Here is a 72,089-nt window from a genome sequence, read left to right as displayed (position 1 = left end):
TGCGAGTAAGACTTTGTACTCTATGGAGGAAAAATTCAATTGTGAAAAGGCACTCCTGGCAATGGTGTGGGAATTGAAGAATTACCGCCTGTTCATCCAGGCGGAGCACATCATTGTCGAGACTCCTCACCAGCCCTGGCAATATCTCCAACGTGACCGAGCAGGGAATGTGAGTAATTCTAGAATTACTTCCTGGATTCTGTCCATGCAAGGCTTTCCTGTTGAGGTCAGATATGGCCAAAACAAAAATAGTCCCCTCGTGCAAGGTTGGGCTGACTTGCATGATTGTGCTCAAGAAAACTGTCTCGAGGACAAAAGTCTAAAAACCAAAGACAAAATGGAGGCATACCTGTTTTACCCCCAACAAAGTCTATGAGGAAGACATGTGCCAGGGGATAACCACAGTTTATGTGGATGGGTACTCCTACCATGTTGACAACAATGGGGAAAAGGAACTGGTGGCTGGCATTGGGAATGCCTGGGTGAATGACGCCCCAGAGCCTTCTGATGGGTATAAGATCAGTCCCTGAAGTAAGCAGGTGGCCGAGTTGATGGTGGTACATAAACCCATCCTCACTGCCGTGCAACACCAGCTCCATGGACAGGTCATAATCACTGATTCAGATTATGTCCGGTTTGGGTTCGTGGGGCACCTGATTAATTGGAAAAACCGAGGCATGCTGTGTGCAGACAACAAACCACTGAAGCATGGGAAATTAGTACAAGCCATTGATGATCTTGTCACCTCTAATAATATGACCATCTACTGAAAAAAGATCAAGGGTCATTCCACAATAGAGGGACCAGACAAAACCGAAAATGACTTGGCTGACCAGCAGTTGGCCAAAACCAGAGCCATCCACAGGAATCTCATTGAGATTGAGTCCCTGTTTGGGGAAATCCAGGTCGCCGCTGTCACCAGGTCCCAAACACTTGCCCAAAATGAACTCTCAACTACCCAGTTGAGTAAGGAAACCCCAGATGCTGATTTGATTATGGCACAAAAAGGGGATCTCATTATTGGGAAATGATATCAACACATTGAAGACCTCGTGAATTTTCCTCTGACCGAATCCGATTACATTAGGAAAGAGGATCTCTGGGTGTTTATGAAGTTTTCCAAAATGTTCCGAATCCAAGACAGTTTGTTGGTCTGGAGATCCATCTCTGGATGTGACCAGTGGGTGGTACCTACCTCATTCCATAGCCTGATGTTAAGTCACACCCATGGCACGGCCACAGCCGGTCATAGGGGGTTTCATACAACTTTGGAAAGCTTGCGAGAGGTCGCATACTGGCCACACATGGGTCAGGATCTCGACCAATACTTGAAGGGGTGTCTTCTGTTTGCGCAATTTCAGCCAAGTTCCCTCACACACAGAGCTCCCCTATAGAAAAAGGGAATGACATTGCCTTGTTCAGATTTGCAAGTAGATTTCATCAGGGCCTGTGATTCGCTCCTCTAGAGGAAAGAAGAATGTGGCGTACTCTGGGACTAGTTGGGACATCCAATTACTGCTTGTCCTGATGGCCATCTGGTCTACACCATCTTTTGCAAGAAAAATGTCTCCATACGGTGTAGACGAGATAAAGGCAGCTCTGTTCTCCAGTTTTTATGAGTCAGTTCACTTTGGCCGCAATAAAACTTGCCTTAGCTGGCAATTAGCTCTTGGAATGTGCAAGCTATTCTCAACACAGAAGCACTCTTGACGTCACAGCCAGGAACAGGGACTGCAAGGGTGGATCCAGAAGTCAAGGAGGGAGTTCATTGCCCATTGTATATAATGGGAGACATGGTTTTTATCATATACAATCAAGAATATTTATCACACAATAATGATTTTGGGATTTCTGAAAAGTTGTCAAACAGTCCTTTCTTGTCAACCAATATTTTTTTTTTGTGGGACCTGTACAACTCAAGTTATTTATGAAAATATCATGGGGCCCTCCTTGTGTAGTTGAGAGTAATGAACATTTGAGAAAACCTGCAAAATATGATTCATATACTGCCGACTGAGCGCTATATTTTTCACGGATATGGTTCTGGGGTAAATGAGGAAAAACTGTACCTCTGCGTAGGATTGACAAGTAGTGTCATTTTATTGGCAGTAAAATATAGTGTTAAAAAATGCCTTCACATGTGTCAAAGTATGAAAATTAAGGGCACTTGTCAGGCAGTGAGATTTCTATGTCCCTGAACCAGACCAAGCCCCCCCCCCCCCTGTAGAAAGACGATGATGAATAGGTGTCCTCCCCTGGAATCCCAAAACACTTTCTGGACTTCTCAGCACACAGATGTGAGTGGACTAGTGACACAAGATCAATCCTTTCTGCGGGAACCATGACACATTAGTGATGTCAGTTGCCCTAGAGCTAGATAACCCCACATCAAATCAGGAACTTTCCCACTAAATCCTGAGGTGAGCGGCTGGGGAAATCTGGAAGACCCATCCCAGTACAGTGAGGCCTAATCTGCAGTGGAGCCAGAAGGTTTAGTAGCTGCCTTAGGGATCCTTGGAGGAAAGAGGGAATACTTGACTTACCCCATTGGCTGTCCCAGAAGTGTCCTGACATCACCTGATGTCCAGTCCAGACCTATCCAGTAAGTATAGATACCCCAAGCCATAGATTGCATAAGCCCTATTCTCTTTAAGCATTACCATAGAGATTCCCCCATGGAAAAATCCCCTCTCTTATTTGCCTGTGTATTTCAGTCATTTTCTTATTGAAGAATTCCTGTTTGCCCATGTATTTCTGTCATTTTCACATTGAAGAACACCTTATTTGCTTGTGTATGGTAGCAATTCCCCATTGAAGAATACCCATTTGCCTGTGTAAATCCTTAGTATATTTTTCTAATTAAATCAATTAATTTCCCCATTGATTTCACAGGATTTGTATGGTTGGATCATGAAACCAATCAACTTCTCCCAGTGCCTTGTGAATTGGCATAGTCATAAAGTGTGGCCCAAAGAATTAATCCCATTGTGATCTGAGAAATACATGTGTCCCTGTGTTTAAATGGTGCCCTTCTAAACTAATTTCCATCTATAACTGTATTTTCCCAGTGCATCTGTCATCTTATTCTAAAACTAATTTTCCTTTTGTGAGCTACCCCTTTCCCAGAGCCTACATGTCATTTTCAGCCTCAGTAAAAACGAATTCCATTTGCATTTTCTTTCCCATTGATTGAAATTGAGCTTAACATCCCAAAAAATGATTTTCTCACTCTGTTCCTCTTTCACCTTTTGTGATACGAAGGGTTATTTATAATGCACTTAATACACAGAGGTTTCTAAGCGCGGACCCAGGGATTGAAACCATGTTGCTACGTGTCATCTTGCTTCCAAGGCGAGCACGTTGCCGCTGAGCTGTCCTCCTAAGACTAGTATTCTCTAAAACCCTGCCTGTCTGTTAAGTGTAAGCAGTACGAATTTCCTTCTGTTCTTTTCCATAACAGTTGTGCAAAATAATTAAAACCTCACCCTTTCATTGCGCTCTAAAACAAATTGTCCTATTCTTTGCTTGCTCCCCATAGTGTTTCTATGAAGTTGATCCCAAATATGATTTTTACCTGGTGTTCCCACTCCTCGCCACTGCCTTCCATCTCAAACTGACAATCCTAGTAGATGTCTGGGGGGTTGAGGGTTGCTGTGAATCAAGCATCAGTGATGCGCTTGCACTTTCCTGCTTGTGTGCACGCATTTTCTTTTTGTGTTTTAAAAGTAAAAGTAAAATTGTATACTGTACAGTTTAAGTTATCTCAGTGTACTGCTTCATCAAAAAGGACATTGCATTTTGCGTTTCCACAACATTGGTGGCTGTTGTAAATTGTTGATTCTCATTTGACATTAAATAATACATTAATTAATATCTTATTGATACACACAGGCTTGGTTCCTAGTCCATTGTGACACAGGGTATGTCTGGAGGTTGGGTGAGAGAGGGATTGTAGGCCTACTCAAATAAATAATCCGAAGTGTAAAAATCAAAGCATTTTTATTGTGTGCCACATTTCTAGTAGGGGAAGGAGATCCCTGACTTGCTTGCGCCATATAATAAAACCATGACACTGCCCTGCAAGAGTCCTCCAGAAAGGCAGCCTGTACCTGCGCCAACCTCTCAGCATCCTCTGCCCTGGAAATTGCCACCTCATTTGCCCGCTGCCTCTCATCATCCTGCTGCCTCAATAATTGCACTTGTGAAGGTATCAGGGCATGCACCCACAGTTTTTACTCCCGGCTTACCTGAACGATGCATGTTCTTTATTGCCTCTTCCTGGCATCTATCCTATCAAGGATTTGCCTCATCACCACCATCATATCCTGCTGCCTGGCAATGCATCTTTGGCACAGGCACTTCCTCCAATTCGATGACAGTCTGCTTCGGAGGAGTACTGCACCTGCACTGTGATCACTTGCCTGGCATTCCTCCACAGCCTGTTCCTCTGCTGTTTCCTAGACAGGCTCTGTGACTACCTCATCTGCCTGTGTACCAACTTCCAACTCAACCAGGGTCACAGGCACCTCCAGACTCTCCAATGGCGGGACAGGGGCACAAGAGACCATGGTGTTGGCTGACATGGAGGCCGCAGTTGAGGTTGAATGGGGCTCAGATAAGGAGGAGGAGGAAGAGGTGTCCATTCCAGTGGCCTGTCCATACCAAGCAGTGCTGGTGCCAATTGTAACAAGAGGATGCACGCCTCACCATGATGCTGTCCAAGCCGTTTCCATGAATATCATAGACAACATCATGGGAGATGTCTGCCTCCTCAAGCCACCTACCAGCAGTGGCTGCATTCCGGTTGGCCTTATAGACCGCAAGTGCAAAATATGTCTGGGTGGAGGCATCAGAGAAGGTGGGTAGTGCTGCCGCAGATGGTCCTGGTACAGGAGGATGTGCTGACCCCTCCATGGTGGACTGTCTCGGAGCCAGGTGTGCAGCCTGCACATTCACCTCAGTTGCCACACATGACACCGTGGGCAGGCCTGCAATCGCCTCCTCCTGCATCAACCCTGACACTTCCAATGAGGGCTCCAGGCTGTGGGGCCCATGTGTGGTTACTTCATCACTACCCTGCCTCTTTTCTACTGAGGTGTCCACCATGACAATGGTATCCAGTGGCAATAGCGCCATCAGATGTTGATGCTCCCCCAGGCACATGGCCCTCCAAGGAGGTAGATGTAATTGGGCATCCCTGGGGTCTGCATTTCTGTCTGGAGCACGTGACCCTGGCATGCAGCTCCACAGCATAGATAGTCCTCCTTTTTCAGCCTGTGAAACTGTGGAAGTGGGTAGATATAACAAAGGAACCAATCATAAATGCCAATGAGTGTGTACTCAGCTGAATTGCATTAGTAGCATGCAGTCATCATAAGTCAATATGCAACTGCCACACACACACAGGCCGTGCTGGGTAATCTGAATGAATCCTGTTTCAAAAGTAAAAGCGAAATGACAAGTTACAATGATGAGACACGCACATTGATGTGTGGCCACATGCACATGACAACGACTCATTTGACATCCTAATAGCAAAGAAGCAGTGACAAAAGTATATCCTGCAGGCAGGGCCATGGAAAAGGCACCTGGCCACATGTGTCCGTGGCATCACAGTCACATCCCCTTCCAACCACATATTGCAACATGCATCCCTGACAGTCCAACATGAATGGATGCAAAACATGCATGCAACATTCCTGAGGATCAAGCAGCAATGCTGTCGGTCCTAACACGAAAAACTGCTATGATGACATACCATGTATGACCCTTCCTTCTGTGGCCTGATTGGTCCAGATGTTGAACTGATTGTCAAATGCACTAAATTGCCATTTATAACATTTTATTGAACATTTTTTAGGCTCCTTATACAACAGAATTGTTTTTCAAAGCGCCACAAGGCTAAATGGGAAGGGAACAGGGGAAATAATAATAATGTCAAGAACAATAAAATACAGCCATGGTCCTACTAGGCCTTGTGGCATTCGGACGTACAAGCGCAGTGAGGAGAAATGCAGGAGATAGGAAGGGAGGAGGAAGGGGGCAGAGAAGTGGACAAGTGCTGGTGGAGGGCCGGGGGCAAGTGCTAAGGGGAGCCAAGGAGGAGAACCTCAGGCTAAGTGCTAGTGCAAGCGACTCCCAAGGGTGGAATACAAAGCTGCCAAGTGGGGGCTCACACGAGCAGTGTTGTGGGGGGGGTGGGTGCTCGTATTGACTGGGAAGAAGGACCTGGAATCCTGCTCATGAAGCTCATGAGGATCAGGCCACCAGTCACGGTGGCAGTGGGGTGATTAACAGGGAAGGGAAAGAGGCAAAGAGGTAGAGAATATCAGAGATTTTACCTGTTTCCAGATCTTAAGGCGTTCCAGCTCAAGTCTGAGAGGGGCCTGGAGGTTGTTCCAAAGGGAGGAGGAAAACCTTAGAGTTAGAGGAGCGTAGGGCTCTAGCAGGGGAGAATTTATGGAGGCAAAGTTGGAGATAGCATGGTCCCAGGTCTGGAAAGGCCTTGTGGATGGTGCAGAGGGACTTGAATTTGATTCTTACAGCTACTGGGAGCCAGTGGAGAGATTTAAGGGCTGGAGATACGGTCCCTGGGCTTGAGGCCAAGGATAAGTCTTGCAGAGATATTATGGATTAGCTGGAGGGAGCGTGTGGAGGAAAGAGGGAAATTGACAAAGGTTGTTGCAGTAGTCCAGCCTGGAGAAGACCATAGCTCTGGAGACATTGAACTTCTGAGGGAAGGTAAGGAAAGGAAGAATGCCTCTGAGGAGGTGGAGCTGGAAATGGGACTTCTTAGTAAGGTCCATAATATGAGGGGGAAGGAGAGAGCAGAATCGAAGATAACCCTGAGATTTTTGACCTCACAGGATGGTGAGAGAAGAGGGCCCAAGGAGGGTGGCCAGAGGGTAGGAGGGAAGGAGGGTGCAGGTGACCCAATGATAAGGATCACCGTTTTACTGGCATTAAGACAGATATTTTTTACTTTTTAGCTGCACACCATGCCTCAATAGTGGACAAACAGTGAGGGATCAGAGAGGATGAAGATGAGGTAGTAGATGGAAGTTTGAAGGAAAGCTGAGTGTCATCGGCATAACACTGGAAATGAGGAGAGAAGGAGGAACTCTGGTGAGCAAGTGGGGCGAGATAAATGTTGAAGAGCCATGGTGTTAGGATAGAGCCCTGAGGGACGCCACATGTAGAGATTGAGGTGGTGGAGGAAAAAGGGCTCAGCCGATCCAGTGCCCGGTCAGTGATACCGAGGGTGTCATAGAGTCATTTTCTGACAATAGAATGGTTGACCATGTCAAAGGCAGAGAAGAGATGAAGAGATCAAGGAGAATAAGAACTGCGGGAGAGTTGGAGTCATGATTTGCGAGCATGGTTTCACAGGCGTTCAGGCGAGCAGTTTCTGTGCCTATGGATGCCCGCAATCCAGATTGATGGTCCTCAATGCAACCAACAAGTTCAGTGTGGAGGGTCAGTTGGGGGGGCATCTTCCTCAAGAGTTTACCCAGGAAGAGGGTAGTTGAGACAGGACGATAGCTAGCCAGGTAGGTGGGGACTGCAGAAAAAGCAAGTGGCGAAGGAGTGGTTACAGAAGACAGCAGGAGCAGGGTTGAGAGAGGAGATATAGTCCTTAATGGTTCTGGAAGGGTAGGGGATCATCTGTTTGGAGGAGACATTCAGAAAGCAGACCACTTTAGAGACCTCATGCACTGTGATGGGAGGGAGGAGAGTGCAGAGGGGTGGAAGGAGGGGAGCCAAGGGAGGCAGGGGAGCAGGTGAGGGAGTAGAGATGGGGGTATAGAAGAGTGAAGACAAGATATTCTGAGTTTTTGATGTGAAATGGGAGGCCAAAGGGGTGCAGAGAGCCTGGTAAGGAAGGAGAGAGGTGGAGACAGCAGCTGAATTGGCGAGTTCCTTGCAGAATTTGAAAGGTTTGGCGATGCTGTTAGTGGCTCCAGAGATGCAGGCTTGGATGTGGGCCCACTTCTTGGAGGGATTGAGAAGCAATATTGCCTTTGGAGCAAGCGACAGGCCAGTTTTTTCAGAGGGTGAGCCCAAGGTTTGCAACTTCCGTTCAACAACTCTGCACTTGTGTTTCAGATATGATAGATCAGAGTCATACAAGCTGTTGTTCTTGGAAGCAGGTATTTGGCAGATCATCATGACAGGGGCAACGATGTCAAGGGTGTTTAGAGATGGAGAGGTGAAGGTTAGCAAGAACAGAGTCAGTGGCAGAATTGAGCGTGGGAGGGGGATTAAAGGTGGAAGTGAAACCAGCTATTGACACTCGCTTCATAGGTCGGATGATGGCGAAGGAGGCTGGCAGTGCTGGGGGTGGCTTGGGCAGAGGGACAAGGAGCCCCAGGTGGGACGACAGGAGAGAGTGGTTGGATCAAGAGAGGGGGTGGTGACTGGATTAGATATAGGATGTCACCAGAAATGAGGGTGTCAAGATTGTGACCAGCAAAGGGAAAGTAGGGCGAATAGAGAAAGAGAGGGAGTCATAGAGGACATGGGAGTGAGAGGTTGAAGATTCAAGGGAGTCGAGGTGGATGTTGAATTTACCAAGGAGGAGAAGTTTGGAAGAAGAGGTTGAGAGGGAACAGGCAAGTTGACCCATTCATAGAGGAAGAGAGAAATAGGCCAAGGGGGCATGTAGATAGTGGTGAGGGTGAGGGAAAATGTAGGCAAGATCCCAAGCCTACTGATAAGACTTTCAAAAGACGATTTGGATTGGGTAGGGACCTATTCAGGGAAGATAAGGGCCACTCCACCTCAGGCTAGTTGGGTCTGCGTTTGGAGAGGATGTTGTAGCCATCAAGGAGGAAAGTGTCAAGAGCGGTGATAGTGCTGGCATTGAACCGCGTCCCGGTAAGAGCGACGACGTCTAGGTCAAAGTCTTCCGAGAAGGAGATGTCAGAGGAGTGTTTGACAGCAGAGCAAGCATTCAGAGTAGCTAAATGAAACTGGTTACTACCTTTGAAGGTTTTCTTGAGCGGGTGTGGGGCCTGGTATTCCCATCGGTGGTGGTGGAGAGGTGAGAGGAGAGGAAGAAGGAAGAGTGGCAGGAGAAGCGAGGATGTTTATGAGAGAGGGCAGGCACTGGTCGAGAAGAGTAGGTTGAGAACCATGGCCCATGATAGTGCCATTGTGATAAATATTAATGATACACCTAAAGGATGAGAAGTATGCCAGAAGTACTTCCCAGCTAGTGCCACCATTAATGGGTGAGGAGGAGAAAGGGGAGAGATTGGAGACAAGACGGGTGGTCCATAGGTCAGGAGAGGGGACAGGAAAGATGATATCCGTAAAAGTCTGCCTGGAAGTGGCATTGACGTAGGTGTCCGCAATAGGTAGGCCTGGGTTAGAGTCAAGGAGACCGTTTTTCAGACTTTTTCTTCCCGACATCGTGCGAGAGGAAGGATAGGTGATAGAATAGTAGGTGGAATTGATAGGGGGGATAGAGAGTGCTATGGGAGTAGTGGAGGACCGACAGGGGAGTTGAACCATGCACAGAAACTCACCAAGTGGCCTAACAGCCAGGTGGGCATAGGAGAAGGAGGAGTGTAATGGAAGATAATCAATGCACAAATTTAAAAGTAAGCCTAGATTTGAATTTCCAATAAAGTACTAAAATACAGCACAAAATGGAGAATTCAAAGATTGAAAACACACCTAAATTCGAATTTCCAGTAAAGTACTAAAACAAATCAGGTGTTGGTCATTTGCAGGAAACTCACTGGACTCTGTTAAAGAATGTTTGGGGTCAACACATTGAGCTAAAACTTTAGGAATGCACGTGGGATAGGCCTACTGTTCTCTAAGAATTTGAAGCACAATGTGCCACAAATAGTGGTACTGAAAGTACATATTGAGGGAAAGGATTATGCACCAAACAGAAATGACAAAGCCTTCTTTACCACCATATCCCAGGTTATATTGGATATAGACTGCAACAAGTGTTTAATAGCTGGAAACTTAAATGTGCCTTAAGACACAGTGCTAGACATATCAACTCGAGCAAGGTCCCAATTGTCACTGAACATGATCTCTATCAAACTAATGTTGCTGGACCTCTGTGATAGATGAAAAGCACCCTACCTTGGAGGAGTACAGACTTCTTTACAGCAAAATATCTAGTGCCCTCAGTGCATTCGAATTAAATGGACGATATTGTAATATCTGATTATGCCCTTTGTACATTGGCTGAACGAAAACACAAAATGTATTTTAACAACTGCATCGTTGCAGAACGAAATTGAATACTGGATAAACATCAACAAACGGCCTGCACGTAGGTTGTCGGTTCAATATGACTCTCTAAATACCTTTATGAGAGGAAGGACAATTCCTTATATTTCTAAGTAAAAATTGCAATGAGAGATTATCAAAGTAGGTAATAGAAACTAAAGAGGCTAACCAGTGCTTGCCAGCATAAACAAAATGAAGCTCACTTGACAGAGCCCCTGGGATTGAAGTATACAATGAACAAAGAGTGCAATAGGAAATACGTGTACTGCAGAAATATAATATGAATTATAACTATTGGGAAAGAAGAACAGGAGTCCTGGCTACTTGCTTATTGGCTCGGTCAGTCGTCGGTGACGAACACGGTGACAAGAATTGAAAGAGCATATAGGACGATGGTGGAAAATGAAATTGTATTTGTTCAAAATTTAGAAAATACTATTGCACTCTTTACTCTGGGAACTCTGGGGCTTCAGGATAATAAATGCTTTGCTTTCTAGATGGTGTGCCCCTGGAAACATTGGAGGAGACACCCTCCATGGACTGCAGGGCTCCATTTCAAATGGAGGAACTGGAATTGGTACTAAAGGGAATGCCTGAAGGGAAATGCCAAGGTTCTGATGGTTCCAATGTGGACTTTTAATAGAAGTTCCCAAGCATCAGGTGTTCAAATGGATTATTGAAGAAGGTGAAGCGACGTGCAGCCATACTCAAGTGCTAATATTTATGCAAAGATGATTGTGTAAAAGCTAATATAGATCCTGAACAATAGAGACATAGTGGCTTTGTGACAGGGCGAGAGAGGGTGTTGAAAGTAGACTACTGTTTTATCCCCAGTTCCTGTTTAGAGATGTGGATACCCTAGCTTTGGTGCTGTCCTTGAACTAATAGAACGCGTTTGATCGAGTGAACTGAGGCTTTCTCTGATGTGCGATATCAAATCATGGTTTAAGGCATACATTTATCTAGAAGGTTAGAGCCCGGTACTATTCATGAAAAGCATGTTTGCAAGCAATAGGAACAAGATCAGACCCATTCCATCTTGGTAGAGCAACCATACATGTGTACCCACTGGCCTGCTTCTCTTTGATCTCATCTCACACAGGAACCATCAGACAGAAAATGAAGCAATGCGGTTCCTTTGTAACAAGGCATGCATATTGTTTGCTGATAGTGTGTACTTTGACCATCTGATATCCATATTAGGCTATTTGCCCTATTCTCAACACCACGGTGCTTCAGATGGTTGCCAGACTACAAGATTAACCAGTCCCAATGTGAGGTACTCCCCCTTTCAAGAAATTGGTTCAGCGATCATCTAGAGGACTGATTGCTGATCTACTTGTGCACTGTCATTCTGCTTGAGATGTAGAGGTTGGTACAGGAAAATGCACTGCATGAGCTGAAGGAAATGGAGATTTTTCCAACGAGTTGAGCAAGTCTGAACCAGGCATTTTGGGACATAGACAACTCTTTTAAAATGGCCTTGCTTCCCGAAATATTATGCAAATTGAGAGTTGTGCTAGTTGAAATCCCTGGGATGTTTTGGAGAAAACTACTAGCTGTAAGGAGGGAAGTCCAAATGCCTGGAAGATGGAAATGTGTCAATTGAAAATGTATTTTCCAATGGACAAAGGTGGTTTCACTTAACTAATTCATCAATCCTACAAAGGTCAAGTTGCTTGTAGAGGAGACTGCACTCAGAGATTTCACACTGATCTATATTGAAGAGGATGATGGCAGGTGGGTATGGGCATAAGGAGACACTATGCCCAAGAATGACCAGGAGAAAGAAAGGATGCTGCCTCCCACATGCTTTGTGAGGTCTGCGTGGAGACAGATGTGTTAACCCTTCGGATAAGACCACAATATTAATGTTAATGCATCCATACTTAAAAATCACGAGTTAAGACTTAGTAGTGGAGTGATTGAACTGCCACTGTCACTGCAAGAGTGCCTGCAACACGGATGAAAGAGCTCTTTAACAGGGAGGGTATGATGATGGTCTGGAATGAGCCAGGATAAGGAGAAGGACCCAGCCAATTGGCATACATAAGTGTTGCAGGACAAATTATGGAAAAGAGATCAAAAGAGAATCTGAAGTCGTTATGTGTATACAAAGCTTGTCAAATGGGTGGAAAATGATCCTTCCCCATTGGAAAGGAAATGGAAAGCAGCACGTTGCAGGAATTTCTTAGAAAAGGAGTGGTGCAGTGTCCTGTGGAATGTCAGACAGAACTCAACAGGCCCTAAACCCTGTTTAATGCAGCAAAAAAAGATATCTTATGGGCATATTGGAAGCTAGCAAACATGTTTAAAGTTCGACTTAAAAATAATGAACAGTGTCCGTTCAGTGGAGTACAGTGATCCCACTTGTGTCACGCATTCTGGCTCTGCAGAAAGGTGGGGGATTTTTGTCTGATATTAGAGACAGGGTAGAACTTCGAAGTGGGGAGTTCCTGCAGCTTTCCACTGCTGGTCATCCTTGTCTTGATAAAGAAGCAGAACAGTGTTTGGAACAAAAATGATCTTGTGGCCGCTATGGGCATTCCATGCGCCAAAAAAACTACTACTAAGGGTGTGAGACGAAAGACACAGGTCATAAGAGGGCACATGGCTGGCTAGTCTGGAAAAATAAACAGCAATCTAGGAGAGAACCCAGGAAAGACACATACCTGGTCAGAAATCACAGATGGCTATGCGAACTGGATGAACAGATTATAATATAGTATAATACGACATGTGCTTATCAGAAGCCTATCCTCCGAGTTCTTCACCACACTCGTCTCCCTCTCTTTTATTCCCATGACCATTTTTTATTTTCTGTCATAAATAACCTCTGATTTCTCTCTTTTTCCCTAGTATTTTTTTTTATTTATGAAGCTTACATAGAACGAGCTGAACAAACAGAAAAAGATACAGCAGTACAAACTTTAAGAGTTTTGACAAGGTATACCAAAGAAAAGAGTATACAATGAAAGAATAGCACTCTTACCACATCAACCAGTACATGACCAGGATTTCAGAAAAAGTTAATGTAAAGTCCTGAGTTGGAACTCTCGTGGGCACAATAGCTTCCTTAGTCCAAATGTTAGGTACAATCTGGTGCAGTAACACTGTGTGAGACTTGTCTACTTGGCATTAGGAGACATACCCCTCGTCTGTATTACACAAGTTGGTAGTGCGACTGACCTATACCAAAAGGTGAGTTACCTAATACTAAGCAGATAAGTGTTGTGTAGTCTCACACAGTGTTACTGAACCAATTCTTACATAACGCTAAATATGAAGGCTGCTTTTGTAGGGTACAATCATATTGCTCTAAGAGACGCGGTGAAATGTTGCCCATGTCAAGGACGGGCTTATAATAGATAACAAGATTGCAAAGAAAGACAAGTTGGGAACAACATTTGGGGGGATTTGGATAGCTATAAAAAATACACAAGGCTGTGTCATCAAGAGAATTAAACTAGAATTGGAAGCAGTCTTGGCAACAATAGTAGTTGACAGGAGGAGTTTGTTTGTTATAAATATCTACCATAACCTTTTGGGAGCCAACCTGAAAGAGGTTATTAATGAAATTGAGAGGGTGCTGTTTGATTGGTGAAGTGGGACATATTCCGGTCCAATAATTCTGGGTGGTGATTTTAATTGCACGTGTGCCAAGATGGATATGGCTTTTGATAACTTGAACGCTGAAACGTGCCAAGTGTTGGGAACGGAAAGTAAAATTTGGGGGGAAGAGAGAGGCTTGGATCGATATGGGTGAGATTCCTTGCCAGGTGAGGGGTTTCCCAGTTGAACTTGGTGTTTAACACAGGGTTCAGTCTGGCCCCACATGCTTCAGAATCTCGTCAACCTCAGTCATCTACTTTATTTTCTAGCAAACATAGACTGTTTTGATATCAAAAGGTTTGAGGTAGTAAAAACAAGTGTAAGTGACCATGCCATGTTAATAGCCTCTGTTTGATTTCTGCTATGGGTGAGGAAAGAATGCAATCTGGATGTAATAACATAGTGTCAAATGCATTGAGCAATAGAGTTTCTCAATTCAGTAAAAACATGTAGAGAGGAGTAAATTGTTATTTGATCAAATTGTGCGAGAAACTACTCGAGGGAGACAAGCATTGTTGTTCTCCTTCAGAATTCTCAAAACACTATCTAGGTTTAAGACTCCTGCCTCGCTGCAAACAACGTTGGGATCAACAGTCTCCTAAGAATGTTACAGCCACTATATTCTAATAACGCAGCCAGGGTCATGTTAAATACTGATAGGGATCTATCAAGTCCTATACTAATGGAAAAAGCAGTATGTCAAGGCTGTGTACTTGCCCCAACATGTTACATTTATATATTGCACATCTCTGGGATGTGATCAGGGGTTGGGGTGGATTTCCACCAAAATCTGCAGAATTAAGAGTGAACTGCATTGCTTATGCCAATGATTTGATCTTGTTTGACGTCACGCTATCAGGGCTACAACGAACCCTGAATGACATAGCATCTTACCTAAGCGACAATAAATTGGCAATCAATCCTGCTAAATATTACATAATGACCATGACTGGAAGCAGAAAGAGGAAAAGGTATGTGCGGCAAATAAACACAGCAAAGTGACTGAGGTTGAATCATTGTGTTACTTGGGTTTCGTTATTTCTATGAAAAAAGTGTTGGAAAGACCCACAATTAAAATGGAGGAGAAAGTTTGATTGTGCATAACGCTAATTACGTTGATTAAATATAGGTTATGCACTTTCTCTCTTGTTCTCCTCATAGACTTTTTTCGCTTGAAAGTGACAGGCATGGTGTTATATGGAATTGAGTTGACACACCTCAATAGTAGGAAATATTTAGATTCCCTTGAGGGCACGATCCTGAATCAGCTGTTGGATTTGTCATCAGTACCCATAAGTGTAATCAACGGGAATTTGGGTAACAATCTTGGTTGGCACAATATATGAAGAAAAGTATTTTATTGTACACAAAGGTTGAATATGGTTAAACCGAGCTTGGGCTCATAGCTAATTAGAGGATCCAATCCTTTTCCTTGAAAACAGTGTGTCAACTTTACGAGAATGGCATATATAGAATGTACTGATTCTCAGTGGGTTATGAAAAACAAAATTAACTGCTAGCATAGAATATCCAACATTGATGATCTGACAGGCTAAAATTAGAAAGAAACAGTAAAATGTTTCACATACCAATGGAAGAGACTAGATTGTATCTTCATACGTTTCCCTCTCAGCAGTATTGTGAATGGCACTTAAGGTTCCGACTAAATTGACTCCCAACATTGAAGGTGACAGGTCCAAAACTGGGAATTCATAAAGAACTTCAAAAATGCAGACTTTGTAAAACTGATTGCAAGAGACACTGTACCATGTAGTCATTGAAATGTCCAGAAACTGTTTTTTTTAAGGAGAACCCTATTGGGACCATTTGTACATTCAACATCAGCAGGCATACCGATGAGTTTGTAAAAAAGATTAAAGACGGGCACTCACGTTACCCATACATTGGCGGTGCTAAGGTATTTGATAAAAATCTTTGAAGAATTACAACTAGTAGTTGATCATGACAAACAACTTCTTCTGAAGATACACAATGTAGCAAAGTGAGACAGTCAGATCTGTTATCAGGTTGTTTGCCCTAGATCAGTGTCTAACACACAATTTAGCAAATTGAGATAGTTGGATATGTTCTTAGGTCGTATGTCTTAAATCATTTTGATAATTAATTAATTTGTTTTAATCAGTTTTAGTATGATTTTTAGGAAAATGGTCTTACAGATGCATTAAAGTGTGTCATTGCAAAAATTAATGAAATGTTTCATAATTATGGGAAGTACTAAAATGTGTATTTGTTTGATTTAAATTTGGTTCTGTATTTTCTATTTGTGTAACATATTGAGTATACTTAAAAATACAATACAAAGAAGGAAAGAATAACCAGTTTGAGAAGACAGAGATTGAAGAAAGTGGGATTTAAGATGTTTTTTTTATGAAGGTAGCGAGTGGGACAGGAATGAAGATTCAGGGAGAGAGAGTTCCAATGTCTGGGAGTCAGAAGTTGAAAAAAGTGATACCACATGGATGCACTATGAGGGCGGGGGAAAGAAAGAAGAAATTGAGAGGCAGAATGGACGTCAAGAGAGAATAATACAAGGAAACCAAGGAACTGAGATAGGGGGGAGCCAGAACATGAATGATCTTGAAAACTAGACTTAGAAATTGAAATTCACAACTCAGTTTCATAAAACGCCAGCAAAATTACAGAAGATAAGGGGAAATAGAAGAGTTAGGCGGGAGGAAAAAAAGTGTGCGGACGGCAGAGAGAAGAATTGAGCAAAGAGTGAAAATGGAGAAGATAGGAAGGCAGACATGTAAGCAGCACCAGTGATTGAGATGGGAAAGAACAATGATTTTAGCAATGTCCTAATGTAGGAAAAGGCCAGGAAAATGATGATGTTTTTCTAATATTGAAAAGATGGCATTGACAAGAACAAACTATGGTGGCAACTTGCGGCTGAAAAGACAGGGAGAAATCAATAATAAATCCGAATTTACATGTTGATGACTTACCGGAAGATGAAGGGGAGGAAAATAAATGGAAGGAGGGGGAGATTGAAGCAGACACAGGAAAGGAAATATCAGTCTTGTTGGGATTTAAGCAGAGGAACCGTGAGGCCATCCAAGATTTAACTGCAGAAAGACAAGAAGAGAGTTGCTGGTGAATAGAATCAGTGAAAGATTCACAAGGAATTAGATTTGGGTATCATCAGCGTATCAACGTACCTGGAACCCATGATCAAGAATTAGTGAAAACAGAGAAGTATTGAGAAGAAAAAAGAGGGTGCTGAGAACAAAAAACTGGGGGACAATAAAAAGAAAGGGGGGACTGAGGAAAACCCTTTACAGGAGACGACAAAGGAGTGATTAGCAAAGTAGGAGGAGAACCACTTAATAGCACAGTCAGACATTTTAAGGGCAGAGAAAGTAGAAAGAAGCGTGGGCTGATCTACATTATCGAAGGTGGTGCTAAAATCAAGTAAGATAGTTCACATGACAGGCATGTAAAATAGAGTTAAGAACGAGAGAAGAGTGGTTTCAGTGGAGAACCCAGGATGGAAACTGGACTGATGTGAGGGAAGAAAATGTGACAGATTTAAGAGAAATTAGTTGAGAGTTTTTAAAACGCTCAATTAAATTAGATAAATACGGAAGAAGTGAGATGGGGTGAAAAATAGAAGGCATATCAGAGTTTAAAGAAGGCATTTCGAGAAGTGGATGACCATTGGAAATTTAAATGTAGATAGGAATTGGCCTAAGGATAAGGACAGATTCATAAGTGTGCACAGAGTTGGAGCAAAGACAGGGAAAATAGGTTTAGTAAGAGAATCAGGTAAGAGATCAGAGGGAGCAGAAGTAGGATGGGACTGAGAAATAGTATTAATAATCTCTGTCTCAGAAATAGGGCTAAAGTTGAAACACAGAAGATCAGAAGTAGAAGCGGAGAACCCAGGAGAACAAACAGGGAGGGAGGAAGAAGGGTGAGTGAGGGACTGTCAAATATTCCAAATTCTTTAGAAGAAGAAGTTAGCAAAGTCGTTAGATGAGAGTGGAGAGCAGGCAGAGGGATTGGAAGGGGCGGGGCTAGAGATTTATTCAAGGTAGTCTGAAGTAGATTAGGAGTAGAGCTTTGAGCTTACTTTAGTTGAAGGGAAAAAGAACTGAAAAAGATTAGTGGGAGCAGTATACATTTTGTGCCTTTTCCATTACCATTGTGCACAGGAGTTTAAGAGAATCAGAAATCCAAGGGGGAGGCAGTTTGTCCCTAGGAATAAATACTGAGCAAGGACATACAGATTCCAGAAAATTAGAAAGAGCAGAATGGAAGTTGTTAAAAGCATCGGCATTATTAAGAGAGAGAGGAGAAGTGGAAAATAGGCAACTTGGAAAAATTAGAGCCAGATGGTCGAGGTTCCCAATGTCACAGCAAAGTAAATATTCTGAGGGGCAGGGACCAGAGACAGAACGAGGGGATAGTGGTTAAAATAAATGAGGAGGAAATCATAACATTATTGGCTGCAGTTGAAAATTCGTGTTCTACATGTAATTGCCCAGTATTGGTGTGATCATTGTGAAACAAAATTGTCACCATTTTTTAAGAAAATGTTCAAATGTGTCAGGATGCTCTGGCACCAAATTGGTCTATTAATCACCTTAGCATACAGGTTCACAAAGTTCACAGGCAATTCTAAATGAGTGCATCCATCGTTTTCTAGTGTGAAAGGATTATTGTTGTCATCCATATTTGATTTTCCCAAAAATAAATACCTGCATGATTAAGGATGAGGAAAGAAGGAAAAGAGCAATGACCTAGACAAAAAATGAAAATAAAAATTCCCCGAGGACCTAAGTATTTGCGACAAAACCAGACTTCGATGATGCGAAGCAACCAAGCAATACTGCCTTCAAACCTATATAAGATCATAGACCACACTCACTGCACTCTAGGCAACCCACTTCAGCTCTGTTCCATATCCAAGGAGACTCAAACATCCATGCACTCTGTCAGTTGCCCAGATTGAAAACATCAAGGGCAAAGTCTGCCTCTTCCAATTCTAGTGCTTACGTCTGTATATGCAGTCTCTCATGCTTTGCCGCTTTTTAAAGATGGTGATTTTGTTGTTCATCACACTAAAGATGAATGGGTGAGCAGTCCAAATTGGACATTGAGTTGTTTCAAAGACTGACACAGTGAGTGGACATCAACACATCTTGAGTAAGGAACACCCTGTTCTCATTCCATGCCAGTTGACCCTTTTCTATGCTACTTGCAAGGCCATCTCTCAACTCTGTGTGCCCCTGGAATACCCTAACTTGCCATCTGTGTTTGGGTCTATCCTGGATACTCTGCTGGGCAACGTGAGGTGCCTCAGCCAGACGGCCATTCTGTTAAATAATGCCTTCTAGATGCAGCCGCCTTGGGATGAAGGTGAAGTGAAAAGCTGCTGTGTTATAAACATCTGCCCCTCGGGAGCCTATGTATTTTCAAATTGTTTATTCTATTTTTGTTTTCAACATACGTGTTGTTTGTTTATTGTGAGTCAAGTTGGGTTATTTTGGGACCTAGACCTTCTACTGCTGTTGATGTTTTGTCTGACGTCAGCAATGAGTGAGTCGAAGCCACTTCATATGTTTGCTATCTCCCACTGCTTGCCATTCAAGGCTTCCGTAAAGGAACAAACTACGTCAAATTTTCCAGGAGGTACTCTAAAACTAGGCAGGCAGGTGATTTTGCTGGCATTAGAGTTTCATACGTTTTAATGATGCTACTGCCTCCATCATCTGCATTACCCTTTTCTTGGGAATATAGGGGAGCCCAGCTGGGGCCTTTCTAGCAGAGTAAGACCCAGCCACTGCTGCCATTTTATTTATTTAGTGCTAAGATTCCCGATATGTAATGGCTGTCAGATTGCCTTATGAAATCCATGCCACTCATACTTCACCATGTAGCTCTGAAAGAGACAGTGGATCATTCACAGCATTGCACCACTTTGCCTTCATCTTCTCCAGCACTCCCCTATCCCTGAAGGTCAGGCTAACTATAATAAGGATATTTGGCATTTTAGATGACACTGCAGACTGGATATTACTATTTCAGAGCCTTTGGTAAGAGGTGTTCCTAATTAATTTAATTATTGTTTGCTATGTGTGGTACTCAATGTTGCACCTCTGAAGGAAGAAGGCATGAAGGTCATAGATGGAGATGCACACGTAAAGTACACAAAAGTACTGTTGGCTGTGAGAGAATGTTACTGAATTTGACTGCACTACGGACATTTGTGCTTTTCCTTGAATCTGCTCGCTCGTGTTTCTGCTGTCTGCAAAGCGGACGTCTTTCAAGGATACACGGAAGCTGTCTGACCCACTTAAAGAGAATACTTGCTGATTGGGATAGTGATTCCTTCTTCCTCCTATGATCCCGCCCATTTAATTTCAAAAACAGTGTGCCCTGCGCACCCGCGCGCGCACACGTAAAGTACACGAAAGTACTGTTGGCTGTGAGAGAACGTTACTGAATTTGACTGCACTACGGACATTTGTGCTTTTCCTTGAATCTGCTCGCTCGTGTTTCTGCTGTCTGCAAAGCGGACGTCTTTCAAGGATACACGGAAGCTGCCTGACCCACTTAAAGAGAAGTAAATAGCGAGAGTGACTCAAGTCCTTGTATTAGAACGTGTATTAGAACGTGAACGTTTAATACTATTTCCCTCTATCTGTGGCTGATTTAAACTCCTCCCTCTCTTGCTTCTTTGCAGCACTTGCTGATTGGGCTAGTGATTCCTTCTTCCTCCTATGATCCCGCCCATTTAATTTCAAAAACAGCATGCCCGGCGCACTCGCGCGCGCACACGTAAAGTACACGAAAGTACTGTTGGCTGTTTGCTGATCTGTTGTTCATGTTCTGGTATTCAGATTAAAATTTGTGTATTGTAATAAAGGGGAAGACCTTGAATACGTCTTTAGTGGACTTCTGCATGGTGAGTCAACCCTCTTTTTTTCTTTGAGTTCTGTTGACTTAGCTGGTGCTACTGGTTTGAAGATTTAACAAAATGGTGCTAACGCTAAAAAACAGGTATGCCGCCCCAGGACAAAACAAAAGCCTCTGTGGCTGCGGCTTTCCAAACTCTGAAATCATCCATGCGTTCCATTCAGCTAGTACGCGCTTGCAAATCTGCTTCCAATATAAGATCTTGCACTCCCTTAGCTGATATACGCAAATTTTGTGAATGGGGTGCTAAAATGGAGGGAGGATGAAAAATCTCAAGCTTCCCATCAAATCAAGGGGACTTGTTCTAATCATGCTGATCAAAAAGAAATAAACGGGGAGGTGGTTGATTTGAGAAATACACCCCCCGATTCTTTAATAGCCGCTGGTGCGATGGCTATCATTGAAAACAAACTGGAAATAAAAGGGGGGGTGAATGAAGGTGTACACATGGTAAATCCCTCAAAACCATTAATGGGCCTTACAACTAATGAGAAGGCCGAGTCTATAATAGAAATTGACTCCACTGTTGTAGCATTGGAAATGGTAACACCAAACAAGGAAAACTCTATCAAGAATACTGATGAGTGTGTTGAGGTCCCTTCTAACCACAATGATGTGGTTGATTTGGAGACTGGAACTGGAGAGAGCTTTCATAATTTATCTAAATCCCCAATGATGTTCACCCCTTCGCTTAATGAGTCTTCTGTATTGTCTTGCTCCTTTACGGACCCCACTCCACGGCGCAATCAAAATGCCCCGGTTCCAAATAATCATCCCTCTCAAGGGACGTTCATCGCAGGTGTTGAGACTTCTCTTCAAACGATGAACGCAGCATTATTTTCATTGACACGTTTGTATGATTCTTTAGACTCAAAAATGAATGAGCAACAGGTGTTATTAGTCAAACTATTACAGAATCAAAAAGAAATACTGAATCTTTATGTGATTGTCTTAAGAACCAATCTAACAGTGATTCAAATGTGAGTAAAATTTGTGAAGTGAAAGAGGGGAAAAAGTATGTTGATAACTTGAAAAACCATGATGTTCTTTTAATTGACTGCTCACAGAACCAACAAATTGTGTTACAGCACCAGGCAGGAGAAGAGAAACTACCGGTGCAAATTAATGAAACTGTGGAAAAGACAGGAGAAAAAGTGCTAGAAAAAAAAATGATGTGACCACTTCCAGTTCTATATTTGAAATTAATGTGAAGGATAAATGTGTTGCTGGACAGAGATGCTAAAAAAAAGTAAGGCAAAAATGAAGAATGTTGAAACCTTGACCCCTTCTTCCAGTGAGAGTGGCCAACAAACTAAGGATGTTGAAATTGCAAAAGACCCAGTTTCAGAAATTAAAGGGACTACTTATCTCATATTTGAGAAACAAGCTAAAAAAGAACAAATTTTGATACCTAATGCCACAAAAAAATCAAAAAATATTAAATCCATTCCTAACTCTAAGATCACTGGAACTAGACAGTTCATACAGACACTATCAAAACCTATTTAGGCAACTACAATGGCTCGGAAAACTATCGCCAATAAATATCGCGATATGCTATTATTTAAAGCTAATCAAACTAAAGTGGCCAAAATAGCGTCTTTAGTGTATGAACCTCTAGATAGTCTGGTTTTATTAAATAATCAGAACAATGAAAATGCCTCCACGCAGAAACCTGTGGTACCAGCTCTATTAGAGAATGAAATAGTCTCTGGGGAGCCTGCCTATACAAGTATAGTGAAGCCATTAGATTTGAAATCTGCTGAGGAACCCTTGCCAGTAGAGCCTGCTGACATGATGCCTACCCCTGGAGCACCAGGCCAGGCCCAGCACCCCCGGAAGCAGGCATCATGCCCTCGGGTAAAAGCCCAGCAACCCTTTATAGGGGCTCTTTGGACTCAGTCCTGACGCCTTTGGCGCCAGGCTCATGTTGGACATCAGTCCTGGCGCCATAGGCGGCAGGCTCATAAATGGAGGTGTTTTGTGCACTTACTTGATGCAGACCATGTTGCACGCTTCAGGCCTCCCTGAGACCTGAAAGGGACTATTTTTTCATAGGGACTATTTTTTCACTCGGGCGTGGCCAGGGAAGGATACATACCTAGTTGGGGAAGGATACATACCTGGGACTTCTTTGGAGGCTATTTAAGCCACGCCCAGACAGCAGCTCATGCTTTGCGTTGTTCTGCTTCCTGCAGCTTAACGCTCACCGTGTCTGCTCCTGCTCCTGGACTCCAGCCACGCCCGCCTCGAACCTGGAAGACCTGCAAGGAAGGAAGAGAAGAGAAAGGTGAAAACCAAGGACTATTTCAAACTTCTTACCTGCATCCGGAATCTTCTTGCCAGCATCCCATTTAAAAGCATCGGACGCCACATCTCTGCACCTAGGGGAGAGAGGAAGAAACAAAAGGTGAGCAGAAGGAACACAGAAGGAAAGCCTGATTAACAGCCATAATACTTACCGGCTTTTCTTCCACATTTCGGGTCGGCGCCGCCCCGTTGGCAGGTACCGTACCCCGGCCCCTATGGGGAAAGGACAAGAGACATTTCTGGGGAATGATAAGGACATTTAGAGGGATCGCCCTCATCACTACTCACCTCGGCAGTTTAAACCCTCGACGCATCGCCTCCATCCTTCCAAAACATAAGGTGAGCTTAAACCGGGGTTTGGAGGAAGTTAGAGAGGAACGAAGGGGGAAGGTGGAAAGGGGGGAGCTAGCACACTATTCTGCAGACTGTTAATCCCCTTTCTCATCTGTAGAAGGATATTCCTACGGGCCAGGCAAGCACGATTTGGAGGTCCTGTCCAATCGGTGTTCCGGGTCCTGCGCATCACGCTAGAAGAGGCCACAGCAATCCAGACTAGACCAGCGCTCCCGTGGGAACCAGGTGAGCATTTCAGAACGCAAAGCCATCCTATAAATTCCCACCCAGGCGCTATGGAAACGTCCGAAACTGACCAGTTGGCCCAATTACTGGGGGAATTACGGGCCGAAGTACACGCCGCTCATCAAGAGACTAGTGCCCTCAGGAGGGAAGTGATTGTAATAAAGGATAGAGCTGATGACCTGGCTAGACAGCTCTTGCAAGGTCAAGCTGGACAAACTCCTTTACCCGGTTCCGGGGGAACCCCGCTCCTGTGGTTTCCAGTAACCCGGTGCAGATTAATCTACCTGGAAACATGCCGCTGGCCCCACCTGAACGCTTTGCTGGGGACCCCAAACGATTCGCCGTATTCATGAATCAGTGTCGTTTGCACTTCCTATGCAGACCTGGGGCCTTCCCTAATGATCAAACCAAGGTAGCCTTTGTGTTGTCATATCTCAGCGGCTGTGCTGCCGATTGGTCAGTCCCACTGGTAACTCAAGATGACCTGATTCTTCGTGATTTTCAAGGATTTCAAACAAGCATGGAAAGGTTATTTGCTCAACACTCCCAGGGACAGGCTCTGGATGACGAACTTCTATCTCTGCGACAGGGCAATCAAGACCTTCTATCCTACATTGCAACCTTCAATAGACTAATTGTGGAAACTGGTTGGCCAGAGGATAAAAGAATCACGTTATTCTATCGAGGTCTACGCGGAGAACTTAAAGATGTCCTGGCACAAGTTGTAAATCCACCCCAAGAATTCAATGAATATATAGACTTAGTGGTCCAATTGGATCACAGGCTGCAAAACAGAAAAGCAGATCGGTCCAAGTTTGAAACCCGGATGTTGGCCAAGACCCACGCTAACCCCAAGAGGGCTGATGCCTCGGAGCCTATGCAAATCAGAGGTGTTAAAGGACCCCTAACTCAAAAAGAACGGGAAAGAAGACGACAGATGCAATTATGCCTTTATTGTGGGTCCTCTGGACACTTTCTACGAGATTGCCCGGTTAAGCCGCCCAAGAAGGTGGTAGGAGCCGCTGATAAAATCCATGGAAACTCTGTATCGGGAAACGACCACGCCCAGCAAGCGTAGGGGTCCGCTTTCCGAGCTTGAAAACTAACTCTCAGACCTCGCATTTCATTGTGCCAATGGTCCTCGTAGATCCGGAACAGCCTAAACGGTTGCATGCTATAAAGGCATACATCGATAGCGGGGCTATAGGAAACTATGTGGATCGAGAATTGGTCTCTAGGATAAACCTCCCTCTGCGTCCTAAAACCAACAAAGATGTCATCACCACAGTAGATGGAACCGAAATTGCCTCTGGACCGGTAACACATTCCACAGCTGAGGTGACACTTGTAGGTCCGGATGGCCATCGGGAGGCAGTTGTGTTTGATGTAATCAAGGCTCCAGAGTTTCAGCTTATTCTCGGAATCCCTTGGTTAGAGACACATAATCCTCGAATTGATTGGCGAGCGAAGAGAATAAACTTCCCGGATTGTGCACAAACCTGCTACCCAGAAAATCCAAAGATTAATCTAGCATCAGTAACCTCTGTCCCCGTACAACTGCCTCCAGAGTACCAAGACTTTCAGGACGTCTTCCAAAAGGAACAGGCCAACAAGTTACCTCCCCACAGATCGTACGATTGCCAAATCGATCTGTTGCCCGGTGCACAACCCCCTTGTAGCAGGATTTACGCCCTTACTGAACCAGAGAATCTGCATTTGAGACAATATTTAGATCAATACCTCGCCAATGGTTTCATTCGCCCGTCAAAGTCCCCGGCATCCTCAGCTTTGTTCTTCGTGCCTAAAAAAGAAGGCGACCTTAGAACTTGTATCGATTACCGCGCATTGAACCAGATAACTGTTAAAAATCGTTACCCTCTGCCTCTGATCCCTGAACTCCTTGACCAGGTGAAGGATGCTTGCGTATACACCAAGTTAGATCTCTGGGGGGCTTATCATCCGGTACGAGTAAAAGAAGGCGACGAATGGAAAACGGCCTTCCATACAAAATATGGACAATTCGAATACCAGGTGATGCCTTTTGGGTTGTGCAACGCGCCTGCAGCCTTCCAATTCTTCATGAACGATGTCCTTCGGGAACTCATCGATGTCTGTGTTGTCGTGTATATCGATGACATTCTTGTGTACTCCTCTTCGGAATCTGATCACAGAAAGCATGTCAGGGCCGTCCTAGAGAAACTGCGCCAGCACAAACTGTTTGCCAAGCTGGAAAAATGTGTTTTCCATACCACCAAGGTTGAGTTTCTCGGATTCAACCTGACACCTAAAGGGGTCCGAATGGATTCACGGAAAGTGGATGCCATCCTCAAATGGCCATCACCTAGTGCGGTGAAAGGTGTCCAAAGCATGCTTGGTTTCGCCAACTTTTATCGCAGGTTTATCCCGGAGTTTTCACGTGTGGTGCAACCCATCACTGCACTCTTGAGAAAAAATAAACGTTTTGAATGGACCGAGGAAGCCGAACAGGCCTTTCAGGAGTTGAAAGCTAAGTTCACGTCCGCACCTATTTTGAAGCACCCGCGTCCCGATCTCCCATATATAGTCGAAACCGACGCGTCCAGCTTAGCCATGGGAGCTGTCCTGTCTCAGAGAGACCCTGAAACCAACCAACTGCACCCCGTAGCATTTTGGTCCAGAAAGTTCTCGCCGCCGGAGATAAATTATGCGATCACCGATAAGGAACTATTAGCCATTAAGTCCGCCTTCAAGGCTTGGCGGCATTATCTCCTCGGCGCCCGGCATACCATCACCGTGATCACTGATCACCGAAATTTACAATATTTAAAAACTGCCAAGGCTCAATCGTCTCGACAGCTCGGATGGGCTTTGTTCTTTGCTGAGTTCGATTTTGTAATCACCTACCGCCCCGGCTATAAGAATGGTAAGGCGGACGCTCTATCCCGAATTGGAATGGAAGAAATAGACACAAACTCAGAACCTGTGCCGATAATTCCCGAACAAAGAATTTTGGGGATAACCACTTTACAAACCCTTGAAGACATTCAAGCACGAGTGAAACAATTCCTGGACTCTTCAGCCTTGCAGGATTGGATCAAAAGGGGGTCTAACGTTTCAGTCAAGGATGGCTTACCTTACTTCCAAGGACGCTTATTTTTGCCAGAAAAGGAATTGCAAGAACTGGTTATTTCCCGTCATCATGATACCCTGATGGAAGGACATCCTGGCATTGAGAAAATATAGGAAAAGGATTAAACGACAATTCTGGTGGCCTTCCTGGCGAAAGGATATTAAATCTTTTGTGATGTCCTGTGGAGTTTGTGCCCAAAACAAAGGTCAAAAGACAAGACCTGCCGGTCTTCTTCAGCCCTTAGACATTCCACCAGCACCTTGGCACACCGTGTCACTAGATTTTATCACGGACCTGCCCTCTTGTAATGGTTACAATACTATTCTGGTCGTGGTGGATTTATTTTCCAAAATGGCCCACTTTATTCCGTTGAAAGGATTACCTTCAGCCTTTGTTCTTGCCAAAGAATTCCTTGAAAATATCATCCGTTTGCATGGATTCCCATCCATACTAGTCTCCGATCGGGGAAGCCAGTTTATTTCTCATTTTTGGAAAAAGTGTTGTCAACTGGCACAAATCGACGTAAGACTCTCGACCAGCCACCACCCACAGACCGATGGTCAGACGGAGAGAACGAACCAGACCCTTGAACAATATCTACGATGTATGTTGCATCAATCGGAGGATAATTGGAAGGACATTTTATGGGTGGCAGAATATGCATACAATAACTCGATACACTCTGGAACTGGTCAGAGCCCCTTTTATACCCTATATGGACATCACCCTCGTACTTCAGACTTGGACTCACCTCTGAGCCTTGAAATGCCCGCAGTGGACCATTTGCATTCTACGATTACTCAAGCCTTCAAGGATGCAACTGCACATTTGCAACATGCGAAAGGGAAATACAAAATGAATGCGGATCTGCATCGAAGAGAGGCGCCTCCATACCAAATAGGGGATCAAGTATGGTTGGCTACCAAATATCTATCACTCAAGGGGCCTCGAACTTTTAATCCAAGGTATTTAGGCCCTTACTCGATCAAAGCTATAATCAACCCAGTGGCAGTCAAGCTCGATCTACCAGCTAACATGCGGATTCACCCCGTTTTTCATGTGTCACTTTTGAAACCAGTGCACCCAGGAACCAGATTAAAAAGCCACCAGAACCGATTCAGATAGATGGGGAGCCTGAATTCGAGGTGAAGAACATTTTGGATTCTAAGATCTCAAAATCAAAACTTTTCTATCTAATTGATTGGAAAGGGTACGGGCCTCAGGAACGGTCTTGGGAACCCAGTGATCACGTACATGCACCTCGGCTGGTAAAAAGGTTCCATCGGAATTTCCCGTACAAACCGAAACCTCCAGAAGGAACGACCTTAGGAGGGGCCTTGGGGGGGAGTGCTGTCATGATGGCTACCCCTGGAGCACCAGGCCAGGCCCAGCATCCCCGGAAGCAGGCATCATGCCCTCGGGTAAAAGCTCAGCGGCCCCTCATAGGGGCTCTTTGGACTCAGTCCTGATGCCTTTGGCGCCAGGCTCATGTTGGACATCAGTCCTGGTGCCATAGGCGCCAGGCTCATAAAGGAAGGTGTTTTGTGCACTTACCTGATGCAGACCATGCTGCACGCTTCAGGCCTCCCTGAGACCTGAAAGGGACTATTTTTTCATAGGGACTATTTTTTCACTCGGGCGTGGCCAGGGAAGGATACATACCTAGTTGGGGAAGGATACATACCTGGGACTTCTTTGGAGGCTATTTAAGCCACGCCCAGACAGCAGCTCATGCTTCTCATTGTTCTGCTTCCTGCAGCTTAACGCTCACCGTGTGTGCTCCTGCTCCTGGACTCCAGCCACGCCCGCCTCGAACCTGGAAGACCTGCAAGGAAGGAAGAGAAGAGAAAGGTGAAAACCAAGGACTATTTCAAACTTCTTACCTGCATCCGGAATCTTCTCGCCAGCATCCCTGAAGAAAGACTTCCATTTAAAAGCATCGGACGCCACATCTCTGCACCTAGGGGAGAGAGGAAGAAACAAAAGTTGAGCAGAAGGAACACAGAAGGAAAGCCTGATTAACAGCCATAATACTTACCGGCTTTTCTTCCACATTTCGGGTCGGTGCCGCCCCGTTGGCAGGTACCGTACCCTGGCCCCTATGGGGAAAGGACAAGAGACATTTCTGGGGAATGATAAGGACATTTAGAGGGATCGCCCTCATCACTACTCACCTCGGCAGTTTAACCCATTGACGCATCGCCTCCATCCTTCCAAACCATAAGGTGAGCTTAAACCGGGATTTGGAGGAAGTTAGAGAGGAACGAAGGGGGAAGGGGGAAAGGGGGGAGCTAGCACACTATTCTGCAGACTGTTAATCCCCTTTCTCATCTGCAGAAGGATATTCATACGGGCCAGGCAAGCACGATTTGGAGGTCCTGTCCAATCGGTGTTCCGGGTCCTGCGCATCACGCTAGAAGAGGCCACAGCAATCCAGACTAGACCAGCGCCCCCGTGGGAACCAGGTGAGCGTTACACCTGCAGAATTGCTGAGTGTGGACGCATTAGTAATGAAAGAATGGAAAGAAGAAATGGAGAAATCGATTCAAAGAGTTGACTTCATGATAAATAACACGAATACAATGGACTCTTTGGAAAGAAATATCTCAAACAAAACGGGTCCTCTAGCTTATCCTAACAAATTGTTACATCAAAGAGACCTCAAATCAAATTTTGTTTCAAAAGGGGATTTGCGAACCCCAATGAAATCTGTGTCAACACACCACTTAATTCTGCAGTGCCGCTCGCATCCGTTCCATGCATTTGATCTTAACAGACAGTCAGTTTTTAACATCCTTGCAGATGTACCAGCTCTGGAGGGAATATGCTCAGCTGACATCGAGCAGATAGAGTTTTTGCATCAAACTGAACTATCTGTCGTAAAGCTGTGGATGAAATCGGGCTTTGTTAAAAATGCACTTTGGCAAGCTAGAATGGACATATACGAATTGGGGTTTATTCTGTTAAATAATACCATGGCAGATCCTCCACAAATATCTATATTGAGGAATCAATATCACTCTAAATCCCACGCAGATGTGCAATATCAGTCTACAAATCAACAATCAGAGGCATCAATTGAAAGTGAAAGAGGACAATACGATAGAGAAAAGAGACCATGTAGAAATTAACTATCGCAGCAGCTAATCTCTCTTTCTCTATCCTCTTGGAATACGAGAGGTTTTAAACATCTAACAAAAAGCAAGGACAGTGTGTTGGGAAAATTTGACATCTTGGCTTTCCAAGAGATATGGCTAGCATCTGCTCCAGTCTGGGATAATCACACTGTAGCTTTAGTTCCAGCAATTATGCCTGTCAAGGGTAGACCTATGGCTGGTTTTATGGTAGCCATAAAAATATCTCCTTACGTTCACTTAGAACCGTGGGTCTCACCAAATAGTTTTCTGCAGTTGGTAAGGATAAAAATTGATTTAAAGGTTATAGGATTAATAAATATATACTGGAACCATGCAGCTATCACAGATCATGACTTTTTTACCTCTTTAGAGGATCTTTTGAACTTGATCCATCTAGATCCAACCTGTGATCATGTAATCATCACGGGGGATCTGAATATAACGTGCCATGCTCGAGGGGGGTAAATGTCTATCCACAGCTGCTCGGAAATAGAATGTAATAATGGAAGAACGTCATATACTTAAACTAAACGGTGCCATAATGGGGGATATTCCCCAACATGATACCTGGCACAGAGGAACTCAATCGGCTATGATTGATTATACTTTTGTAGATGAGCAACTGTTTAAATGTATAACAAAATTCTCTATTCTCCCCCAGCTTGTAAGTGATCATGATATTCAATCCATGAGCTGGTCATGGTCTGTTCATGAGAAACAGTATGAAAAATCGCTGGCAACAAATATGTCCTTAAATAATGCGTTAAACAGATTTAAATGGTGTCCAAAATCTCTACACATGCTAAATTGCAATTTGATTATGAGTGAGTCGAAGAGATTGAAGGGTTGTCAAACTGTTACACACTCCTATGTGGAAGAAATGCAAATCTTTGCTGTTAAAAGGAATAATACAAAAACAAATGGTATTAAGTTTCTCCACACATATGATCAAGAAGTTGCAGTACGGAAATCACAATATAGAAAAGATAGAAGACATGTGATGTATTTGAATCATTGCGATAGGGAATCTAAACTCAGAGCTTTAAAATGTAAATATAAGAATTGGCTGAGATCAAAATATGCTATTTTGTATCAGAAGGATGCAGAAAATATGTTAGACAAATTAAAGTCAAAGAACTCAGCTAACATCTGGTCCCTTTTGAACTATAAACAGTCTAAATACCAAATAATTCATCAGTTGAACCCCATACCTGATGAAGTATGGGCCTCCTTCTACAAGTCCCTGTATGCTGATATAAATTTAAAAGGGGAAACTTCTCTACGTGATAAGTCACAAGTCAAGGACCTCTCCTTTGACATCGACGACATATTGTTTCAAATTTCAAAACTCTCCACCTCTCGTGCTCCAGGGCCGGATGGCTTCTCGAATTATATGATAAAATTACATCCTATGGCTTGGGCGAAAATCTTCCTAAGCATTTTTTCGAAAATAGTAAGATCTCGTCATCTACCTAGCTCTTGGAAGAAAGCGATAACTATACCCATCTACAAAAAAGGGGACCATGAGAATACTGCCAATTATAGGCCAATTTCATTATTAGACATACCTAGCAAAATTTTCGCTAGATTGTTGTTAAGAGACCTGAATGTATGGCTGAATGGTGCGAAATTGAGAGACCCAAATCAGACTGGGTTCATGCCGGGAATGGGGATGGCAATTAATCTGCACATACTGGAAGTCATCAAAAAACAAGAACAGCTAAAACGCCAAATTACCTATTTGGCCTTTATTGATTTCCAGGCGGCGTTCGATTCTGTGTGCAGGAAATTGTTGATAAACAAACTCTGCGAGGCCAATTGTCCAGAATATTTAGTATTCTCGATTAAGGAACTGCACACGAATACAACCATGCAAATTAGATTGGCCTCAGATGGAACACTATCTAACCCAATTCCGACATTCAGAGGCCTTAAGCCGGGGTGTATTTTGGCCAGTACCCTTTTCAACTTCTTTATGGCAGCTGTCGATTATGATCTTTTGAATTGTAGAGCAGATGCCCCTCAAATTGGAGACCGTCCCATACCGTGGTTATTCTATGCGGACGACCTGGTGTTACTGGCCAAAACGCCTGTGGGTTTGCACAACCTGCTGGACACCCTGAGTAAGTATGCAGATGCAAACTTTTTGACAAAAATCAAGCGAAATGCAAAATTATGATACTGAGTCCCAAGAGAAAAAGTCCTCACTTTAACTATCGATGGGCCATACAAGATATAGAAATTGAAGTAGTAACAGAGTATAAATATCTAGGCCTCCAAGTCAATAATGATACAGCCGACAAACCATATTATAGAGTGTTGAAACAAAAACTTACAACTGGAATAAATCAGACAAAAATAATACAGGCCAAATATGGCAAGTTTTCTTTGTTGCCAGCTGTAATTTTTTACAAACAGAAGGTGGTACCCATATTGACGTATGCTTCAGAAACAAGAGAAATCATGAAAAAGTCCATATGGGTTAAAATGGAAGGCGAATTTTGGAGATCTGTATGTGGCCTTCCCATGTCAGTCTCGGTGTGTCTATTGAGACATGAATTGGGCTTGGTTTCTTTAAATGCAATCTATCTTTGGAAAGTATTGAGTCTATATCGCAAGTATTTGATGGTCTCTGAAAATGATGGTGTGATGTATATGATGGGAAAATGTATGTTGAATACAGATAACAATAACATTGCTAAGTGGCAAAAGTGGAGTCAATCAGCAATGACAGAGGCAGGTATTGATGATGAGCTCTTAGTAAATAACCCAGAAAGAGCGAAAAAGAAACTATGGATGTTGGACTGGATTAAGACTAGGGATGCATGTGCCAAACTAAAGATCTTTAGATGCCAATCCTTTGCCATTAAGGAGTTACATAAAACAGAGCAATACCTTATACAATTTCCTAATCCAAAAAGCAGATTTAATTATCTGAGAATAAGATTGAATGTTTATCCTTCAAATGAAGTACGTTTCATGCGTAAATTGACAACTAATGGGGACTGTAGATTTTGTAAGGAGTCGTGTCAAAGGGAAACCTTAAAACATCTAATTGCTGTCTGTCCTGCGTTGATTGAAAAGAGATGTACATTTTTTAAACATTTGTTTGAGAATCAGGTTATCACCAACCACGATGTCCTATGGGACACATTGTACCATAGCCAAAAGGCTAAAATGAACATAGCTATACTTATGTTTGTGGAGACACTAAAACTGAAAGAATGCAATGACACCTGTATTGAAAAATATGTAATAATTGAAAAGTGTGGTCAAAAATATATCTCTGGTTAGTTAATAAGTTGAAAAACGAAACTAAAAGACTGTAAAGGCAATGGTGAAATGTGGGTAAATAACTCTCAATTGTAGTATCAAATTCGACAACCTCAAGAAACCGTAAATTATGTGGTTTAAACTGCAAGTTGTATTGTGAAATCTATGGTGATAAACCTAGATTGTTTTTTTTTAAGAATGCAAAAGTACATATGTAATGTTTGCTTTGTTTTATCTGTGTAATGTTTTATTTTGTTCTTGTATGATACAGTTCTTTTTGAAAGGCTGTTTTTACAGCTAAATCAAATGATAAATAAAATAAAAAAAGATGTGTAAAGTAATGATTTCTGATATGAGTGCAGCCTGAACAACACAGGCTTGTACCCTATGCAGGGCCGACTCTACCTTTCATCCTTCCGAGGTCGACCAAGTGTGTACCATTCAAATAATGGGGTAATGCCAACATCAGTTATTGTAGTGTTAAGAAGCAGACACTGTCTTGCATAAAGCACTAACGCAACAATGTTACTATTTGTTTATTTATTATGAGCCAGAGAAATGCTGCACTCTTGTTCAAGCAGTAGCTTTTCCACATTGAAGATATGTATGCTTTGTGTTGCGCTATCTTCTGACCCATAATAAATCAATGATGTAATAAACTGAGAGGCAGGCCGTAATCACCAGAATCCGATTACACTGTGGTGCAATTCTTAGAGTCCGGTATCTGGTGGGCACTGTGTGGTGAAGCACTGAATTATTTATTTTATTTGTTGTTAGCACACATGACCCAGAGGTATCACACTGCTAGTTTGCATGGAAAAAATACAAAGGCAGGTAAATGGTTAAATGGCATGGATGTGGTGGTCGCAACTGGTGCAAAGATTCATGCAAATGTATTGAAGAGAATCGTTTTGATTTGTTTGCGAAAGAACATGTAGGAAGGTTTGTCTCTGATAGAGGGAGGGAGAGCATTCCATAATGTAGGTGGAATGACAGTGAAGCTGGATCCTCCTGCTCTTTTCCTGGTGAATCTGGAGGTGGTTAGACAGCTGGAAGAGGAGGAGCGCAGGTTGATTAGGCCAGACTTTTTGTGAAGTGGTGGCTGAGGTAGTGAGGGGTGGTATTGCGGAGGCATCGATGAGTGATGGACAGGATTTTGAATTCAACACTAGCCTTAATAGGAAGCCAGTGTGATTCGCGTCTAATTAAAGAGATGTGAGCCATTTCGTTTGAGGCCCATACTGCTCTAAGGGCATTGTTCTGGATCAGCGTTGTTGTTGAGGTTGTTGGAGGAGGTCCCTACAAGGATGGCATTGCAGTAGTCAAGTTCGCTGCCGATGAAGGCTCTGGCTAGAGTAAGGCAGTTGCTTGTGGTGAGAAACTTTCTGGAAAGGTTAATAAGTTTGGTTGAGTATGCCACGGATGAGGCTACAGCTTTCACCTGTTTGAGCATGCTGAGTTCGGCGTCAAGGTAGACCACTCGTTTTTTGACATGCAGGGATACCACAATGCTATTCCCATCAGTGAGGAAGGAAGCAAAGGTGGGGTCAAGGTGTTTGAAGCTGTAATAATCAATTATGTTTTTATCATCATTCAGGCAAAGATGGTGGTTTGCCATCCATGCCTGGATGATACTGTAAATGTGGTTAATATTAGCAGAGTCAAGCTAGTGGTTGCATGTGAGTTGGAGAAAAACCTGCGTGCAATCAGCAAAGTTAGTATAGGGTATGTTCAGGTTATCCAGGTGATCAAAGAGGGGTTTGGTGTACATACTGTGGGAGAGAGGCAGGACCCTTGTCGACCCCATAGGAGACTGGAATGGGGTTGGCAGCTTTGGCTCCATCGAAGGCCCTGGAGGATCGCCCACTCAAGAATGACTTTACCCATTTAGCCGCTTCGGGGGAGATGCTGAAGATGGTGATGAGGTGGTGGCAGAGGATGTCGTGGTCGATGAGGTCGAAGGCCACAGAGAGGTCTAATAGCATATCATATCAAACTGTCATGATGGGGCGGTAGTTGGTCGTAATAAGCAGGCTTCTTTTATGGAGTTTAGCACAGTGCAGGAGCTGAAGGAGGCATTGATAACAATGGCAATGGTCGCGGCAAGGTAATCCGCACAGATCTTTGTGAGGTGTGCTGGGCGGATGTGGTCTGTGTAGTTGGATGCTTTGAGGCGTTGCATGGTGGAGAGCGTGTCTGCCGATGAAACTGGAGAGAAAGGCAAAGGGGGAGCTGGGTGTGGGGATGTCAGAATTGATCCAGGTAAGCTGTGATTTCTTTAGAATGGTTTTGGTTCTAAGGATGAGGATTTTATTTGCTAAGGTGGATTGTACCAGGGAGTACCAGGCATTGTATTTCGGGAATGCTATGGCTGGCAGGTCTGGCGTTTTAATCTCTTTAAGGATTTTGAAAAGCTCTCGGTTGTTGGAGATGCTGGCCATGGTGTTAATGATTGCCGATTTGTAGGAGGTAGCACTGATGCTAACGGCTTCTTTGTTGGAAGGGGAGGGATTTTTTCTACAGATGTGTTCTTTGGAGCATTTTGATTTACAGAGGAATACTAATTCCTCTGAGAAACGGGTATGCGTTTTGAGGGGGGAATGAATGTCCAGGGCACAGAGGAGCAAGGAATCGTAGGCTGTGAGAATGGCTTCAGGGTTGTTGTTGTCGTCAGGCCATGAGTCGAGGGGGACTTGGATGGTTGGCTCTAGTATTTCCTCGGTTAGTTTGTTGGTGTGTCTCACAGTGATGGGAGAGAGGATCATCATTTTTTTGGTGGTGGTGGGAGCAAGGTACACGTTGAAGAGAACAACAAAGTGTTCAGTCCAGGGTACTGGGTCAATGGAAATAAATTGAGTTTGGACGTTAAGGGGAAGGATCCAGTCAAGTATCCAACATTTGGCATGAGTGGGGGTGCAGATGGCTTGCATGAAGTTCATCTCATGGAGAGTGGCAGGGAGGGTGGTGGCCTTCAAGTCTGCAGTGTAATTGAATCCAAGGTTAAAATAAGCCAGAACAGAAGCAGAAATTTGATGCTGGGCTTCAGGAGGGGGCAATGAATAGGGGCAAGTCGGCATCAGGGGAGATGATGCTGTTGGGCTGGCGATAAAGGTGCAGGATGTTGATGGTGGTTTGTGGGTCTGACTCAAATTTAGCTAGCAGTATTTTGTGCTCTGGTAGGGGAGGGAGGGTAAGCATTCTGATGGGAAGGGATGCTTTGGAGATGATGGCAACTCCTCTGCCTATGCTCCCAGCTCAATCAGATAGGATGATGGAGTAACCCAAGGGGATGGCTAGTGATACACTGGGGCCACCTGCCGCATGCAGCCAGATTTCCGTGAGGTGAGAATGTCCATGTTGTTTTTAAGTAGGAGGTAATGAATATCAAGAGTGTAGGCACAGATGGAGCGAGCGTTTATGAGGGCGCATGCCTGGGGGCTATGAGCCATAGGGAGGGGGCTTGGTAAGGAGCAGTTGTGGAGAAGGGTGGTGCAGGGGCCTGGAAACCGCTGTGCAGGATCTGAGGCATTGAAGTCTAGTAGTGCCTGCGCAGGCAGGGGAGGTTGTTTTCAGGTTGGGCAGTCTGGTGCAGAGTCTGAATGGGCGAGGGATTCCTAGGCAGGGGACTGTGTGCATCTTGGCATGTTCAGTATGTGTGAGTGGTGAGTGTGGAGGGGGCATTCACAGTTTTAGAGATGTGGCTCAGCAGCATTGAGAGTGGTGGAGGACATGTTTGGAGCGTCTGTCAGATGAGGTGGAGTGGTGGTTTCTGGAGTTGAGGGTTGGTCGGGGATGAGGCAGGTTTGGAGGTTGCTAAGTATGTTTGAAGAGTCGGCGTGCTGATTGATTTTGGGGTGGGTAGGCATGGCGACATCGGTGGCAGGGGGGGTTGGTTGATTGGGTCCATATTTCAGTGGTGGTGCGTGGTGCACTAACAGGCGACATATGGGTAGCAACAGAGCGAGTGCAGCCAATACATTCTTCAGGAAAAACACATTTTGCTGGAAGGGCACGTTATGCTGCCGCACATATTCCAAAAGTGTAGCGAGGGATCCAGAGTCAGTGTAATAGCACTGCACTTAGGGTTTCACACATTTTTACATAAAATGAAGCATCATTTTGCACGTAAGCTGCTCAGTGATGCGTTTGATACTTTTCTTTATGTTGTAAGAACCTTACCCAATATTGGAGACTGCAGTGGAAGGTCATTCTTCACTTGTGCTCTCCACACATTCTTTCAAGAGCCTGCAACGTCCAAATGTCATCCTTCCTCCTCAGCGCAGGCCTCGCTAGTCAACCTCACGTGCCTTGTGGCAGTAGGACTCGGCCTTCTTTACTACACCCGCAACAGCCACCTCCTCAGCACTGCACTAATCCCCAACAGTGCAAACCTCTATCTCACGCTTATGAGCAAAAGGCATTAATTGAGTTAGGCATCTAAAGAGTATGAATTCTGGGCAAGGGGCGTGTTAGAGTCATCTTGGCTGGCTTTCTCGAGCATCCTCGTTACTGCATATGCACACATTCACACCTGCTATCAACGTTTCCCGCAGGCTGTGGACATATGTCTTATCTCACAGTGATGTCATTGATGATTGGATTTGAAATGGCATCTTTGATAGCATGTATGACGCAAGGGACAGTACATGACAGGCAGTAAGCTTGTGTTGCCAGTTTTTAGGTTTTGATTAATTGATGACAGTATATGTGCCCTCATTCTAAACTTTGCAGCCACCTGTGCTAAATTGGCACTATAGTAGCATATTAAAACGAATCCAAGAAGTGTACCTTGACACACACTATGGATGATTATGTATACTTTACTCATAACAATATAGAATGATATTTCTACGTACATGTATGCCCTGCATATAACCTCCATGATATTCTAATAGAAATCTGTGCCATATTGTATGTTGTTGCCCATGTCTTTTTTGCATGTCCTTACTTACAATGTATCTTAAGTGCGTTCACTGTCTAGTTATTTGGCATCTACCTACATATTTAGAATGTGCATTCATGTGTCACAAAACCACTATCTCATCTGTCTGTTCCAGATATGCAACTCAATCATTTACTCTAAATGCACACCAATCATACACACGTACATGCCACCAACCTACCCACATACAAGCCCACTACACTCTCACATTGCTCATCAGATGCATTAACACTTCTGGTTCCATTGTTCACTTGTTTGTTTGTTTGTTTTATTATTTGTAATGCACCGTCATACCCGCAGGTAACAGTGCACAGCATTTACATGAGATTGTGAAGCTTGGTTACAACATAAAAACAAAATATATAACATACAGTAATAACAGAAATGTATACATATGTGCAAGTAGGCCTCAATGGGTACAGTAAACATGAGTCTAATAAACTGGGCTGCTGGCTATGATGGGAGGCCTACTTTTTCAACCAGAAAATGACCTTAGATCGGAATTTCTGATAGTGCAAGTCCATGCTGAGGGGTGGTGATGGAGAGTTCCACAGTTTTGCTTCTTTGACTTGGAAACTGTTACCCCCTATGGTAGAATGTTTAAAGTTGGGGACAGAGAGGCAGTCTTTGTATACTATTCTTGTTGGTCTCAGGGAGGTCTGTCTATGGAATCTGTCTATAAGATAGATGGGGGTGGCGTTGTTGAGCGATTTGTGAGTAAGTGAGGCCGTTTTGAGGAGGATTTTGTCTTTGACAGTAAGCCAATGATTCTGTTGACGATATGCTGTGATATGCTCTCTTCTAGAGATGCCCAATGCTGGCCTAAGAGCGTTGTTCTGGAGAGTTTGGAGTTTGCTGGGAATGGCTTTGGAGGACCCAAGATAAAGAGCGTTACAGTAGTCCAGGCGGGATAATATGAGGGCTCTGGCAAGGGTCAAGCAACTGGTATCAGACAGGAAAGGTTTGGCTGCACAGATCAATTTACAGGTATAGGCCATGGAGGAGGCTAGAGATTTCACGTGTTTGATAAAGGAGAAGGTGGGGTCCAGGTAAAAGCCCAAGGTTTTGACCTCATGTCCCACATTGATATAATTGCCATCGAGCATGAAGGAGCAATAGGCAGGGCCCAGTTTCTTTAGACTGGTAGTTGTACCTAAAATTATGAGTTTGGTTTTATCATCATTCAGTCATGGTCCGTGTATGGCCATCCATGCCTGGATGATGATGTACACTCTATTCACCAATGCCAAATCCTTTCTATAATCTCCAGAAAGCAGAAGGAGGATCTGGGTATCATCCGCGTAGTTAGTATAGGTGATACCGAGATGATCCAAATCATCGAAAAGGGGCTTAGTAAATATATTGTACAAAGTAGGGGAGACACAGGAGCCCTGTGGAACACCACAAGTGATGGGAATGGGGTCTGCTGCGCCTGTAGATGAAAAGACCCTCATAGTTCTGCCATTGAGAAAAGATCTAATCCACGTAATGGCCTCAACGGAAAAGTGGGCTGATGTATGTAAGCGAGTGCATAAGACAGAGTGATCGACCAGGTCAAGTGCTGAAGAAAGGTCTAGGAGGAGGAGGAAGGCAGCTTGGCCATTATCTCTAAGCTTGTCGATCTGGGCTTTAAGGTCAATGAGGGCCGTCAGGGTCCCATGTTGGGGGCGGAAAACTGATTGCCTAGCTCCGATTAAGTGATGTTCTTCCAGATACTTCTGTATTTGCACGTATGCAACCTTATCCAATATTTATAGAAGAAATGGCACAGTCATTAAGGGTCTATAGTTTGTGGGCGTGGCTGGGTCAAGTGTAGGCTTTTTTAGTAGTGGCAGTACCCAGGATTGTTTTAGGTTGGTGGGGATAGTACCAGTGGAGAAGGAGGCGTTAACTAATTTTGTGATGAAAGGGGAGAGGTCACAGGCCGCATCTTTAATGAGCTGTGCAGGGCACAGATCACCCTGACAGTTAGATGGTTTAAGCGACAAGATGATTTTTTCTACTTCAAGTGTGGTGACTTTAGGGAAATTAAAGAGGTTAGTTTCCCTTGAAGTACATTTCTCAGGTGATTTGGAGGTGGGAGGGTCGTTCAGGGAGGCTTTTTTGCAGGAAATTTTATTTTGTAGCGTGGTGATCTTGTTGGCTAAAGTCTTTTGAATTTCTGAGCACCAGTTTTTATCTTTAGTGCAGGTATCTGGTGGTGCAATAGGGGTTTCTACTTCTTTCAGGATAGAGAATAGTTCCTTCATGTTAGATTTTGCTTGGGCTATGCGGGAGTCAAAGGAGGATCATTTAGCAAGGTACATTTCTTTTTTGTAGAGAACTGCTAGTTTGGTTAGTTTTAGTTTATTAGGTACTGAAGGGTGTTTTTTCCAAATGGCTTCATAGTTTCTTTTTTGCTGTCTTAGATTTTTGAGGAATGGTGTGTACCATTTGTTCAGATTCGTTTTGGGCTTGCTTGGTCTGAGTTTGAAGGGAGCAATTAAATCCAGTGAGGTGGACATGATTTTATTATATTCTTCAACCAAGGTCTCCGGGTCCAAGTTGTCGGGGAGTGTGTTTAGTGTGGGGAGTAAGTTCGGGATGGGTCTTTCCACAATGATGCTCTTCTTGTTTCTCGTGAGTGTGGGTGGGGCCCTACTAATGGGTAGAGGTGAAAGCAACCTCTACTATCTATATTCATTCATGTTGAACTCATAATTCATTTGTTTTTTTCTGTGACACTCAATCATGCCCGTTGTGCATAAACCATCCCTCTGTGTTGGATGTGCAGAGCATATGCTTTGGAAATAGTCCTTACCCTCCACAGTGATTGTAACTAGTGAGGTGAAAGTGAGGGAATGGAATAGGCTGGATTCAAAGCAGGGCCAGACAGAACTCCTGGAGAAGGAGTTGTGTGATATGCTGTGAGTTATGTTATTGCATGACTACCAGTGCTAGAAGGAAATGGACACCATTTTAAAGAGCTCTGACAGCCCTTGTGAAAGGAAGGACGGACACCTCATCTAAATACAGAGGCTGTTAGGATGGTGCCCAGTGGGTTGCAGCACATGAGAGCCAACAGGGGATAGTTGGATCCATGGCCTGGGGGATGACATACAATATGTCAGCGCTGCACTTCCAGTGAGATCAGCAGCTGGTTTTGAAGGAAATAACTGGTTGGGTACTACTAGACGCTTCAACCCTTTCTGAACTGGGCTTGGCAGAGCCCAAGGAGAGGGTGCATGGATGGCACATTCTATAGAAAGCAGAGGAAGCAAACAGCTTGAGGGCAGCATGCAATCCCTTGAGGAATCCTGTGGTGATGGTGGTACACATGGGGAGACCTGCAAGAAGACAACAACATATGAGGTGGAGGAACAGTGATTTGTACTGAAAGGCTGATAGATAGCTTAGGTTGTATCCCATTAATGCCCACCCACATAAGTTTTTTATTTAAGTCATCATGACTGGACTGCTGGGAGGCTAGACCACTGTTGGTGGGAAGCAAGGAAAACTGAACTGTGACTACATGCGCGGCACGGGAGATTTCTTCGGAATATCAACACTTTAAGCTCAATAATCAACCTTACACAGGAACAGTTGCCCCACATTCTGCCCCTTAACCACCCATCCATGACCTCTGAGACAGAATCCCCATGTTCAGTACTAGTTAGAAAAGCAACAGGAGTGCCCTCATATAACAGCGGGCACATCACAGGACCTGCCCTTAAGCTCAATTACAAATCTCCACCTGTAAATGTTTTCCTAAAACCTAGTCGAAGTGAAGACAATATAAGAATTTCTGATCTCATGTGAAGGGGCATAAGATTAAAATGGAAGCACCTGAAAATAGTCGTACTATACTGGAATCAGGGCAGGAAGCTTCCCTAGGAACTCTGAGCAAAACAAGATGAAATGGAATGTCTTTCCTCCTTGAAAGATGAAGTCGCCGGTACAGTGAGGTCAAAGACACAGGCTGCAATTGTTGTTAGCAAGACACTGGAGGACCAGGGACATGACATCTCACGGCTCATCATTTCAGCGGCAAATTCCGAACCCTCAAGGAAAATTATGAAGAAAGATCTGGTACACACCCAAGCTGAGCTAGCAGACACTAAACATTTGCTTGAGGGCTTGGTTACAACTATTGAGGGTTTGGAAAATCAGCATAGGAAAGTGCACATGCGGGTTAAAAGTTTTGACAAGAGAGATGAGGTTACAGAACTGCAGGCCTGGATTTTGTGGTTTTTCAGTTCCATGTTTCCTGAGGTGAAGAATTGTGACATGATATTGGCTGCATTTGACTTGGTGGACCACAAAGTCTTATGCAGTCACCTGGACTCAGCAGTCCACTTCTCGAAAGAAGCTATAGCATGGATACAGTTGTTCCTCAACGACAGGACTATGAGTGTCTTCTCTCTATCGGCAGCAGCATACCATATACCCATTACTTGCGGAGTGCCCCAGGGATCATGTGTCTCTCCAACGTTCTACAACATCTTCACCAAGCCACTCTTTGATGATCTTGACCATCTAGGTATCACCTACTCTAACTATGCAGATGATATCCAGATCCTTCTACCACTCACTGGGGATTATGAGGAGGATCTGGCTTTGGTGAACAGAGTTTATAGCATCGTTCAGGCATGGATGGCAATAACGGCCTGTGCCTGAACGATGACAAAACAGAGCTCATCATCCTAGGCACCACATCTTACATTACCAAACTCAGTCATGACTACTCGTCTTTCATCTTCGACGGGAATATCATTAATGTCGCCAGAGAAGTAAAAACCATAGGCTTTTACTTAGACTCAACCCTCTCATTCACCAAACAGGTAAATTCCCTGGCTTCATTCACAGCATACACATGCAAATTAATACGAGCTGGGAAAACATTCCTATCAGCTGACAGTTGCCTGATCTTATCTAGAGCCCTCATCTTATCAAAACTTGATTATTGTAATGCCTTATATAGGGTGCAAACAAACACATTATCAATAAAATACAAGTACTCCAAAATAATGCACTTAGAGCAGCTCTAAGTATTCCAAGAAGACAACACATATCCGAAATAAGAAGGAAACATAAATGGCTATCAACCCAAGAAACAAATCAATCTTAAAACTGCTTCCCTAATCCACAAATGCTTAAACAAGAAAGCCCCTCGCTACCTAACAGAATGATTCATCAGAAAAACCACAATTAGACCCTCAAGAACAGTCCACTCTAATTGCCTTCAAGTGCCACGCTTCAAATTATTCACCATTGGAGGCTCCATCTTTCCAGTTAGGGCTGCACAACTGTGGAACGCCCTACCACAAACACTATGATCAGACCAAACTTTTACCAAATTCAGGCAGAACCTAATCAAATGGCTCATAGAGAAAGACAAGTAATATCTCCTCCTACACTTCCTCCTCTTGTACAAATATTTCCTTGTTCACATGCATCTTTGCATCCTCTAATGTATGCTAGACAATAATCACGATAGTAACCTAGTATGCCTGCTATCTATAATTTGAAGTCTACAAGTGTATTTCCACCATGCCTGCTTTGATCCTCAACCTTTGTTACCTTGAGGATACTGTTTTAATTATGTTCTGCAACCTCTGTAATTAAGCTGATACATATTCTTATCGCCTGCGCCCTGATACCCTCGGGTCCGGCGTGCATAATAAATAAATAAACAAACAAACAAACATTGGATCAGGTGCCCAGAGTTAGCCTGCTATATCGGAGACCACCGTAATTCCCAGAGATGTAATAATTAAATGTTTTTCAGTTGCCACAGTAAGATCAAATAATGTTCTGCTAATGTTTTGTTTTCTCTCCTTGTAGGCACTTACATGGGGGAAGAGTCTAATGTTAACAACCAACACAGTTGGGCTTATGGTTGCATGACCAGTTCTGGCTAGACCGTTAAGATAGGTGATTTCTATGACAGATCAGCTGTCCTAGAGAATACATAGTTGAATAGGCTTATATTTGTCTACACAGTTGTGAACTGTGTTCCTTTTTTGAATCCAATGCTGAGACCGCAGAGTCAACCAACTTTCTGGGGATAGCATTGGTCACCAAAAGGAACAACCTTATTATGTTGGGTGCACTCTCTGATTGGCTAAGACACAAGCTACTCTGTTGCTAGTTGGGGTATATGGTTTAAGGTGGCTCTACAATGCAGTAACCAAGCTTTTATTTTGACCAGAGCTCTATCAGCCCCGTTAGTTAATTGATCAATATGTATATATATATATATATATATATATATATATATATATATATATATTTTTTTTTTTTTATAGAGCACTTAAGCCCATAGGTTTTAAAACGCTAGGCATGTAAAACATAAACCAAATAAAAACATGGGAAAGCATGAGAAATATGTGAAATGTTTTTTGAAAAGGTGTGTTTTCGGTTGTTTTTTGAAGGAGGCAAAACTAGAGCCCACGTGCAGGCACTGTGGTAATGCATTCCACCAACTCGAAGCTGCAGTTAGGAAGGATTGGCTGCCAGCGCAACTATGGTTATATCATTTTTTGGTTAGGAGCAGTTGTGTACTTGTGCGGAGGGAGCGAGAGGGATTATAGGGACATAATTGCCCCTTAAGATATGAAGGGGCGCCCCCTTCTATGCATTTTTGAATAATAGACATAGTTTTGAATTGTATTCTTTGGGTGATAGGCCGCCAATGCAGATGTTTCAACACTGGGGTAATGTGGTATTCTCTGTGGGGTACTAGCTACGATGCAAGTGGCCGGATACCTTGGAGCCCAGCAACTTCATAGGGTGGTTGACCAACAAGCAGCACTGTACCATAGTCAAGTTTGCTCCCTGCGATAGCTCTGTTATGGTGGCAGCATTTTTGTCAGAAATTAAAGGAATAATCTGATGGAGAAGGCATAGATAATAAAGGCTGTAGCTAACAGTGGCTGAAACCTGGGCATCCATATTCATCCCTGTGTTAAGATAGATGCCTAGCCATTTGCTGACATCTGACAATTTCTGACTGGAGAGATGGCATCCAAGGCTGAGTGTAGTGACATGTGGTACATGTCATCCATTTGCTCCAAAGATCATCTGGAAAAAAGTAGTCTTCTAACAGCGGATTAAGCATAGGGGTCATAGGTTGAGATGTGACTTTGCCATAATTGCAAGATAACATCTTGTATGTATTAATGAAAGCCTTCTTAGACATTCTGGGCAATAATATGTCAAAGAATATTGTAGGATGGTCAGATCAAAGACAGGGTATATGGCTGATGTTCGGCACAACATTCTTGTTGGAAATAATCCAGTCAATAGTTCGGACCTTTACGTGTGTAGGGCCTACAACAAACTGAAATAGACTGAATACAGCGAGGGCGGATAGGCAGTGCTACCCTGTCATTTGGGTCAAGCTATCCAGCATTAGGATCCCTTAAAATTATGTTAGTGGAGCTGTGATAGTATCAAAAAGCGAGTTTCTAAACTCAGGCATGTCATTGGGTGGACGGTAAATGCACAAGAAGTTAGAAGTCACTTTAAGGATTACCCGGAGTTTAAATTGTATGTATTCATTTATTTATTGGATTTATATAAGGCGCTTATACATCAAGACAGTAGGCCTCATCACAAGTTCCCAGTAAAACACTGGTGATTCCTTGATCCAGGTGGCACCGTTTCCAGCAACCGGAATCATGGACTCACTGGCAGATCACAAGTATGGGAGCACGTGCATTCCAGCATGCTGGAAACTCTGTCACTGTCATCCTGGGAACACCGTCAGAAGTCATTTCACGCTGCTTCTGTCAACTAAAATGCTGGTTGCACCATTTCCAGCATGTCTACAATGGGCACCCCAGTGATGGTAAAACCGAAATGGGAAACAATATCATTGCAGGAACTGGAATTTTACTGGCGGTTATTTTGAAAAACTCAATCCATATAAAATCACCTACTTCCTGTAGCCTTCCGGACACTATAACACTGGCATCATGTCAGGAGCTGAAAAATCACAGGTACCCCAGGTTCGCATGAGGAAACCTCTGTTCACAATCTGCCCCTGTGACACACCTCCATGCTTGGCCTCGTCCAAAGTACCCTGCATTCCTCCTTGCCCCGGCCAACATTGTGCCCTGCACTTGCATGGTAACAATTACACAAGGCCCAGTACACCCATGTCTCCTGATTTGCCATCCCATATCCAACACTGTCTTGTTTGAGGCACCTGATGACACTTCTCTACATGTGCCACATGACCCATCAATGCATGTATTGTAGACACCATGCACACACATCATGTCACACGCAGTTGTAACTGCATGAAGCAAAGTCATGGTATGGCAAACAGGTGACTAACGGTATGCCATTCTTGGTCCCACAGGCACATCATCTAACAGTGATCAGGCCAGGCGAAGTGGCCCATGCACAGCCACATGGGGGAGTAGAGCCACGCCACACCGCTGTAAATCCAGCCACAGCACCGGCGACGCAAGCCACAGCCCAAGTGAGTTTGCCATCTGCCTCTACAACTACGCTTGCTCTTCCTACAGAGGCCCATCCTGCAGGTCCTGAAGCTACTCCTGCTGTCCATACAGTGACTCAGCCTGCAGGCCCTGCAGCTACTCCTGCTACCTCTAGAGAGGCTCAGCCTGCAGGCCTTGCAATTACTACTGCTGCAACTCTGCCACTACAGAAGCATGACCAGGATGTCCATTTCCTCCCCTCACCACCCCCCCGAGTGCACAGGAGATTCCATGGTCGACGATGCCAGGCAGGAGGCTGGGGACACAACCGAGGGGCCATCGGAGCACACCCCTTACCACCGTTCCTCATTTAGCCCATCCTGCATGCACAGCCCACCTCCACCACCCAACCCAAGCATTAGAGACATGGATGCCGGCCTACGACGTATTCACGTCCGGACATTCATATTGTGTGTTTATGTGCTTTATTTGTCCACAGATTCACATGTAGTGTGTGGCATGGGTCATGTGCAGGTGCTGTGTGCTCAGAGGTAGTTCTGTATGAGGTCCTGGTGGGCTGCACGCCCATCCAGGCAATCCCTGTTGTGGCACTGTCCAATATTTGCAGCTGCATCAACATCCCTGTCATGTTCATCGTCCGCAGGATGTATGTCCATATCCGAGGGCTAGGGAATATTGCGCCTGATGCACATATTGTGCAGCATGGCACAGGCCAGAACTATCTTGCCCGCTTTCACTGGACTCTACATCAGTGCCCCACCAGAGCGGTGAAGGCAACAAAACCATGCCTTCAACAGCCAAATGTCTGCTCAAATGTGTCCCTTGTTCAGATGTGCGCACGACTGTATGCTGTTTCCTGGTGGCTCTGTGGGTGTCTTACAGGGGTCATAAACCATGGGAGTAAGGGTTAGCCGGAAATCACCTGCATGGAAAGGGAGTCAGGGAGCGACATGTAATTGTGGTAACTGGGCAGTCCATGCATGTTATGATGTGGTGTTGTGACACATGCATCCCGGTCTCTGCACTTGCGGCCCATCACCCACCTTGCTGCACCCCATGACAGGTAATGCTGGTCTGGACATATGTAGGATCCCACCCCCAGAGATCGGTTGGTGGTTGGGGCATAGTGGGGACATGCTGTGCTTTGTGACATGTGAGTGATGCATTCTGATACCTGTGGAGCATTACATGTGCCTGTCCATCCGTGCCTTGATTGTGCTTATGTCTTCATACATATACTCATGTGGTACATGCCAGTCCTGGGCCCCCAATTGTGCATGCAGATTGTGTGCCTCCATATGCATGGTGCCTGTGGGAACTTCACTGGTGGCATTGGACATCCCCCCAATGGCACTGTACACATGCAATGTGGTGTGTGTGTGTAGATAAAATAGCCAGGTTCGCTGTCCACCGTAATATGCCATGTGCCCAGGCAGTGTGCTATTGCGCAGGACCATGGAATCATGTGTCGATCCCTGGAAAGCGTGCAGAGCAGTGTGTGATGGTCATGTCTAAAGCACAGATGACGTGGTACAGCTTCCTGTTCCGATACACCTCCCGTGTGGTGTGGGCAGCCACTAGCTCAATGTGTGTGCAGTCCAATGCACACAATACATTTGGCATGCCTAAAAGGGCATGGAAGCGGACCTTGGTCATGTTTACCTGGGCATGTGTCATTGGTAGGGAGATGGGCTGGGACATATGACGCAGGAAGGCATCCACGACCTGCACAAGTACTTTTTGAGAATCTTGGATGCAAGATACCCTGCAGCCCCCTGACTGTGTGCTGAAATGTGCCTTGGCAAGGAAATCCAGCACAGCCACCCTCTTCATCAGGGGGGTATGGCAGCCCAGATGCAAATGATGCTCTGGATGTCATCCCTGATGAGGTCCACTATTGTGAGGATGCTCTCCCTGTTCAGGTGGTGCACTGTGTGGATCTGCCTGTCAGTGAAGGGCCAGGGAGTGGCGCTTGTGCGGGTTATGGGTGCATGCCTCCGGGGTACTTCTTTCTGTCAATTATTCCTCTGCATCCACATCCTCTTCTTCATGCTCCTCTGCCTATCAGCCTGTTACCATTGTTCAACCTCCTGCTGATAAAGTTGTATTCCTGCAGGCAGAACCTCCATGTCCATGACTGCTGCTACGAGTGGCAGCATGGCTGTGTTCGAAGGTGTGTGTAGGGTGGGTGTGGTCCTTTTCAACAGTCCCTGTGCTCATTGTGTGCACATGGGTCAATTCTGTGCACCTGTGGCCTGTTCCTGCACACCTGGGCCTGGTTACCACCTGCTCCGCGGACCTGGTGTTTCCGTAGCGGTTTTCCCGGTGGCACCGGGATTTTAGAGAAGCAGTGCTTCCGATGAGTCTGCTCTTTTCAGCATTGGTTCAGGGGGATCCCGCAGTTTGTGTGACCTGTAATTTCGGCAAAGGAAGCAGGGGGGTGAGCTATTACTGGCAATGCTGTTGCTGGCATCTCCTCTCATAGTGCGGCCGTCCGGAACAAGTAGTGGTAACCGGTATTACCGCCATGTTGTTTCCGGACCGCCACACTTGTAATGAGGGCCATTGTTTCAAAGTGCCACAAGGCACAAGGAAAGGGAACAAGGGAGCAAATATACAATAAAAATGACAATGAATAAATAGAAAATGAACAGTGGTCCTGGTAGGCGTTGTGACATTTGGAGCATGCAAGTGCAGTGAAAAGAGAAAAGAAAGAAAAAGGGGGTTAGGTGTGGGGGTAAGTGCTATTAGAGCCCCCGGGGAGGAAGTGGTAGAGATGCCCATGGGGGGGGCAACAACAGGTAAGTGCATCAGTGGAGATGTCCCTGGCGAAGATGGAGGTCTACCGCCCAACAGGAAATTGCTGGGCCGAGGCAAAACACCTGACAGCCAAGTGGGCGGGGGAGGTGGGGTTGCTGGTGATTGAACACAAGACCAGGGCCCTATTGGACTCTTGAGGTACCAGGCTGCCAATCTCGAATATGTCAAATGTGTTTTAGAATTTAAAATCCAGTTGTGGGGTGAACAACTAATGAGTGCATTTTGAGAGCTTTCAAAAATATCACAGCTACACCTCCACCCACCTTATTTAATCGATCGGCATGCAGAATGTTGCGGGATTTCAGGACAGCTAGGTCCAATGAGGGGCCAGTATCTGAGTGCAGCCATGCTTCTGTCAGAAACATGATATCAATGTTGAATTCACGGATACAATCCGCCACCTCTGTGGAATGTTTTACAAGAGACAAATTATGTAAAGGTGTGCATTTAGCAGTGGGACAATTTGCCATATTTTGATCAATGTTAGACGAAATGCTTGGAGGGCACGGCACCACATGATCAAATATGAGTGCTTCCAAGCTGTCGGACATGGTGGAATCAGCAGTATTAGCAGGGGAACTAGATGAGAGGTCACGTTGAGAAAGGGATTTTTGATTCCAAGTCTCGTTCTAGTCACCTGTAGAAGCCTCTGCAGGGGTGGACTTTTGGAATTTGGTAGTACTGACCATAGGATTAATCATCATAAATTGTGGAACGGTAGTTATGTCCGGAGGATGTAATGTATTACTGCCCAACAAAGTGGCAGAATTAATAATGAAAGTTCAAAGTGGGCTCACCTAAAGTGAACTCCCTCCCCAATAAGAAGTTCTTTTTGCAGCACATCCTTAAAGATAGCAACAATGATGCAATATTTCTACAAGAATCACACCTTCTGCGTAAAGACACACCCTAACTGAGGTAATTACCCACTATAAAAAATATGCTGCAGCAGGGAAAAAGAAGAGAGAGTTAGGGATTCACTCATGCCACAAGGTTTTGCTTAACAGATTAGAAGATGAATAAGGATGTGAGTAATTGTTCTTACAGGGCCAATTGAAAAATGACATATTCAAGTTGCCTTTACAGTAAACCCAAAAAAATAGACAGAAAGCTCTTCATTATTTTCTGAGATAACTGGCAGATTTTTCTGAAGGATGTGTAGTGTGCGTCGGGGCTCTTAAGCTAACCATCAGCCCTATTTGGGATAATTATAAAAGGCCAGTCAATATCATGCGTCTGGAGAATCGATAAAAGGATTACGTTAGGCAGGATTGACTGATGCTTACTAGCACCTGCACTGAACAAATAAGGGCATTTTAGTCACACATGCACTAGGGATATCCCAGAATATGACATGTATAGGTAATAGTGTATTACCTACATTGTGCATCCTATCGATAGGCAATAATATTTTATCTTACCATGTATCAGTACAATGTCAATTTAATGTCATCTAACAGATGTTGCACCAAGATTTTGGAAGCTTAATCCAATTTTGACTAGAGACCTGATCACTGGTGGTTTTTGATTGAGAATGCAAGAACACAGATGAAGGCACATTTGAGAGATCTACTTGTAGAGATATTTGCTGGCCTTAGAAAACGTAGCTCTCAAGAAAACACACTATTTCAAAAGTTGTATATGGTGGACAAGGTTAAATATATTGCCATTTTGGAATTTCCACCTGTTACGTTTTCAGACAAGGAACACTATTTTTGTGATAAGAAAAGAAGGAATATGTAACAGATGTTGCACCAAGATTTTGGAAGCTTAATCCAATTTTGACTAGAGACCTGATCACTGGTGGTTTTTGATTGAGAATGCAAGAACACAGATGAAGACACATTTGAGAGATCTACTTGTAGAGATATTTGCTGGCCTTAGAAAACGTAGCTCTCAAGAAAACACACTATTTCAAATGTTGTATATGGTGGACAAGGTTAAATATATTGCCATTTTGGAATTTCCACCTGTTACGTTTTCAGACAAGGAACACTATTTTTGTGATAAGAAAAGAAGGTATATGTATGGCAAATTGATGAAGAACAATTATGCCCCAGGGCCAGATGGCTTTCCCGCCTATTTTAAGATACCTTTACCTGGCAGTTTCTAGAACACCTACACATTTGCTTTAATTTTAGCTAGTAATATGGAGTTCCACTATGACCATATGAGAAAACAAACTAATTTGAATTCCCAAACTTGCCCCCGATCCAGCAATTTAGCCTTGTACAGCCCCATAGCTGTGCTCAGTTTGGAAATTAAACTGGATGCTGACATTCTGGCTAATGGATTAGGTGTGATCCTTCCAAAGATAATTGACGTTAGCAATCAGGGTGTATCCAATGAGTACACACATCAGACAAAATGAATTTACTGGACCTTTATACAGAGAAAGAATGTAATAGCATCAGCTTGCCATTTCTCATTGCTGCAATGCCCAAATGTGGGATTGATGACTGCATCATTCACTGTGTGTTTGCCTCATATAAGGCACCAGGCAAGGGTGGATTTCCATCCACCTCATTGCCCATAGCTAAAGTTAGGAGACAGGGCAGCACCTGCATTACTATTTCTTGCAAAGCCTGCTGAACCTCTAGTGACTAGGGGGAGACAGTCTGAAGACATCAGGGGAATTCAGTATGGGGCCTCTCACATAAGATTGCATTGTATGAAGATGATGTGTTTTTGACTCTCTCTAACCCTATCACTTCCATAGTCTTCTTGCTGCCTTTCTAGATTGTTTGCTGGATGACTACCAAATCATTGTGGGGCTCAAAATAAATTTCAAAAAAGTGATTTTTTAAATTTGGACTGTCTCAGGAACTGACGCACTTGGTTAAGAGTTCCTTTCACTGGATGGTTGATTAAATGAAATACCTGGTCATCTTTCTGACCCTGCCTATAGATAATCTCATCTCTACAAAGTCAATTACACAGAGTTAACAGAAGCATTAGAGATAATTTTACATTATGGAAAAAAAGATCTATATTGTTCATTGAAGAAATTGCCTCAATTAAAATGAATGTACTAGCCCATTTTTCATATCTCTTTCAGGCTTTACCAATCATGCAGAGTGATGCAATTGACACAGTGTGTATGTATGCATTGTGAGAATAGATACCACCTCAAGATATGACACTGTCTCTGTAGATTCACCAATGGACACAGCAAATATTTCCTTTCCAGGAGTCCCAAAGGCTTGCTTCTTCCATACAGGAAAACCCAAGATAAGCGCCCTTTCCCAGCAGTGTATCTATACACTAATAATGACAGGCACTGCACAACTCTCTGCTTAAAAGTTGGTGAAAGGGAATCCTTCAGTACTATTGCTTATGTGAAGGGAAACAACATGTGCTTCTGAAAAATGCTGTTTACATTATGGGTAGGTGTTGGATTCATAAACCTCCTATAACCCTCAGACGTTTTTCCAACAATTACCAATAATAGTCCAAACATCACTTTCAAACATTTACAACAGGTAGATTTTAGGTATATTTGGAAATATTAAAAGAACATGATGAGTGGAAATTCCCTTACCTGCATACAAGCACCCAAGACATCTAGCAACCTGCGTTAATTAATTGCACTAAAACAACCCTAAAGAACTGCAAACAGCATCGTGGTATATACCTCAAGCAATGCAGTAAAAACATTCAAGGGAAGACATACCAGAGCTCTAATGTATCTTCATAAATACACCATCCCGGACCACCAAATTGAACCACCACTGTGTCACCATTTCACACAGACTGTGCACAAACTGCATAATCTGTCAATAAGGGTATTGAAACATGCCACCCCAGACACCACATATAGAAGAAAGTGAGAGATCAACTACTTGAAGATGCTTAGTAAAAAAACAGGCCTAAACATAGATACGGGATATTTTGCCAAACTACGAGGAACGTGGAACCCAGAGCTATCAAGGTTGTCTCATCAGCAGCATCAGGAGACAATCTGCCAGTAGCACCTTTCACCAATAGCTGTAACTATGTTGCAAATTCCATTCCAAATTGATTAGATATTGCAGCAGCTCCATGTGATTTTATTGGTACGGCCCCCAGGGCGATACTGTACTGACAGATGCTTTATTTAAAAAAATGCAAGGTTGGATACATTCATGAACTTGCAAGCATATCTGTTAAGAACTTTGAACTCTATGTGGGGTTTATATGAAGCAGCACATCTTGTTTTCACACGATGTGTTTTTAATCCTTCATTTCAATGTGTCTCTAGTACATCTTCACGCTTACTCAGTCCCACTGTGGGGCTGCTTGTACTGAATTATGTGAGAATGTTATGTTCAAAATTGTTTTTATGGATAATATATAATTCCTTCTTAAAGTCTGACCCTCATCATTCCCAGAAATTTTAAACGGTTTAAATGTGTTCAATACCTTGCTTACAGATTTCGTATCTCTTACTTAGCTTGGATGGCCCAGACCTTCATTCCATGCAAACGCCTACCTCATCCAACAACGTTTAAAGGAAATTGCCCCTTCGTTTCCAGGAGAGGACGAAAGATGAAGACTTGTGCAATCTCAGCTTATTTATTTTTAGTTAGTCCACTAAAAGATATTGGGCCTCATTACGAGCATGGAGGCAGCCATGCCCTTAATAAGGGCATGGTTGCCTCCATACCGGGTTCCAGTACCGGGTTCCTCCAAGGAGGACTTACCGGGCTATTCCAACCTAGGAGGACCCGTTAAGTCCTCATTGGAAAAACCCATCCCCATTCCCATTTGAGCCCCCATAGGGCTCAATGAGAATGGGGAGGTAGCAAATAACGGGCCCGTTATTAGCTCCCTGGACCCTCGCGGGACCCGCTAAGGACACCTGGTTTTACCAGGCATCCTTACCGGGTCCCGCAAAGGGAACCTCGTAATAGGGTGTCCCCTAATGAAGGGTGCCGGTCCCGTACTGGCGCCCTTCATTATGAGAGCGCCTGCCTCGTAATGAGGCTCGTTGAGTCCAATTTGCAAAACAAAGTGATAAGACTGCGCAATGTAGCGAGCGTGAGAAGGAACATTGCATGAACTAAAAGTTTTGGGCTTGGAGCCGATTCATTTAATTAAATGCGCACATGAACCTGCAGCGCAAAGAAAAACAAGTTGCGGCCTGAACACACACCACCATGCCCCCATTACAAACAGAACCTAGCAGCATCAAACCACCTTTGCGAAAAATTGAAATGGAAACATTGAATCAAATATCACTTACCAGTTATCACTGCTAATCCCACTCCACTACTGCAACCAAAATGTCTATGGGCCTCATTATGAGTATGGAGGTAGCCATGCCGGGTTCCAGGTCCGGGTCCCGCAAAAGGAGACTTACCAGGCCATTCCGACCTTGGAGGGCCTGGTAAATCCCTTTCGCGGGACCCGGACCTAGTACATCCCCATTCCCATTAGAGCCCCCCTAGGGCTCAATGGGAATTGGGAGGATGCTAACTAACAACGGGCCCTTTAATGACGGGCCCGTTGTTAGCATCCTGGACTGCTAACGGGACCTGCTAAGGACACCTGGTCTGACCAGGTATTCCTTAGCGGGTCCCACAGCAGTCCTTGTAATAGGGCAGCCCGTAATTAACAGTGCTGTTCCCGTACCGGCACCGTTCATTACGTGGCCGCCTGCCTCCTAATGAGACCCCATGTCCTAGCACCCCCCACTGCATCTTGCCCCTAACTTAAAGCAGCACCCGCGTACTCTGACTAAATAGGGCTCCGGCCCCCTAATTGAAAGCAGCTCCATGTACCCTGTTGAAACTGTGCCTGGACCCCCTAACTTAAATCAGCACCCACATACCCTGATTAATCTGTGCCTTGGCCCCCTAACTGAAAGCAGCACCAGCATACCCCGAATACACTGCACCTTGGTGACCTAACTGAAAGCAGCACCCACTGATGAAACTGCACCTCGGCCCCCTAACTAAAAGCAGCACTTACGTATCCTGACAGAACTGGACCTGAGCCCCTGACCTGAAAGCAGAACCTGTGTACCATGACAAAACTATGCCTCGACCCCCTAACTTAAAGCAGCACCAACAAATGTGCCTTGCTCCAAGTACCCCCACTGACCTGTGCCCCAACCCCTGAACCCAAGGCAGCTCCCGCAAGTCTGCGCACACCTTCCAGACATCCTACTCCAACATGAACACCTGGGAGCAGTGCTGTTGAATCCAAGTCCATAGCCTCTACCAAGGCTCCCATTTGGATCACACTCAGATGAACATCAACAGCCAACCATACTGTTACAGCAACTACATTTTGGTCCATTGGTGTACATGTGACATAGTGCTCCTGTGATGTGCGTAGCCCTGTGATTCACAGTGAGGCCACATTCCTCTGCAGCATCCCCAATGCCAATGAGCCATGCCTGTGAATGAAGTATGTCCACGCCTACGTTGACAAGCAAGTGCCAGAGGGACACAAAAACATCAGTGGACCATAAAGGAACACAACGTACAATAAACGGAACCCTGAGTAATGAATCAGTAGAGACGAATGAGTTGTCATCAGATTCAAGCATCTAAACAATGTGGAACATGTGGCAAGACACATGAAGAAATGAGTACCCATCCCTAATGAGAGAGCCTAAACACCATCATGAAACATCTCACCCATCACCAAATGCATCCCCCCACCGACACCATTAGAGACACTAAACAATATTACTCAACATGCATTGACACACCAACACAAACATGCATTGCCCCTGAACAAGTAATCGCATCAGACAAACTGCCGTTGTCACCTCCAGCCATCTGATGGCCCATCTTCTAAATGTGAAACAGATGTCCACATATACAAGTCAATTGAAGTAATGCCACCATGGCAACCACAAACAATCCCGAACATTGCTTAACACTGATGAACACATTCACAAAAGAAGTTCCATGTCAAACACAGCATACATGTATCAAAAACCCATGCACACCATGAACACATTTGTGCCACCATGCCTGTACTGCAAATAACGGAAGTAGGCAAGCAACAGTTGTGCATGGTAAAGGCTTGGAACACATGAATCCCAAATCATGTCACCTCCCCATATCTACATTAGACCACATACATTCACGGAACACGGATGCAACATACTTAACATCACACACATGAAGCATGCTCACATGCCCCCCAGGAAACAGCACAGTAACAGCTTGTGGGATGTTTTTACCCATGCATCCAAGCCCTACCATAAAACTGTGCAGTACTGGCATGGAAAACATCATGATGGCCAGAACTCCCCAGAGAGTGCACAGGGAAAACATGAAGAATAGGCTGCCACCCATTTTTGCCTATGTTGTGAGCACACGAGGGCACTGCCTAAAACCACCATTGGGCTACACACACAGTAGCCTGAAACCATTGGGAATGGCAATGCTGATTGCAAAAAAAAAAAAAAAAAGCTATTCAGAACTGTGGGGAATTAATTTTCTTAATCCCAAAAATGTTTGCATTACCAGTACTCACCACTATCAGAAAGCCGGCGTTTTGTGTAAAACTGAACAAATGAAACAAAACCAGACCATGGAAAGGCTTGCTAAGAGGTGGATACAATGTAAAACTATATTCTGAAATGACTTGAAGGAAGTAATTATTTAATGTACATGTAAAAATTGTAAGTGAGTTAAACTGGGAACAGAAAGCGACATTTAGTTGAAACCTGGCTTAATGAAACTGAATTCTGCCTGATAACTACCCCTGACAGGAGTTGAAACCTGCTCAGCCACTCTTCCCCTTGCCAAAAGGAGTTGTCACCTCTCTGATTAGATTAGGGGTGGAGCAGCTGGGGACTACAGGGAGTTGAACAAAGGCCTGTCCTGGACTCAGGCAAATGTTATATTGGGGGCGTCGTAAAATAGCTTCCTCTTGGGAGAAACTGGGGGGGCAGCTGTGCCTCTGTGAACAAGCTGGCCTGGGGGAAGTGGATAAACCAGTTATTCCACCCTGTGATGGGGGAAGCCACACCCCTTCTTAACCAGAGCATAATTTTAAAAAGATAGATAACTCATAGTGCGGATTTGTCAGAATTATATAAGTAATATCATTATTTTTGTGATTTTTCTGTGAACATTTTAAGAGGCGTTAGGACCCTGGATGAAAAGGGGAGAATTCTGTCATCAGTGGACACGACATTGTACAAAGACAGTGATCGGATGGTTTGGTGCTACAGAAAATATGTTAACTGGACCTATAATATTAGAAAAATGGTACATAGATAAATATGTATTTGGGTCAGAAATAGATTTGTGTGCAATCTGACAAGGGGAGGTTCCTCTGACCATAAAACCTACAGCATCACTCTCACTCACATTTCCTTCCTCCAATCAAGGGAGAGAGGAGGAATTGGCCAATGATAAGTGAGAGGGGCAGGTTTAGTTATGACCGCGCACATACCCACTTTCCAAAACACATAAAAAGAGACTGCTGGGACAGGTAGAGACATTCAATTCCATTTGCTGTGGAGCATGCTGACCGACGACTTCACATCCAGAGATCCAGACTTCAAATCCATCAATCTCCAGAACCTGTAGCAGAAATTAACTCCAGAATTTGTAGCAGAGAGGCCTGAATCCACCAGCTGAATCCTCTTCAGCAGGCCTCAAAACTAACCAAACTATTCAACAGCCGGGCGAGCTGATTGAAGTTTGCTGAGAATTTTTGCAAGAACCTGTAGCAGTACCCAGAAAGCAGTGTTACATCCAGAATCCAGAGAGGCTAGACCAGCAGAGCAGAGCTGACCCAGATCGCTGTGAGCAGAACCGGTGCCTGATTGATCCGCCGAGCAGACAGAACTGCAGCCGGACGTGTTGACCAGATCCGTGACGAGGCCTAGTTCAAATTTATATTGTGAGTACCTAGCAGAACTGTGCAGAACCAATCTCTTAGTTAAAATAATCTAATCCAAACTATTTTAACCTAAGTAGAACTGCCTCCTAGAAATCGTGTCATCTGTCATTTTTAAAGCTGCACAACTGTCACCTGTCAATTCTGCAGCTGCAAGCTGTCACCTGTCATTTTGAGTTTACTTTAAATCCGAAAAACTACCTTTATTTAATCGTCTGTATCTCTGGAACCGTTTCGGCTAGGAACGAGATTTACGCACTTGCGAAATTTACTGCGATTTGCGATTTTGGCTCAATTTCTCCACTTGTCAAAATAGCAGCTCCATTCTTTCTTTTGTTAAAATCTGTTGCAACTTCGTAATAACTCATAGAGCATTGCTAAAGTGAGCCTGAACTAATACCAACATGCATCTCCCACTCACCCTGAATCTCTAGAGGGAATTAAAATCAGTTGGCACATTTTTCCCATCCATTGCCATCACATTTAAAAAGCATTTTGGGCCTGTGTTTCAAACTCCTACCTGCTTCCTCTAAGCTTGCTGGGGGGGGGGAACTGAATTTTGTATTGTATTTGATTGCATTCCTGAGAACTGTGTGCTCCTCTTTCCATCTCCTTCCATTTCTTAAATTTCATAGGGGAGGGGGTGAATTGCCAGAGAAAAAGTGATTATCTTATCTTTTGCTAAAATCATATCAAGTATTTCTGTACTGCATTTTATTCCTCATTGCTTTTCCCTTGAAATCATAAAAGTATTTTTGCTACTTTATGCATCCTATACTAACTCCTCATTGATTGTAAAGAAGTGTGCTAGTGCCAGATTACCCATTGTTGATCAACATCATATGTCTAAGTGTACTATCAGATATTAATTTATTATAAAGTGTGATAAATATATATATTGTTTAAATTCTCAAATAAACCTTTTAATTTGCAAAACAAACCTACTTCTCGGCTCAGTGGGGTCAGGGGGATTCTAAGAGGGGGTGTTATACAAGGGTGGTCATCCAGAGTACTGAACTAGACATAAAAATACATTAATAAGGGTTTTGCTCAGCATCCCCGACTAGGCATTGACTTGGCTGTAGTGTTGATTGAATATCGCTTACAAAAGTGGGGGCTCGGAGCCGGGATATTCTGGGTTAGATTTACCACTTGTGCAGATTAATACAGTGTGCAAACTGACCAGATACACATATCCGGTTAGATCACCACGCTGTTTTACACTGTGAAAGCATCCCTCAAAGGAACGCTCTAAAAAAAGGGTCTGTTTTGCAAAATAAAATACAAACTTCTGTAAGTCAGGTAGGAACTCAAATTCCAGAATGACGACCTTGGTAGATATGAAAACCAAGGACCAAACGGTCTGGTTGCAGGCAATCGCGCAACAGGTCACTGAAACAGGGTCAGATATATGGGGAGATCAGGGTCCCCTACATGTGGCCCTGAGTGAACTATATATGGCCCCTAAAGCCAAAGATGAACATAATAAGATTGCCAAGATAGCTGCATATTTGTATCTATATATGGGAGCCATGCAGGACAAATGTGCTGAAGGCCAAGATCTGGCAAATAGGCAACAGATGGCGTTAGAGAAGGCCCAATCTGATCTGGACTCTTCTGAGCAGAGGCTGATCAGGAGCCAGGAGTCAGAAAAGGACAGCAGACAATACATCACTAAAATAAAGGAGGATATGGATGTGCTGCAACAGGAAAAGGCGGACCAGGATACCAGATTTCTGGCCTTGCAGAAGGAGTACCAAGAAGCTTTGGACTCCCTACTGCAGAGCCAGAAAAAGCTGGAGCAACAATTAGATTTCAATAGGGCATGTGCTGAGCAGGTAGTCACCCTGCAAAGCCAACTAGATAGGGAGAAGGCAGAGAGCAATAAACTGATTTTGAAAGACCTGGATACCCAGGCAGAGTTTGACCAGGAGCGCCAGAAAGCTGGTGCCTTCCAAAGGCAAAGGGACGACCTGGCGGCACAGATGCAGGCTCTTAGGCAGGAAAGGGATACCTTAGGCCAGGAAGTCTGCCACTTAAAAAGGAAAATGGAAGAAAATCACCTGGCCCTCCAGGGACTGGGTGACCTCCAAAAAGAACACCAGAACTTCTTAGAGCACACCAGGAGGGTGGAGGATGCTCTGGCAAGAAAGGAGCAGGCCAATAGGGACACAGCTCAGGAGGTAACCCTCCTGCACCAAAGACTGGCCCAGTACTCCAGGACCAATCAGGAGGCACAGAGAGAGAATGAGCCTCTCTGCCAGCACAATGATAGGCTCCAGCAACAGGTAGCGATGCAGGAGAGACTGATAGAGTCTAGTAAGGCCTTAACTGAGGAACTGAAAGCGCAGGCTCTTGCTTTGCAACAGAGAGCAGGGGCTGATAGAGACCAGGTGCGCTGGGAAAGGGAAACGCCTGAGCATAACCTCAGGAGCCCTGGTACCAGAGGCCTTCATCTCTCCCAGTCCCTGGACTCTGCCACCCCCATGTCCCCTCACGCACATGAGCCCAGGGCCACGGAGATGGCAGATTACTATCCAGCTAGAAGTATGGGGCTCATAGGCCAGTACCTCCCAGGAATGGATGGGCGGGCATCCGGGTATGGGCACCCAAGCACAGTGCAATTTAGTGGGGAACCTCAAGAGAGTAGGCCCATTAAGGGCATCCTGAAAACCCCTGCCCAGTTAGGTCAGTGGGGGGGTACCCATCAAATTCTGGCAGCAAGGAGGGGTCTGAAGACTCCTCTGAGCATTACAGGACACAGGAGACCAGGTCCCCACATTCTGCCAGCCATTCCCAGGCTCGCAGAATCCGGGAAAACCTGGAGGATCAGATGGGAACCTCTGGGAGCAGCGCTTCTGAGTCGGAGGATGAATGGACCAGGGTTACCCGAAACAAAAAGGCCAATAAGGCAAAAAGGGCCTTGCTTAAGGACCCATTGAAACAAATAAAGGCAATAAGGAGTGTCATCACGCCTTATCATAAGAACACCAAGTATTCTGTTTGGGAACACTTGGAGCTCTATGAGCAAATGATGGAGACTTTCCATTTGAAGGACAGCCAAAGCTGTATTCAATATGTAAAGTGGACCTTCTCACCAGAATACTCCAGTTCCTTTGCAGGGCTGGAGGATCAAAACCATTCAAGGTGGTCCACATACAGGGCGGCCATCTTGAAACATTTTTCTGTGCACAGAAATCCTCAAGAGGCTCGCAAGGCAGCCTACAATTTGCAATGTGGGGAGGATCAGGCCCCACAAGAGTTTGTGCAAGAATTAAAGCGTGCTTTTGCGCAGACCACCAGAAGGGTGCACACGGATAGCAGAGAATTTATCAATACGTTTTTCCATGCCTTACCCAAATACATAATGACCCAGCTCGTGAGAGATTTTCATGAGAAAAGATCTTTAGAATGGGTCATTGGACAGGCTACCCGGATCTATGAGGTGCAGAAGCCCATCGAAAATAAAAATAATGCACAGAAAACCCCCAAAACCAACAGCACCCCTGCTGCTGCCAAGGTGGCAGAGGTAAAGGTTGCCCCTGTTTTAGATTTGGAGATGGGGGGCCTAAAAACCTGCCTGCACCAAATAATTCACAGCCCAGAAGGCCCTCGGGCGAGTCACAGAAAGGGAGTCGAGGAGGTAGTCCCACAAATGGGGGCCCCCGCTCCCCTGACTATGTAAGTCCCCGCTACAAGGGAAACTGACCCATCCTGGGTTATGTGTGGACTCCTCCAGCCCAAGGGGGGGATCCAGCCAAGCGCCTAACCCGGGGAACTTCCCTCCTAACTTCCCCCAGGAGGGCAGAAATTCTCCAAATCCTGGGCAGAACTTTTTCCCCAGGTATCCACCCAATTTCCAGCCCCAAAATCATCCATCCTTCTTTCCCCAATTCCCTGAGCCCAGACAACCTAATCCGGGAGAGGGGAGGTCAAGGGTGGAGGGGCACCAAAATCTTCCCAACCAGGGGTACTACCAGAGAAGGGATAGCTACCCTTCCCGGGATGAGCCCAGGGGAGAAAATAGAGCCCCGTATCAGCCTGAGCGGGTTTCACAACTTGAGCGCCAGGTCCAAAATATGGCACGAGATCTGGGTCACATACTGAGGGCTCAACAGAACCCTCAGATGAGCATGCCACCGCAGAATGCCCCAAACTCTGGACCTGGTGCTCCAGAACAATGACAGGGGCAGCACCCTGATAACCCACCCGTTCCCAGGGAAGAGGCACAAGGGGAAGGGGGATGTAAAGCCTTGGAGGAAGCTTCCTTCCCAACTTGTAAACAGCCCCTGGAAAACCAGGAACCGGAAACAAAATCTCCTGCCCCTGAAAGCCTGCTTCCCAAGGAGCAGAGGCGGTAGGAGAAACAAAGGACCCAAACAGACCCACTTTGTGGAGGAGGTACAGGTCTTCCAATTTGGGGGAGAGGGATCCTCAGAAGATCCTGGGAAAAGGATCTTCTCCTTCAGAGATGGGGGAACTCCTCCCAAGGAAAAATGGGTCCCAAGGGATTCCAATCCAGACTGGGGAGATGTGGAGACTGAGCTACCGCCGCCCATCATCTCATCCCAGAACCGACAATACCAAAATCCCAAGGGTCAAACCCATCCTGATGACTGCCTCCAAAAAGGGGTGGGCAGCCCAGAACTGGAACCAGGGGAACCCACAATGGCTCTGATCTCCAGTTGCCAACTTTTTATTGCAGATTCCCAAGGCTCTCCACAGAATTCTGCCCAAATCTCTTCGCTAGCAATGTCCAAAACCAGAAAGCTAGGCCACCAGTTGTCCAAAAATGTGCATAATCTGTGCCCCCTTGAGGAGAAGGAGGGAAGATACTATGCCCCAGTACAAGTACAGGGGCAGGGTACAATTTTGGCACTGGTGGACACTGGATCCCAAGCTACCCTTCTGTCCAAAAGGGCCTTTGAGGAACTAAATGCAGGAAGGGGGGAGAATTACCGAATTCCTCTCACCTCTCTTCCTGGACAACTGCAGAACTTTGATGGGAAGGAAATTCCCGTTGATGGGACTGCAGACTTGGACATTAAAATTGGGCGACACATGGTGAAACACCCGGTCATAGTAGTGACTCCAGAGGGGACCCCTTGTTTACTAGGGAATGACCTCCTGAGAAGGTTGTCACCCCTAATAGATTGTGTAAACAAGGTCCTCTGGACCCAGACTAGCCAACCAATAAAATTAAAACAGAGTGTCAACCATGTTAGTTTAAACGGCACCTGCCACATGGTTGAACAAAAATCTGACCAAGTAGAATTTCACTTCCAGAACAACCAAACTCCAGACGTGACAGTAATAGCAGTAGGACAACTGACTGGTGATGGGGGGTCCTCTCTATTTCTGAAAATCAACCTTCCTTCCAGTTTAAGGTGGTATTCCACACTGGAAGGAAACACCTTGAAATTCTTTACTAATCCACAATCAGAAACTCCCACTCCTATAGTCCAGAAAGATGTGAAATCAGCTCAGAGCCTGGCTGATATTCAGCAAATTGGAGAGCAGTTGTTCATCCCTGTTCAGTTAAATGATGGGAAGGACTCTGTTCTTGCTCGAGTGTGTGTGAACAACGGTAAGAGCTTCATCAGCGAAGCCATGTTCCGCCAACTCCCAAAAGATCCAGCCATTCCCACATTCAAACTGATAGACAAATGGGAAATGGACCTGGAAGCACCTAATTCCAAACATCTCCTGCCAAGCATGTGTATGCTCAAAATCTCCATTGGCAACAAGAGCATAATCCATAATTGTTGGGTCGTGCGAGACGTCACTGCCGCCTTTTACTTAGGCAGTGACATTCTCAATCGCTTTGCCATTAGTTTGGACCTAATAAACTTCAAAGCTTGGTCCCGATTAGCGGATAATCCCATGGGCTTTGATGATCCAGAAAAAGCATTTAGGTCAGCTCAATTGCTACCTTATGCAGTTGAAATTCAGATCAAAGAGGAAGTCACCATCCCAGAAAGGACCCGACAATTATCCCTGGAAGTGAAAGTTAAAAGAGGAAAGAATTGAAAAACCCTGATGCTTATATCCATCTAAATGCTTCTCTCCAACAGCAAGGGTTAGAGGTAAACCCAACACCATTATTCAACATAGAACATGACACCATTCCAATAGAGGTGGATAACAGCGACTTAAAGAGTATTACTCTAGCCGCAGGCACCATTATTGGAATGGCGATTGATGACCGACATTGCTCCATTGATTTAGGAAATTAACTGTTAGGACCAATCTCCAAGGACTGTTTTGACAGTGACAGTGAGGACAATACAACACCAGACAGGATTTTCACCCGGCATGGGGGGAACTTCCTGGTGTACACTTCTTGCCCTTATGGTAAGGAAGATGTGACTTGTGACTTCAGGAGGGATGAGGTGATTTTCCAGGTCCATGAGGGCTGCCTTTCCCACCTGAAGCCTCCAGTCCAAATCGGCACTCTGACCAGGGACCTCTCCACCCAGCTGGAGGAGGCCGCTGAGATAGCCAAACCAGAAGTCTTTCCAGGCTTCAGGCAGATGGTGGAAGAGAGAGTCAACCTAGCTGATGCCTGTGTGACTCTGGAACAGAAGCAAAAGTTGACACAAGTTTTCTTGGATTTCCAAGATCTCTTTGCGGAAGACTCATATGACTGTGGTCACACCGACATCCACACCACAACAATTCCCACGGACCCTGGAATGACTCCAGTGTTTGTGAAGCAATATCGCTTGCCTCTCGCATCCATGGAGTCCCTTACTGAAATAATTAAGAACCTTGAGTCCCGGGGAATAATCCGTCCAGTCCACAGCACTTTCAATAATCCGGTGCTGGGAATATTGAAGCCAAACGGCCAGTGGAGACTCTGCGCCGACCTTAGGGAGCTCAACAAACGGGTCCATACTTCCCGATGGCCTCTGCCCTACATTGACCAAGGGCTGGCCCAGATTCAGGGGTCACAGGTATTCACAGCAATAGACCTGACCAATGGATACTGGACCGTGCCTGTCAGTAGAGAGGACCAATACAAACTGCTTTTACCTTTGGGGGCCAGCAGTACACATGGACCCGGACTCCCTTCGGATACCTCAACTCCGGCAATGAATTCAACATTTTCCTACATAAGGCCATGCCCGACCTGGGTGCGAGGGGTAACCTGGCTTATGTAGATGATGTCCTCATCAAAAGTTCATCTGTGGAAGAACACATAGCGGAGATCCATTATGTTCTGACACAGTTGAGGGCCGCCGGAGCAAAACTTTCCTTCCAGAAAGCACAGTGGTGTAGAACCCGTGTTAATTTCTTTGGGCATGAGATTACTCCTCAGGGTCTCTGTCCCCAAGAAAAGAAAGTGGAAGCACTCCAGAAACTGAAGGATCCCACAACTCTGCGGGAACTAAGGAGCCTCCTTGGACTAACTAATTAGAGCAGAAAGTTCATTGAAGGCTACGCAGACATCACTAGACCCCTGATTCATCTCTTGAAGGGGGGGGTCAAGTGGGAATGTGGTCCAGAACAATCTGAGGCGGTAAGACAACTCAAAAGAAGCCTCTCACAAGCGCCTTGAATAGCTTACCCTGTCAGAAACAAGGAGTTCTTCCTGGAGACGGGGTTCTCTAATATGTGCTTGACGGCAGTATTATACCAAAAGCTGACAAGGTCAATAAAGTAATCTCCTATGCGAGCAAAACTTTATCCTCTGTGGAGGAAAAATTCAACGATTGTGAGAAGGCACTCCTGGCAACGGTGTGGGCATTGAAGAATTACCGCCCGTTGATCCAGGGGGAACACATCATAGTGGAGACTCCACACCAGCCTCTGCAATATCTCCAAAGTGACAGAATCCAAAAATGTGAGTAATTCCCGAATTACTTCCTGGATTCTGTCATTGCAGGGCTTTCCTGTGGAGGTCAGATATGGCCAAAACAAGAAGAGTCCCCTCGCGCAAGGTCTGGCTGACTTGCATGATTGTGCCAGAGAAAACTGTCTCGAGGACGAAAGTCTAAAAATCAAGGACAACATGGAGGCATACCTTAATTCCCCACACAAAGTCTTTGAAGAAGACAAGTGTGAGGGAATGCCCACCTTCTATGTGGATGGATGCTCTTACCATGTTGACAACGACGGGGAGAAAGAATTGGTGCTGGCGTAGGGAATGCATGGGTGAAGGAGTTCCCAGAACCCTCCACACCAGCCTCTGCAATATCTCCAAAGTGACAGAATCCGAAAATGTGAGTAATTCCCGAATTACTTCCTGGATTCTGTCATTGCAGGGCTTTCCTGTGGAGGTCAGATATGGCCAAAACAAGAAGAGTCCCCTCGCGCAATGTCTGGCTGACTTGCATGATTGTGCCAGAGAAAACTGTCTCGAGGACGAAAGTCTAAAAATCAAGGACAACATGGAGGCATACCTTAATTCCCCACACAAAGTCTTTGAAGAAGACAAGTGTGAGGGAATGCCCACCTTCTATGTGGATGGATGCTCTTACCATGTTGACAACGACGGGGAGAAAGAATTGGTGCTGGCGTAGGGAATGCATGGGTGAAGGAGTTCCCAGAACCCTCCATTGGATACAAAATTTGTCCCCGAAGTAGTCAGGTGGCAGAATTGATGGCTGTGCATCAGGCCATCCTCACTGCTGTCCAGCATCAACTCCACGAACTGGTCATAATCACAGATACGGATTATGTACGGAACGGGTTCGTGGAGCACCTGGTTAACTGGAAAACCAGAGGCATGTTATGCGCTAATAACAAACCTCTGAAACATGGGAAGTTAATCCAAAACATTGATGATCTGGTCACCTCGAATGGGATGACCATCTACTTGAAGAAGATCAAGGGTAATTCCAAAGTAGAGGGACCAGACAAAACTGGAAATGACTTAGCTGATCAGCTGGCCAAAACCGGGGCCATCCAAGGGGATCTATTCGAAATAGAGTCCCTGTTGGGGGAAACGCAGGTCACTGCTATCACTAGGTCCCAGACAAATGCTCACAATGATCTTTCAACTGCCCAATGAAGTAAGGAGACCCCTGATGCTGATTTAATTACAGCTCAGAAGGGGGATCCAATTATTGGTAAGTTTTACCAACACCTTGAGGACCCTGAGAACTTTCCCCTGACGGATACCGATTACATTGGGAAAGACGACCTAAGAGTGTTGATGAAATGTCCAAAAATGTTCCGAATCCAAGACGGTTTGCTGGTAAGGAAATCCAAAGCTGGCCACGATCAGTGGGTGGTTCCTACCTCATTCCGAAGCCTGATGTTAAGACACGCCCATGATGCGGCCACCGCCGGTCATAGGGCGTTTCACACAAAACTGGAAATCTTAAGAGAGGTTGCATACAGGCCACACATGGGGCAGGACCTCGAACAATACTTGAAGGGGTGTCTTGTGTGTGCACAATTTCAGCCATCATCCCTCACACACCGTGCGCCTCTCCAAAAGAGGGGGATGACACTGCCATGGTCAGATTTGCAAATCGACTTTGTAGGCCCTGTAATCCGCTCATCTAGAGGAAACAAGTACATGTTGACCGTTACATGCTTGTTTACCAAGTGGGTGGAATGTCTCCCAGCCCCAAACTGCAAGGCAGAAACAGCAGCTGCCTGATGATTAACCACATCTTTTCCCGTTTTGGTCTAACTCAAAGGATTGAGTCAGACAAGGGTAGCCACTTCACCAGTGAAGTAATGACAAAGATGTGGGAGATACTGGGGGTTAAAAGGAAGCTACACATTGCTTACAGGCCAGCTTCTTCTGGAGCAGTGGAGAGATACAACCAGACAATTGTGAGCATATTAAAAAAGTGTGTGGCAGATTCTGGGCCAAGTTGGGATATCCGACTACCTCTGGTCCTAATGGCCATCAGATCTACCCCTTCATCTGCAACCAAAATGTCACCATTTGAGTTGATGACTGGACGCAAGATGGTGCTTCCCCATCATTTGCTCTACAGAACCCAAGAGCAAATGTTGATAAATGCCTCCACAACTCATGAGTATGTGGAGAATTTAAGGAAACACCTTCAGCATGCTTTTGCCTATGCTCAGCGGAATCTAGAAAGATCAGCCGAGAGCATGAAGACCCACTATGATTTAAAAACTACCCGAAAGGAATATAAGGTGGGTGATCGGGTCTATCTATACAATTTCCAAAGGAACCAGGCCAAACAGCGAAAATTCTTGCCTACATGGAAAGGACCGTTTGAAATTATAGACAAGATCTCCCCTGTTGCCTATAAGATCTGCATCCCCAAAGGCAGTCTGGCGGAAGGGGAAGACAAGTGGGTACATATAAATCAGCTAAAGTGTTGCCATCCGAGGCACACTCTGCAACAACTGGAGGAATCCACTGGAATCCCAGAGGGGGCCGCTCCAGAGTAATTCAGTTCCAACCCTAAAATATTCCACATATAGCATATAAAATTCTGTGATTCTTGTATATATATATATATGTTCTTGTCTCCTAATTTAAAAAAGAAAATGTATATGTTCATATCTTCTGATTCATAAAATGTATATGCCACCCCACCATATCAATGGTGGGGAAGAAATGTCTACGAATAGGTATTGCCGCTTTCCTTTGTCGTCCTAGGAGAAAGAATACCTGGAGACTGGCCAAGGAGGACGATCCGGAGACCGGGAGCAGAGACCCGAGGGGCCCGGGGTACCGCCCAATCCTCCCATCAGGACCAGCAAGGAGAACTGATTGATCGACTGGAGGGAGGAAAAGATGCTGAACTGTGCCATCCATGGAATTGGAAGAAGAGGAGGCGAACATCCCAGATCTTGCGAGTTCCATCAGCAAAAGGACAGCATGGCCATCGCAAGAGGGGGGCTTGTGGGATGTTTTTACCCCTGCATCCAAGCCCTATCATAAATCTGTGCAGTACTGGCATGGAAAACACCATGATGGCCAGAACTCCCCAGAGAGTGCACAGGGAAAACATGAAGAATAGGCTGCCACCCATTTTTGCCTATGTTGTGAGCACAGTAGGGCACTGCCTAAAACCACCATTGAGCTACACACACAGTAGCCTGAAACCATTGGGAATGGCAATGCTGATTGCAAAAAAAAAAAAAAAAAAAGCAATTCAGAACTGTGGGGAATTCATTTTCTAAATCCCAAAAATGGTTGCATTACCAGTACTCACCACTATCAGAAAGCCGGCATTTTAAAACCACCAGACTAAAACTAAAACTGTAAAACTAAACAAATGAAACAAAACCAGACCAAGGAAAGACTTGCTAAGAGGTGGATACAATGTAAAACTATATTCTGAAATGACTTGAAGGAAGTCATTATTTAATGTATATGTAAACATTATAAGTGAGTTAAACTGGGAACAAAAAGTGACATTTAGCTGAAACCTGGCTTAATGAAACTGGATTCTGCCTGACAACTACCCCCGACAGGAGTTGAAACCTGCTCAGCCACTCTTCCCCTTGCCAAAAGGAGTTGTCACCTCTCTGATTAGATTAGGGGTGGAGCAGTTGGGGACTACAGGGAGTTGAACAAAGGCCTGTCCTGGACTCAGGCAAATGTTATATTGGGGGTGTCGTAAAATAGCTTCCTTTTGGGAGAAACTGGGGGGCAGCTGTGCCTCTGCGAACAAGCTGGCTTGGGGGAAGTGGATAAACCAGTTATTCCACCCTGTGATGGGGGAAGCCACACCCCTTTTTGACCAGAGCATTATTTTAAAAAGATAGATAACTCATAGTGCAGACTTGTCAGAATTATATAAGTAATATCATTATTTTTGTGATTTTTCTGTGAACATTTTAAGAGGCGTTAGGACCCTGTGGTGTATTCTGGGGGGTTGCTAGCAGAAAATAGGGTCTCACTCCAAATGTATGCATGTTAAAAATCTGACACTTTATCATCTGTAACCCATATCCCTGGTGCACATTTTTGTAAAATCTAGAAAGGTTTAGAGGTCGTTATCTGGATGAAAAGGGGAGAATTCTGTCATCAGTGGACACGACATCGTACAAAGACAGGGATCGGATGGTTTGGTGCTACAGAAAATATGTTAACTGGACCTATAATATTAGAAAAATGGTACATAGATAAATATGTATTTGGGTCAGAAATAGATGTGTGTGCAATCTGACAAGGGGAGGTTCCTCTGACCATAAAACCTACAGCATCACTCTGACTCACATTTCCTTCCCCCAATCAAGGGAGAGAGGAGGAATTGGCCAATGATAAGTGAGAGGGGCAGGTTTAGTTATGACCAACGCACACACCCACTTTCCAAAACACATAAAAAGAGACTGGTGGGACAGGTAGAGACATTCAATTCCATTTGCTGCGGAGCATGCTGACCGACGACTTCACATTCAGAGATCCAGACTTCAAATCCATCAATCTCCAGAACCTGTAGCAGAAATTAACTCCAAAATGTGTAGCAGAGAGGCCTGAATCCACCAGCTGAATCCTCTTCAGCAGGCCTCAAAACTAACCAAACTATTCAACAGCCTGGCGAGCTGATTGAAGTTTGCTGAGAATTTTTGCAAGAACCTGTAGCAGTACCCAGAAAGCAGTGCTACATCCAGAATCCAGAGAGGCTAGACCAGCAGAGCAGAGCTGACCCAGATCGCTGTGAGCAGAACCAGTGCCTGATTGACCCGCCGAGGAGACAGAACCGCAGCCGGACGTGTTGACTAGATCCGTGATGAGGCCTAGTTCAAATTTATATTGTGAGTACCTAGCAGAACTGTGCAGAACCAATCTCTTAGTTAAAATAATCTAAGCCAAACTATTTTAACCTAAGTGGAACTTCCTCCTAGAAATCGTGTCATCTGTCATTTTTAAAGCTGCACAACTGTCACCTGTCAATTCTGCAGCTGCAAGCTGTCACCTGTCATTTTGAGTTTACTTTAAATCCGAAAAAACGAACTTTATTTAATTGTCCGTATCTCTGGAACGGGATTTAACTTTTCTCTGAAAGCTTAGAATCTAAGCTTTCCAACAAGCCTAGAACCGACTTCCTATTCCTTATACTTTTTCCGCAATCACGATTTACGCACTCGCGAAATTTACCGCATTTTGCGATTTTGGCTCAATTTCTCCACTTGTCAAAATAGCAGCTCCATTCTTTCTTTTGTTAAATTCTGTTGCAACTTGGTAATAACTCATAGAGCATCGCTAAAGTGAGCCTGAACTAATACCAACACGCATCTCCCACTCACCCTGAATCTCTAGAGTGATTTAAAATCAGTTGGCACATTTTCCCATCCATTGCCATCACATTTAAAAAGCATTTTGGGCCTGTGTTTCAAACTCCTACCTGTTTCCTCTAAGCTTGCTGGTGGGGAATTGAATTTCGTATTGTATTTGATTGCATTCCTGAGAACTGTGTGCTCCTCTTTCCATCTCCTTCCATTTCTTACATTGCATAGGGGAGGGGGGTGAATTGCCAGAGAAAAAGTGATTATCTTATCTTTTGCTAAAATCATATCAAGTATTTCTGTACTGCATTTTATTCCTCATTGCTTTTCCCTTGAAATCATAAAAGTATTGTTGCTACTTTATCCATCCTATACTAACTCCTCATTGATTGTAAAGAAGTGTGCTAGTGCCAGATTACCCATTGTTGATCAACATCATATGTCTAAGTGTACTAACAGATATTAATTTATTATAAAGTGTGATATATATATATATTGTTTAAATTCTCAAATAAACATTTTAATTTGCAAAACAAACCTACTTCTCGGCTCAGTGGGGTCAGGGGGATTCTAAGAGGGGGTGTTATACAAGGGTGGTCATCCAGATTACTGAACTAGACATAAAA

This window comes from Ambystoma mexicanum, chromosome 6p (assembly GCF_040938575.1).
Source record: "Ambystoma mexicanum isolate Mex_15411 chromosome 6p, UKY_AmexF1_1, whole genome shotgun sequence".
Classification (NCBI taxonomy): domain Eukaryota; kingdom Metazoa; phylum Chordata; class Amphibia; order Caudata; family Ambystomatidae; genus Ambystoma; species Ambystoma mexicanum.
Note: the sequence above shows the minus strand (reverse complement) of the source record.